A 70,304-nucleotide genomic window follows, 5' to 3' on the forward strand; every position below is an offset into this window, starting at 1 on the left:
CATGTTTTGCACGCACACTTAAACCCCAGTGGAGGTGCCCTAATATCGGTAGCGCCTGTTTGTACTGAGACATATCCCTAAGATGTCTTTAAATAAGTGGTGCTACAAAAATATTAAGGACTTGTAGTTTTATCATGCTTCCTCTTCACACTCTGGTTCTTTGGCCTTGCCTTTCTTGCAACCCTTGCCTGTCTTCTTGTGGAAGTAGCATTTGGCAAGGACGCACACACACCGACAAAATTCGCGGAAGTTGACCTCGCCATCGTGGTTTTTGTCGAGCATCTCCATGGCCTCCTCAATGTCATCTGCACTTATTTTATCCTGGTGAATACAGTCAAACCACAGCATGAAAACACACATGAATGGAAAATACGTGTTCATATATTGTAAATGAAGTGGACTGAGGTGCTTACTTTTAACTCTGGGCTTTGTATTTCTTTCTCCAACACCAACTTGAGCTCCTCTTTGTTTAACTGCCGCTTCTTGCCTCCGTCATCCGCATACTCCAGAAATACATCCACGATGTTCGTGATGACCTGATCCAGACGTGCCATGGTTCTTGCTGGACAGAAGCATTGTCAAAGGCTTTGAGTAATTAACAGCGGAGCAGGTGAAAATACAAGATTCATGGAATCCACTTCTACAGGCTCTATGGTCAAATAAGTAATTCTGCATATACGTTCTGTATATTACAAGACTGATGCATAACATATTAAAGGCTGGTGTTAAAAAAAGTCACAGTAAATAAACCTTGCAGCCATGAAGTACTTTCAGTACTTTTCATTCCATCTGTTCCATCATTCAGGCTGTCTTGGACTTGTTATGCTCAAAAATCCAACTGAAATGCTACCATTTCCACCCCCTCCCTCCACGTCCTGCTTTCCATCAGTAGCCTACTCACCTCAGAGTTCGCGGTCCAGGTGAGGAGAGATCACGTCTGTGTCAGCAGCTTGGTACCAGATGAGACTGCTGTCAGACCGAGGGGAGAGCTTCCTCTTAAAGAGTAGCCTCGCTCTGTCAGACTCAGAAACACACACACATACACACACAAACACACGCACACATGAACCCACACACCCACACACACAAACAGACAGACACCCGCAGTGATTCATGCCCTTAAAATGTACCCAGCTCCACCCATGTTAGCTTCACTCTCTCCGTCTCACTATGATGCACGGCTGCACTGTAAAAAGTGGAAATTATGTCAATGCAGGCTTGTGTGTACCACTGGTGCATGAACTGTGGAAGGAAACAATGTTTTCATTGAGAAGCAGTTCAGCGTATAGTCTTCTGGAAGTAAAGAGAAAGTTACAGTGTTCAAACTGTTTTGCATAACTATGTAGACTAGTTATGTGACTATCAAAACAACTCTTCATGTTGTATTTTAACACTTTATGAACACGTTTGTCAGTTGTTTGACAGTTTAAACCAGCATTTTCTTCTTCTTAGAATAATGTTGATTGCGATTTTGCATGTTTGCTGCATGTTTGTTTAATCTGTGATTGCTGAATAATTCTATCTTCTTTCTTAATCAAAGATAAAAACAGAGACGAACTTCACGCTTTATTTTGTTGGCTGAGTGCATTTGTGAATGTCGTTCTGTAGTTCAACATCAGGAGCAGTTATAAGTCTGAATGTAAGGCTCACACTATGCCAGCAGTGAATGTTTGCTTGTGGGTTTGAACATGTTTCAACATTCCGGTTTAACCTACTCGGCTGTTATGTAACTTGGTCTTCATTTTCCACGCCACTGTTCCAAGGCAGCAGAAAGACAGCATTTTCTTCTCCTCTGTCACCCCCTGCCAAGTCCCCTTTTACAGGACTAATCACTCCCTTCACTGAGACCTTATTACTTTAACTTATTGAATGCTATCACATTCCCCTTGCAGGGGAGGGAAAGGAAATAGAGACGAAGTATCATGTGGTGTTAATTGCAAAAAAAAAAAAGGTTATGTTTCCACATTCTGTCGGCTGCATTATGCATTACTGTGCCCCATGCCTCGACAGGGGTGACTCCACACCATGGAAATAAATGCTATTTTTAAAAAGGTTATTCATCAAATATAAAGTGCTTGGAACACATTGCTTGACACAGTTATCCATAATTACCCTTTATGTCCTGGAAGTAGAAGGAGTTTTTTTTTTATTGAAATCTCTCATACTCGAACATATTCAAACCATTTCTGTTTTCACAATCCAAGCCATGAAGTGTAAGCAACTCTCTGTGGACCCCAGCAATGCAATTGTTGCACAGCATAGATCAGGGTAAGAGTTTCAAACCATGCAATTGTGAAATGAGGCCACCAGGACGACTCTTTACAGAGTTTGCTGGCCGGGCCGAACTGAATAATTGAGGCAGAAATTCTGGGGTCAAAAAGATGACAGAGAACCAGACAGTCACTCTAAAAGAGTCCCAGATGTCCTCTACGGAGATAGGAGAACCTGCCAGAACAACGACCAACTCATAAGCGCTGGGTTGAACAATCAGTCAGAAGAGATCAGTCAGCAGGGAGCAGAGAGTTCTCTTGGATAAACAGGATCTGACAGCTAGAAAGACAGATGTCAGGAATAATTTTGCTAATTAATAAACGCACTTGACAAAAATTTTGACCACAGCAGCAAAGAGTCTGAGTACTTTTGTGAATTAGAGATTTTAATTTTAGATTTGCAATAAATTACAGGAAAACACAAAACCTACAAATAATTGTTTTGACACAGTAACAGTGCCAAAAGTGCAAAAATAAATAACTAAATACACTGATCAGGCATAACATTATGACCACTGACACATGAAATTAATACCATTGACAATCTTGTGACAACGTAATTGTTGGAAACGTTTGGAGATCTACACAATATTAGGCAGGTGGTCATAATGTTATGCCTGATAGGTATGCATTTTAAATCGGACGGTCATTAATTCAACACTGGGCTGTGGTCCCAAAGTTTACTAGGCTATATGACTGAGGTTGCCTACAACACATGAGCCTGTCTTTGCAAATGTCGTAGCACCATCTTGTGGTCGAATTAAAACATGCCTGAAGAAAAATAGACTTATTCCAGTTTCCAATAAACTGCCTCAAAGCCGAACAGTTTTAGTGATGGTTAAACGGAGCTCATCACCTGTCTCACCTGTCTGAACCTGTTTCAGTCTCCAGTCTTTTTACTCAGATCATTAAGTGCTGGAAATTGTGTTTTTCTGCAGCATGTGGGACATATTGTCTCCGGACACAAATGAATTCTATTGTGAACATGAATATGAACATGAATAACAATGTTTTTATTATTTTCTTTTTTTTTTTCATTATTTTTTATTTATTTATTTTTTTGCCATAGAATTTCTTCAGAACCCAAATTAAAGTCTTTCAGTTCTTTTCCCTCTTGTGTGGAAATAGCAAACACGTAGGAGAGTCTGGCCTTCCCCTGGAAATCAGCTACATTTAGTTGATTTGCAAAAAAAAAAAACTGTGATTTTGCATATTTCATTTGTAAGTGTAGCTATGGAAAAATGTACGCAGTACTCTTTGGAAACTCTGCAATATGCATATTGAAGTAAACTGTTGCAGTTCAATGGTAATTGCTGTAATTTACTTGAGGAAAATTACCTGCAATGCACCCTCACCTCTTAGCAAGTAGGTTCTGCAGGTCAGCTGGTGGATTTATGTATATGTAAGTGTGAATGACATTTGTCTCTATGTGTCAGCCCAATGAGCTACTGGCACCTGACTCAGTCCCTTCTTGTTATAAACATGTGGTAATAATGTTACATGCATTTGTGTTTCTTAAAGTTTGTAGTTGTTTTCATAGCACCAAAAAGCAACTAAAATTCAATCCCAGCCATCCTTTTATAGATCATACATGAATCTGTGTTCTTTCAGTGTGGGGGATTGGTTGAATGACAACTTCCCGTCTGCGTAATAACTTCTTTGAATTGCCCATTTCCCATAAAAGTTTGACACGTGACAGCAGAAAAGGCACAAGTGTAAATACCAGAGAAAATAGTGGCTGAATTCCATTTAGCTACTTCAGTTTCTGGGTCCTGGTGTTGCGCATGCTCAGGCCTCACTGGGACACTTTAATAGACCCATCCCATTGCCATTGTTACGGTACACAAGTCTTTTTCCCACTAAGGCAACATCTCTGGAATGAAATACATGAAACACATTTGAAGGCAACTAGGCAACTTTTCGGTTTTTACCCATTTTACAGTATTTCATGGTTTGTCTTGTCCTGCTATTGAACGCAAAAAGTTCATTCAGACTGAACAAAATTGATAAATGTGTATAATGTGACATATCTTCTGCCTGTTACCAGCCATTTACACTGCACTTTATTCACCTCAGCTTTTCTTTGACATGTGTCAATTCAAAAACGTTCAAACTTGGAATGAAACTAGCGCCTTTACAAACTGTGCAGATTCCTCTGTGAGATAACAGAGGAATCTGCAGTTTGTAAATAGTTTGCTTCTAAACTGGAGGAGGTCCATGTGAGGAAATTCATGAACCCTTAAACCCCATCAAAACCTGTAAGGCGGTTTATCCCAACCCTAAATCATGAGCTCATGAACTATGGGCATGTTTTCTCCACCAAAGTTCAGGCCTCAGCACGCACAATGGATGCCAGCACATTCTTATAACGCACTGGTTAAGAACTGCTGCTTCATCTAAAGATTCATGAGGATTTATGAGTGAAATGATGCGGATCAGATGTGAACTCATCAGTATTCTCAGTGCTTTCAGAGGTATTTTCTGGCACTGACAGAACTCCTCCTAACTAAAATGGTTCCATGTGTTCAGTTATCACGGTGTGTACGCTTCATGAAAGCAGAAGCCAGCGTCTTTAAGAATGAACATACTAAAAAAGGAGTCCGACAAGCAGTAGTGAAATCTTTTACTTGTGAATCTAGGACTCATTTGTGCTACAAAATCCTCTTCATCTGATAAAATCCAAAAACATTTTTCTTTACATTTGAACTTCACTTCTTCCCCTTCTTTCCTTGGAGCATGGCAATACCCTTTTCACAGACGACAGAGAGACCAGCGACCAGGGGGACAAACTCTTCAAAGTTCAGCTCATTGTCCTTGTTTTGGTCCAGATCTTTCATGACGTGGTCCACACCATCAGGGTTTGCCTGGCAATGAGTTAAGAGAGCGATAGTTTACACATGGTTACTGATCCATTCTAAAGATAGTGAGCAGCTTTTACAAATCACCAAATATCCTTACTTTCAGAAAGTTGGGTAACTCATTCTCAAGTAGCTTTTTCAGCTCTTTCTTGTTGAGCGTCCTTTCATTTTTGCCTTCTTTGGAGTAGCGGTGGAACACCGTAATCATGGACTCCATGGATTTCTCCAACTCAGTCATGGCTGCAGAAAGTAGTGCTGAAAGGAGAAGAACAGGGTCGGAAATAAATGTCCCTTTTCTTTTTTTGTTTTTGTTCATCTAACAGATGTTGTTAGAATAAATTTTAAGAAAAGTAATAAACAGTAAGTGATACAACTGGGACACTTCCTATTTTAAGACAGTCTACATAACATACATAACTGATTCTCTATCTGTTTGACTGATGTTACACGCACTTTGGTAACACAACTGCAGTCAAGCATGTAAAGCAATTAAGTACATTTACTGAAGTACTGTACTTGAATATGACAAAATTCTGAGGTGACTGTACTTTGAGTATTTCCATTTTCTAGACAAATATTGTAAGTATTTAATATTAAATTCAACATTTAAGTCAGTAGTTGAGGCACGTTGAGATTAAAAATACTAAATAAAATCAATAAATAAATAGAGATAAAACAAGGAACACATGGATGCATCGATAATTACGATCCAATAACATGAACTACATCATTCTATGTACATTCTGGATAATGAGTACCTTTACTTCTGGTACTTTCCATTGCACTCGCAGCAAGTAAAATAATGTGACTGTTGAACAATAGTATTTCCACACGATTGTATTGTTGTTTTTACTAAAGTACAAGATCTGAGAAGCAACTCCCATCCTAAGATCGCTGTGGGACTTCATCCAAAACTAACACACAGCTCAGTGAGGATGTGGGTGTTGGCTTTACTGGCACTCAAAGCAATTTTTTTGGCTAGATGTAGTTTTCCATGAACTGAAATCCTTATCTCATGGCTTCTCCCTCTGCCTCACATGAAACTTTTTCTGGCTGAGACTCAGGGAAACGAGGCATAGACATTGAATACGAAGAGGAGTGTAAAGAATGTATCGGAAAGATAACAAGTCGTGCGTCATGCGTAATGTGCCAACAACGCAAGAGCCCACCTTGCCTGATTTTTAACTTAAAAGGAAACAGTTTGCATTAACCGTGTTTCAGTGAAAGCGAGAAAACAACAGTGAAAGAAAACAGAGAATTACGCGTTAAAATCTAAATCTTACCAGGTCAAGATGCTGAAACTGTATAGGCTGGGTTAGAGTGAAGAGTTCTGGGGCTGACCGAAAGAGTTTTCAAGGGTTTATAGTTATTAAGTCAACGCCCAGAGTGATGGGAGGAAAAGGGAGGGATACTGAGAACCAGGGAGAGGGAATAACGGAAGAAAAGGGACAAACCCCGTCCCCGCCCATGAGACACAGAGGTGCAGAGAGACACACAGTTAACTTACATTATTTTTTCAAGGTTTCCTGACAGAAATGTCCGACTCCTACTGCCGTGCATACGTGATCTGCCTCTGATAGCGAGTGGCTGTAAGTTTCCCATTATTTTAGCTCACAAAACATTAATCAGCGTCGGATGCATAACGCACGGAGCTTGGAACCTGCTGCGTGTGGGCAAGTCTGGACCTTGTTTGAACGAGTCAAAATCTTATGTCAACATGCGGCCTTGAGGATCAGTCTGCTTCTTCAGATCCAGTCTTCACTTGCATTTGTTTACCGTAGATATATTTTCTCAGTTTTTTTTTTTTTAGGAACGCCCTGTTCTCATGGACACTGTCACACCAGAAGCTGCCCGAGCCAAAGCAACACTGCTGGTTCTTTTGAAACTTGCTCAAGGGCACCTCGGTGATTACTGTACACTGTCTTCCAGATTTCCACCTATATACTCTTGCTCCTGGTGTTTCTCTGTGAGCCTTCTGCAGCTGCAGGATCAGCTTGGAGAGATCTCTCTCTCTCTTCTTGGTGTGTGCAGACTGTGTGATTTACAGGGTCATCGCTGTGTGCCTCTTCCAGCATGGCCTTCAGTTGTTTAACCGTCAGTCAGAATTGGGAGTCAAGTCAGTAATCAATAATGTGAATGAGGATTTACACTAATCAGCCACAACATTAAAGCCACCTGACTGTTACTGTGTAGGTATCCCTTTCGCCTCTGAAACGGTTCAGGGAATGGACAGCGGCCTCCTGAGGGTGCATCAGGACATGGTAGTGTGAGGCTTTGGGTTGATGGGAGGGGCGTCTGTGGATTGGGCTTCTTCAAGCACATACTGCAGTTACTCCATCAGTTTGGTATTTGGGGAGTTAGGAGGCCGGCTCAACATCCTGAGGTATTTTTCAAGTTGTTTTTTTTGGCTGTTCCTGAGCATTTTCTTTTTGGTGTGGCTTGTTTTGCTGGGTATGTCCTTGCTATCGGGTGGGGGGTGTCTGCTCTGCAACAGCGTTTAGGTGGGAGGGTATTATATGGGTGGTCACATCCACATAAATACCAGAACCAAAAGTTTCCCAAGCAGAACATTGCATTGTAACAAGATGATAGTTATTCACCTTGTGACTGGTTTTAATGTTGTGGCTGATCGATGTAGGCATCACTATGCATTTACTCAGGTCTTTTGTCTATGACCTTCTGCTCACAAGCCCCTACCTCCAACCTTTATGCAATGTATGCACATTACAATAAAAACTAAACAGATTTTTACTTTACATAGAACCTATGTTATACTGATGCCGTTTCTTTGCCACCTCAAAGAACACCACCATGACAAGATACGCTTGAAAAACTATTGAACACCTTCCTTTGTGGCATTATCTATTAAGACAACTAATCATTCATAGGTATACCTGGTATATTGATGAAAGTAAGATGGCTATGTACCATGTTTGTTGTCAGCCCAAGACATACTCACACACACACACACACACACACTACAGGGACCACTACATAATCATCCTGCCACTGAAGCAGCTCATAGTCTATCATCGCACCTTTGAGAGACAAACAACACACTGAAAGTGTTTCACAAAGTTTAATTACAAAATGAATTAAACAAAAAAGCAACTTGAAGTGCTGCCGAATATACAGATGACATGATGTTCTAATCTCTTTGCAACCAGTTTAAAAAGAGTGCTGAGGAAAACGGTCTGAATGGAATGTAGGAAGAGCTGTTCAGCAATTTGCATGGCTTCATATCCACCATGGACAATACTCTGTGAATCAAATTCAAAGTCACTGTAAAAAAAAAAAAAACACTGAACAACATAGTACGCCAACTGGTGTAAAGTCCATGTAGTCCATGAACGGATCACTTCTCATGTAATATTTCCAAAGCAAATTTAGAAAAAAGTAGTTGAAGGAAACAACCAATGGGTCATGGATTTAAGAAATGATTGTGCCAAAAATACGCCACAGCTGTACTGCAATGACCATCAGCACCTGGGTAATGTCGACTGGTTGAGTGGATGCATCAGTTCTTCCTCTTGCCCTTGCTGGCAGCCTTAGCTGGTGTGACTGCAGGAGCAGGTGCTTGGTAGAGGGCAGCAGATACTTTGTTGATGTAGTACAGGGCGAAGAGGGAGAATATCAAGCTGGACGGGGAAAAAAAGGCAGAGTAAAGACGCATTTAGAGGCAACTCTTAACTATCTACTATGAAGATGAAAATGAAGGAGTTTGTCACTTACCACGTGGTGACACAGACACGGTGTACCAGACCAGAGGCAAACAGTGACAGGAACAGGCACAACAGAACTGGAAATGGACAGAATTAATGAATTAGTCAAATTATGTATTGGATAACTTCTAACTGTATGTTAAATGATGTGATACCGATCAGTAATGCTAATCCTTTAAACTGATTCATTCAAATAGTTCCATAACTCACTTTCTGGGAATATCTTGGCTTGGAATCCCTTCCCAAAAATCAGGTTTTCCAGATTATTAAACGCCTGAAGATAAAGTTAAGGTGGGACACTTGTCTGTAGATTCTGTACATTTATATACACATGAGAAACAGGTAGCTAAAGGGAGATTAGACATATAATCAGAAGCAGGAGAATTTGCACATAAAAAACCCACTGGTGGTTCATCAACAAAGGTCAGTAACATGAATTAAACCAGCTCAAATCTTGATATCACACGGAGGATACAGTAAGGGAGCAGATGAAGAGGACTGAGCCAAGGAAACCTCCCAGGATGGTGAGCCACTCAGTCGATCCCAGCTGTTTACTGAACATCTGCATCCCAGCAAACACCAGCACTGACAGCAGACTGGACAGCACTAGAGAAGTACTTGTATTCACCGCTGCAAAGAACAGAGATACACCATCATTAGGATACAAGCCAAGATTACATGATGGACTAGCACAGGGCTGTTATACAACTAAGCAGAGGCTGCACGCTTTAGGAAACGACACAACATTTATAACCCGACCTTATTATAAATAAAACACCTGACATACTAAACATAGCAATAGTCTAAAAATAGTGTTGGATTTTGGTAAGGGTTTCAAGTTTCAGCTAAATTTCCGGCGCAATCAACTTTAAAAGAGCCATCTAAACGATCGACTATCATTTGAATTAGACAGCTAACCCTTAATAGACTAACGCCACGTCAGTGTCCGCACAGAAACTTCCGACAAATAGCTGTTAGCCTCAAGCTAAGCAACCCACGAAAGCAACAACACGACCCTGGCAGCATAACGCAATGGATAAACAATTAAATAAATAAATAAAAACTTTATCAAATGTGTTTTAGAGTAACGTTAGTGGGGTTAGCATTGCTAGACTGCTATCGGCCGTCTAAGTTAGCTATAATACTTCTAAACGTTAGCTAGCTAGCTTGATCGCTGATCTTCTAACATAACATAATATCTCCACGTCCACACATTCGCTGTGCAAGATTACCCGGATGCAAATAATTCGTGCACACATACCCATGGTTTATGTTAAATTGGAGTTCTTGTGATTAAACACAGGTGAATTAGGTTGAACTTCGTAGAGCCGGCTAAGTGTTCAGGTCTTCTATCTGACTCAGTCGCTGTGTTTCCTCATTGTGACCACGCCCCCTGCTCGTATCACGGAGGTAGTAAGGAAAGCAACGAGGACCAAAATTGTCGCAGTGAGCGATCGCGGGAGTGCCGGACAGTGCCGGATGTTTATATTATACATTTTGGATCATACGTCATGCTTTGATTTTGTGGGAAATATATATAACGTGGTGCCATTTTAAAATCTAAATATGTGATTGTTTTACATTGCCTAGAATTCATTACGACAAGGGGAACACATTCAGATGTTTGTGAAGTAATGGTTTCCCCAGTTCAGTTGTCATTTATTTATTTAGTTTTTTGTTTGCTTTGTTAAACATCATTGCAGATCATAAATTATACTAATCTCTGGTGGCATTCTTTCATGTCAAAACTCCCACACATGGGATTTAATAGTCAGGTTATCATTCCAATCCAGTGTTGTGCAACAACTCTTGCATTACTCAACTCTACTTCATAAGCATTAGCCCCACATGCCATCCCAAACTATGTGCAATGCAATCAAATACACCATTATACATTATAGAACATTGCATTTTTAGTGAACTGCAATAGGTGAAGCAAAATAATTTGTATATATGTGAGTTAGATATGAGTTTGGCTTTTCCACTAACAACTGTTTGTAGCTTATCCAGGCTGGCCTTCAAGAGTGCAATTGTGTTTTGGCCCAAATTGAAAAAAAGGGTTTAACCGACCCTTCACTATGAACTGGTACACTGATGAGGCAACAGCTGGCCATTTATACATTAAGTCTGTTGACTTTGGTGTGGCGAGAAACACATCAGCCTTCTCTACGTTACAGATCTGAGTCACGTTCAAGACAATGCCTCTGAATGCAATGAATAATCGGGTAGAGTGCTGCAGACTTACCAGAGGACTCGAGCAGAGAGATGGAGAGTTGATTAGCATTAAAACACCAGTCATTAGGAAATCCGGTGTGTTCATTTTGTTCTGCAGGAGTCAGGATAATTGAAAGCTTGGAGGCTCACGGAGGACGTTCGGCTAAAAAGCAGAAGTGTTTTATTAGATTTAAAAGCCCCTGTTCCAAATTACAGAAATACCTTCCTGAATCCTCCCATCCTCCAGAATTTGTACTTCAGAGATTAACTTGTTAAGCCTGAACTGCAATGCAAGTCCAAAATTCGTGTACATGGTATTAATTAATGCCCCAGCTCTAGGAACTAAAAAACTCACCCAGTCAGGTGGGACCAGTAGGCTGAGTCACTGACTGGCTAATGTTTTACCAATGTGTTTAACCAATCAACATCCATTGTTTTACATACACCCATAAAAGGGTTAGAGAGTTTCTTTCTTATTTTGGTTTTCTGGTTAATCTGTTTTAATCACAATTATTTCTCTTTTATAACTTTAATTTTGCCACAAACAAAAACAAATTCAACCCATAAAGTGCACAATCATTCTCTGTCCCACAGTAAAATGATGTGTATATTTCTCTATATTACAGTAGTTTCATAAGATTTTCTATGGACCAGGCAAAGAACAACCTAACATTACATTTACGTTAACTGATTTTTCTTGACTAAATTATAAAACGGTTTCAATGGAGATTCCTACACATATCCTCTCGAAAGTAAACACTCATGCTGAACATGAAAATAAACATAACAGACCATTTTTTGCTTCTATTTTACTCAAAATATATAAAATGTATAAAAAACACTATTATGCAATGTGATCAGTTTATCAGTTTTACATTTCTTTGATTTTTCTTTCTGCATTGTATCCACATGCGTCTGTTAACAACTGTTGCCAGTTTTGTTGTAATGTCTATTCTGTACATCATCAACGACTCAGATGACTGTAGTTGCAGTGTCTGTTGATGAACTTGTAGTTGTCCACATTACACATTATTTTGAAGCTCTTCATCAGGACTGTTGTTCATAATGGCTTCTTCTTCAGGCCAAAAACTGCTATAAACAAAATAACCTCCACAAGGGCCGGTAGCACACTGGAGGGAGAGACAGAGACAGAAATGAAGAGCAAACCATCAGTAACAGAAACTGTACTCACACTTCACCTGAACTCGTACCTTAATCACATTTATTCTGAAAACTCATACATTCATTCACAACATACATGCACACCAACCTGCAGACGGCAAAAATAACCCAATATGTCCAGCATTCCCACTTCTCAAACACAAAGAAGGACAAGGACACGGATGCGCTGCAGTGGACAGCCAGTGCTGGGTGAAACATCTGTTAGGGAAAAATGCTTCTCAAAAAATATTAACAATATATACTAACCTGCAAATTGCAAGGATCCACCAGTAGATGTCACACCCCCATTGCTCAAACAGAAAGAAAAGCAGAGCCACTGAGGCACTGGCATGGACTCCTGTTGCTATAGTAGGCGAAGAAGCAAGTTTGTAGTCATGGAATTGTAACGGATGACTAAAATGACTTTTAAAGATTGGTTACCCTTTTATCTTTTGAAACTTGTGTGTACTCAGGGTGTTAATTTGAGAGTAATTTGTGTGTTTATGGAAATAATAATTCTCCAAGTCTCAGACATGACACAGACAAAAAACAAACTACTTTAACTGCTCTAATAGCTTCTACTACATTATATTATGACACAGAATAGAAATAGAAACAAGATATAAAAAGAAGATCGTTTCTAGGCTGTCATCAATATTATATTATCATATTAATTCATCATCTGCCATTCATTGGCCAACACACATGTGCCATCAGGAACTGCTGCTCTAATAAGTCTTGCAATTCCATTTCAGCCATTTTTTTTCTTTCTTTTTTCTGTTTTCAGGTGTATCTGGAGTCCTCATTCAATAGATCCAAACTGATCAAGTATCTATGGGATGCACTGGAACAAGCCAAGCCTGATCCACAGAGGACCCTCCCCTCAACCCATAGGACCCAAAGGCCCCCACTAACAACATCCTGTTGCCAGACACCACAGGACACCCTCAGAAGGTCCATGTCCATTCTATGATGAGTCAGAACTGTTTTGGAGGCACAAGGGAGACCTACACAATAGTAGGAAGGTGGTCAAAATGTTATGCCTGATCAGTGTATTTATTGTTGTGCTCCACTACTACCATTAATTTCTGATTCACATTATTCTTCACACTGTACTGATCATAACCAATGAGAGACTCAAAGTGTCAAAGGATACACAGGAGACCTTGGCTGCTGTTGAACATGGACACTCCTGAAAAGAAACCAGCCAGCTCTATAGCAAACAGACCAAGTGTGACTGCCAGTGCCACCACTAATCTGAAAAACAACAGACACATGTTAGATCAGTGGGTGTGTATGTGAGTGTGTGTGGCAAACATGTACTTACTTTCTGTCCTCAGTGTCATACTGCTCTTGTGTGAAATCCAAAGGTAAACAGGCCTTCACGTTATTTTCCTGAGAAACAAATGTTGCAAATCACACAATACAACACCGGTAAATGGTATGTGTTTGCTATTATTTTTAAAGACATTTAATAATCAACTCATCAGAACAGTTTATGTAAGTTTTTACTTACCCTCGACCAAAAGATGGTTATAACGATGACAAGGTGAGCTATGATGGTGAGAAACCGTGCAGGAACAAGGCTGCTGACCGCTGACATGATGTGGCTGGAACGGTTTATTCCGAGAAAGAACAAAGGTGTGTAGAGACAACAAATAAAACACCACGTGCTGCACAAATGTCGTTATTTCGCCTTTAGCCGTAATTTAAACAAGACTTGCAGCTACGGCAATGTTGAGTTATCTTAGCACTTAGCTACAGTCCATCGATTGAGTTAACTTTACACGAGCAAAAACATCATTGCTGGAGGCTTATGTTAATCAGCCGAATACAATTTCACAAAACTAAATATCTTACATGTCGATATTCGGGCTAACGTTTGTGTGTTTAATCTACAAATCCAGACGACGACTCTCACGTTGTTGCGACTGAAGCGCTTAAAGCGGTTGCTACGACAACCAGCGAGTGTGTGCACTCAGCATTGCCGACCGGACGGAAAACGAACATTCAAAGGTTCCGGACACGAACAGCAATTGATAGAGCACACTCGATGTTGCTTTCTTTTTTTTTTTTCTTACACAATATTGCCATCTAATGGCAAAACCAAAATCTGGGCCACAAGAAATTTGGCACATGGACAATTTTGAAAACTGGAGGTTTATTTCGAGAAACAGAGCTTCTGATTCATTTTCCTGCAAAAAGGCGGTGCCTTTAAAAAATATTATATTTATATTATATATTTTTTTTTCATTGAACATGGTATTTATCACTGGCCGATAAATATAAATTTAAATAAAGTCATTGCTGTAACATCATACTTCACAGAACCGTTTAAATAATATTCCTTGAGCATTGCGGCTGTAGTAGCTATGGCCTGAACCAGACGCTACCAACCTCCCCCCTCCCATCCCATCTCTACAACGAGTCGACTCGCTGCTTTGGCACAGACAGCACAGAATCGGCGTGTGTGCAACAGCACGCCTTAAGCACAGCAATTTAGCGGTAACGCTCCATCAGTTCAGGCCCGGATTTGCGTTACCGTGATGAGATATCCTGCTCAGATTTTCTAAAAAAAAAAAAAAAAACAAGCAAACAAAAAAACCCCAAAACGTTGCGTTGTTGTATCGTAGAGACTGGCATCGAGAGGACATGGCAGAAGCTGAGCTACAAACCTTTACATCTATCATGGACGCGCTGGTTCGCATTAGTGTAAGTACGACGCTTTTATTTTTTTAAAGCTATGTCAGTTACGTGTGCTGTTTTTAAACAACGGATTTTGTATTAGGATACACTTAACGTAAATGTAGCAATTACAGTTTCCCATATTACCTCGGCCTCCCTAAATCCATAGCAGATGCAGCGATGAAGGAATGTGAGGCATTTCTTCTCTCTAATATATATATATAAATATTCTATAAATCAAACAAAGCTGGACTGCTCTGTGGCACAGCATTCGCTTTGTGAGTGGAAACATAAAAACTGGGCCACAGTCATGTCAAGGCGTACACACGTTGCAGTAGATGCGGTGGATGTTTATTTAACTGCATTCATCGTAATATGTTGGCTGAGAGCCTAAAACGCTTCCTTCGGGCCGAACACGATGAGATAGCAGAGATGATGCTCGTTGTCATAGAAACGGGATGCTGCGCTCAGTATAGCTGCTGCAAAGGGAAGAGGCCTCCACGGCCGTAAAACCTGGGCCGGAGGCCACAAACTGAGAGGAAAATAACAGAATTTTGATTTTGAAGTCTTCCCTCTTTCATGCATCTCCCCATTATGTGCCATGCTATCTTGAGCTGGAGTTTGCCTTCTGCCCCTTAATTTATCAAGGGCGAGGCAAAGCCAGCTGACTCTATTTATGGTAAAAGGAGGTTTGCTAACACCAACCACAAGTCAGGAAAACCTATTTTTTCCTCCACATTTGCCCTTTGTGTTCCTACTATATACAGTATCTGCCTACATAACCATTGTTCATCTCCCCTTCGCACCCTTGACTCCTACACATACATTTTTCAGGTGACAGGAGGTGCACAATATAAAGAACTGTGGATTTCTTTTTTCTTTTTTTTTTCGAGTGACTCAGCCTTTACTGACTACGACTCATCACTCAGTCCTCTCGTTGTACCCCTTTCTGTCTGCTTCTCTTCTCTCCAGTCCAACATGAAGAGTATGGAGAAGGAGCTGCATTGCCCAGTGTGCGATGAGATGGTGAAGCAGCCCATCCTCCTGCCGTGCCAGCACAGTGTGTGTCTAATGTGTGCGGCTGAGGTGCTGGTACAAAGAGGCTATCCACCTCCGGATTTTCCCCCAGAGCCCAACTCACCAGCCTCCACACCCAACACTCGCTCTCCACGTCAGGCACGCAAGCCCATTCCCAGGACACCCGACCGATTGGAGCGGGTTCTCAGAACAGGTGGAGAAAGCAGTGCGTGCGTGGAAGGGACTGGGGGCTTTCACGGGGTCCGGCAGAATCAGCCGTTGCTCATGTGTGATAATAGTTGCGTGTGTGTGTGAATAGGCATATTCTGATCTAATGATGATGGTGCAGGGTGACGTCTCCATCCTCTAAACGTATGAGTGTCATAGAAGTAACAGCTGACTCATCAGTATGTGGCTACACATATGTAGCTATATGTATTCCTCTCATGACCAAGGCCACAGGCAGAGAGTCAAGGAGACAGAAAAGGCAGTAAGCATTTGTCAGGCAGGTGTGTTTTCAGAGTGTGTGTGTAAGCTACACCGTGAGCTAACCTTTATTTATCAATGTACATATGTGGAGACAAACAAGTGCTGCATTTTACCATTTCATCAAAGTTTGTCTCCCACAAGATCTTCATGAAATATGATCTCTTCGACCTCATGTGAGTCTTCATTCTAGACTCACCTTTCTCCTGTCTGTCCATTCAAGGATTCAAGGATTCTTTATTGTCATTTCAACACATGTTGTTACATGGGATGGAACGAAATTAGTTTCTCTGGTCCCGATTCAAGCCATGTCTGTGTCTTCCTCCTCTATCTTCTCTACACCTGTATCCTTCTCCCAGTGTGTGGGACATACCCAGGGCGAAGGCGGAAGGACGCTGCCCATCCCCCTATGCTGTTCCCCTGTCCTTCCTGTCAGCAGGACGTGGAGCTCGGAGAGAGAGGCCTGACAGACTGCCTCCGTAACCTCACCCTGGAGCGCATTGTAGAGAGGTGTGCACACACACAAACACCATAAATATAGTATGTACACTGATCAGGCACAACATTATGACCACTGACAGGAGTAAATAACATTGACCATTGAAATTCATGTGGATGTTACTTAGACATGTACCACCCACCTAGACCAGATCGGGCACCCCCACCCCATAGCAATGACACTCCTGGTTTAGGAACAACTCAAAAGTCATGAAAGACAGCACAAGGTGTTGACCTGGCCTCCAAATTCCCTAGATCCCAACCTGATCAAGTATCTGTGGGATATTCTGGAACAAGTCTGATCCACAGAGGCCCCTCCCCTCAACCCATAGGACCCAAAGGCCCCCCACTAACAGCATCCTGTTTCCAGACACCACAGCACACCCTCAGAAGGCCCATGTGCATTTTCTGATGAGTCACAACTGTTTTTGAAGGCACAAGAGGGACCTACACAATATTAGGAAGATGGTCATAATGTTATGCCTGATCTCCAAATACTCATATCAGGCCAGGCATATAGTAAGAGAGATGCCGCTTTCTGAAACTTGACTTGTGATGTATTTTTATCTCATTCTGTGAGCAAGTCTCATCATCAGCATATTAACGGAGATTAAAAACAAAATAATCATGTTTTTTTTTATAAAAGCCATTTTACCAGGCCTGCAGGTAATGAAGAGAGGCAACAAATAAAGGATGAAGTCAATACTGCTTTATAAGTAAGACAGAAAATCATTTGCTGGAAGAAGTTTCAATAATGAATCTTTCTTTTAGCCCTGAGCCAAGGCTAAGTCTGAGAGAGGACTGCAGGGGCAGCTCAAAAACTGCAACCTACTACGTGACAGTACTACAGTTACTCATTGTTGAAGTTACGTGAGCCAGTTTGGAGTAAAAATACTTCTCAGCCTTCTTTAATGATTAATGTTATCCTGTCCTCTTATCAGTTCAAAGAGAGATGATCCCAGTTAGAGTAGCTGCATCTGAAATAGTGTGAGATAAGGAGAGAGAGATAGTTATGGGGATAGGGTAGTTTGTCCTCAGGCGGTGATCGTGTTGTTCAAGAAAGTGTGACGGTGCATGTTTACTGCTCAGGATGCACTAACAAGGCAGCTGCTGGGGATGTATCCAGGTCAGGCAGTTGAAGAGTTGGGCTCATAACTGCTGAAAAGAGAGCAGGCTCTTTTTCTTCTTTCTTCTTTGCCTTTGCTTTATCTCCCTGTTCCCATGTCTGTCCTTCAGGTACAGGCACACGGTAAGTCTTGGGAGCATCGCCATCATGTGTGGTTTCTGTAAGCCCCCTCAGTCGCTGGAGGCCACGAAGGGCTGTGCTGACTGCAAGTCCAACTTCTGCAACGAATGTTTCAAACTCTACCACCCCTGGGGAACCCCTCGAGCTCAACATGAACACATTCTACCCACCAACAACTTTAGACCAAAGGTTTGTCTGTTCTTGTGTTTTGCACATGAGGCAGAGTAGCCTTTCTTCTCGTGAGCCTTAATTCCCTTTGTGCCCCAGGTCTTAACATGCACGGAGCATGAGCAAGAGAAACTGCAGTGGTACTGCCGGGACTGCCAGAAACTGCTGTGCCCACTTTGTAAACTCCGTCGTGTCCACCACGGACACAAAGTTCTGCCCATTGCACAGGCCTACCAGGCCCTCAAGGTGAATATGAGTGTAGTTTATTTTTTTTGCTGTGTTAAAACCACGCTGTTTGCTGTCTTAAATTTTGAACTTTGTTGTTACAACTTTGGTCTTACAGGACAAGATTACCAAGGAAGTTAACTTTATCCTGGCCAACCAGGAAACAATACAGAGTCAGATCACTCAGCTGGAAGCTGCCATCAAACAGATGGAGGTATACGATCTTTTCTATGTGTGGACCTACCTATCTAAAAAAAAGCTTTAATTCTGACATCCTGACATGATGAACTGGGATGCTATTGTATGTACGTATGTGCTGTTGGACAATAGGAATACAGTATGAGTTTAATTTGGCATTTTGTTATAAGTGCTATTACTGAATTAATGAATGCATGAATGAAAAAAAAGATGAATGCTGTTACTGAAAGCAAAGTTAGTTGTGGAGGCCCCTCTGGAGGCCTAGGGATCTGGTGCAGTGGCACACTTCTTTGGTGGAAATAGTCAAGCTAATGTCTCTATAAATGTTTCCCACCCAGCAGCAAAAGCTTCTTTGAACTTTCTTCACACTCCTCACTCTTTGGTGTCCCCTCCCTGCCTTTCTGCAGGCTAACAGTTCAGTGGCATTGCGGCACCTCACTCATTGTATCCGAGAGTTGGAAAAGGCTGTAACTGAGCGTCAGGGGAGTCTGGCCTTGGCCCTAGAGGGATCCCGCAGCAGGAGGGAGGAGGCGTTGTCCAGACAGGTCTTTGAGAGGCAGGGGCTGCTGGAGCACGCAGGACTGATGGCCTACACCCAGGAGCTGCTCAAAGAGGCCGATCCACCCTGCTTCGTACAGGCTGCGAGAGTGACACATAACAGGTAACGTTTATTCAGCTGAAACCTAAACTTGACAGGAAAGAAATGGTGAGGTTTGCCTTGTTAGCATTTCATTTTCTTAAATTTTTGTTGTTTCCCCTCATCATTCTGTCCGTGTCTTTCTTCATCCAGGCTGGTGAAGGCTATAGAACACCTCCAGTGTTTCTCTCTTGCTGCCGATCCCTCCTTCAGACACTTTCACCTTGATGCATCCAAAGAGGTCAAGCTCATCAACAGCTTGGCGTTCATACAAGGTCTGCTCTTTTGTTCATGTAATGTGAACCATGTAAAAGTGACAATAGATCTTCTTGAGATTAATAGCAGTGTAACCCGTGGCTCTGTCTCCTCTACAGCTCCAGTGGCTCCTGTCATTGACACTCAGAAGACTCTCGCTTACGACCAGCTGTTCGTGTGCTGGCGCCTGCCTCAGGATTCAGCCCCAGCTTGGCACTTTTCCGTCGAATACCAGCGACGAGCAGGAGGAGCTGCAGCCACGTGGGGTGGCACCAGATCTCCTAATGCTGCAACAGCATGGCAGCGCCTAGATGAAGTGAAGGGGACCAGTGCCGTGATAGATCGACTGCAGACGGACAGCGTTTATGTGCTCAGGGTGAGAGGCTGCAACAAGGCTGGGTTTGGGGAATACAGCGAAGAGGTTTACCTCCAAACTCCGCCAGCACCTGGTAAGATATGAACATATTATCAGTTCTTTTATTTTGACGTTACATTCACTGCGAACACTCTTCATTTTGACATGCCTATCAAAACAGATGTGGCCATTTTGTTGTTTCTGAGGCAGTTTCCATGACTTAAGTAGTAAAGTTGTTTTTTGTGTTTGTATTAGTAACAGAGATTGTCATTTCCTACTGTCATTTTTCAATTGATTGACTAATCTTGATATTTCTTTTCTCTCCATCCTCTGATTTCCTCCATTCCCACTTTGTTTTAGTTTCTGCACAAAGCCTTCCTTTTTTTGCTCTGCATTCGAGTGTCATCCCAGTCATAATATTTCCACTTCTGTCTTTCTTGCTGCAGGTCTGTCTTTCTGCACTTTCAAAAATTCTTTATTTTATGTATATATTGTCCATTGTTTCTCTCTGTGTTATTCTATACTGTCATCCCCTCAAAAACATTCAGACTACGTTAACAGTATTTGAGTCAGTCTTATCTTTTTACCGTTTCTACCTCCCTTTCTACATTTCCTTTTGAAATTCATTCAGTCTCTTGATCTGCCTCGTATTGTATGTTTTCTTCCCATTATGTATTCAGACTTGCTGTAGTCACTTCAGGAGCTAACCCTTCCTCCTTTCTGACTCCTTTCCTTTTCCTCCTGGTATGCCTCCTCTTTTCCTTCACTCCCAAGTCTTGAGTTTCTCCTTGGATTCTCGCTGGGGCTTGCATGCAGACCGCTTGGCACTGGGTAAAGGCCAAACCTACGCCCGCAGCGTGCCAGGCCTCTCCCTCCTGCAAGCTGCCGACCGCACACTCACATCTTGTCACTTGACTTCTGACTTGCTGGTGGCGGACTTGGCTGTCACTAAAGGCAGACACTACTGGGCATGCTCAGTGGAGCCAGGTTCCTACCTAGTAAAGGTGACAGACCGCCTTTGTTTGTTTTTGATAGTCTGTATTTAATCAGTTTTACCTTACATGCTGACTTAAAATTGATGTAACCAAAGCTTTCTTCTTGTTTATGTAGGTCGGAGTTGGTGTTGAGACTAAGCTACAAGAGTGGTTTCATCTCCCTCAAGACATGGCCAGCCCTCGGTAACTAACTCTTACTCTTCTGAATAAAGACTTTAAAATAACTGTCTGTCACAAGCCTGTTTCAAATACCAATATTTAAAAACATATATATAATGCATTGAGCCTCAGAGGTTTTGGAGCAATGCCAGAATGTTTTGTAGGTGGTTAGCCACTTGGGGGCAGCATAACAATCTATAAACACAACAGAGGCCTGATATTTCCTTCAGCTGCCAGGAACAGAGTTTAGACTGGCAAAGAAGCCGAATCAGTACAGTAAATATGCAAAACATTGAGAATAAAGATGCTGCTACATGGAACTGATATTGTAATTGAGGTGGAAACTGGGTGGAGGTTCAGATTTTAAGGTCATACTGTTTTCAACCTTGCAATTTGGAAACAGATGAGTTTCTTTCTTTTTTTTTCGTGTTCAGCCTAATTATATGCTCCTCTCTGCCTCCCCCCAGCTGTGACCCGGACAGCGGCCATGACAGCGGGGCAGAGGATGGCCAGGACTCCCCTCCCTTCTGCTTCCTCACCATGGGCATGGGCAAGATCCTGCTACCGCAAGGACACGGTCACACTCAGAGCCAGAGTGACAGCCAGAGCCAGGGGGGGTTGCACTCCCACAGTAGCAGCCACGGTAACCTGCCTCACTTTCACACTGCTCCTCTCCCGCCCCGATTAGGAGTGTGTCTGGACTGTGACAAAGGACGAGTCACCTTCTACGATGCCCACTCTCTGCGTATCCTGTGGGAGGGACATGTGGATTGTTCTGCTCCAGTGTGTCCCGCGTTTTGTTTCATCGGCGGCGGAGCCCTGCAGCTGCAGGACCTCGTGGCCAATCGGAGCATCGAGGAGCCGCCACCGCGGAGGGTAACCATCCAAGCACGAGCAACAAATCTAAGTAAATAATCAGTTTATGGTCACAGTTCAGTCAGAGATCAAAGCTTGTCTTATATGTAGAGGTAAAGGTGGTTTATATTCACCATGTAACGTGAGTTAATAATTAATTTCCTTGATCTTGTTAAACTTTGATACTTGACTGAACTGTCACTCTTAAATATGGTTATAGATTTTTTTTATAGACATGACTGTAAATACTGGATCTTTTTTTTTTTTTTGCATTTGCACTCGACAAATATCCCCTATGGCTTGGTTTGTTTAATATTTTTCCTGCATTATTTCTCCTCAATTTTGCAATGCTCCTTGGGACATTGTGGCTGAAGTGATTTTAGACTATGCAGAATTCTGTTGACAGGGTGATTAAACAACTTCATAGCAGGTTAAGAATCTCCAAGCATCTGTTTGCAATGTAAGAAACATCTGCTTTCACTTTACACTTTGCTTATTTGGTCCCAGAATGACTGGACAACAGACGTTGCATGCAAGTGTAACTAGAATTCATAACTTGCATATATGCAGATAAACTGACTGTCACCTTGTTAAAACACCTCAGGTGTACTGTACGTCTAATTTTCTATCTTATTTTTTTATTTAGCTTCAACAGTGTAAACATTGTGACTACAATGCAGAATAAGAGAGCGTTCTTTGGTTGTGAAAGTTCAACAGCCTCTATCAGGATCACAGGTATCTGTGTCTGCACAGCCCCATTTGGTATTTTATACTGTCACTGTTTTGCATTTCAAAAGGACTCGTGTGGCATTTTGGCTGGGTAAACACACACACACACACACACAGTCGCGTCTGTGTTTTTCCAATTCTAATGTAAAACAAAGAAAACATGTGCTGAATGAATAATGTTCTCATTATTCTGGTTGACTCACAAACACATGAATGCATTTGATTGTCTAACACTTTGACAAGAGTTAAAAATATCTGTGGCCTACTTGTCCAGACTGTGGTTTTGACTGTGTTTGAAGTCTGATTGACTTCATTCTTTTCTATATCTTTTGTTTTTCCCCTGCAACTGACAGACGTGAATCATCTTCACTGAGACGATTCACAGTTTAAGTGAATTTATCATTTCAATGCAAGAGTTTATATTGTCATATTCTCAGATCGACTGGCTCTGACTATATTTTGATACATAGTATGATTTTCTTGCGTGTGAGAGTAAGTGAGGTCTAGCTGTGACTTTCATGCTATCTGTGGTACAGTATGTGTGTCCTCCTGTCATGAATGACTCGTCTAGACCAGATTCCTCTTCTTGTGTTTCAGCACAGCACTTGAATGACTTTAGACTGTAGCATTTCAGAAGTTCAGACTTTGCCTTGCTGGCAGAATGTTTCTATTATGTAATGAGAAAAAATAATAAAAGACTAACGACTGTAAGGAGTTGCTTTGTGTCAAACATAGAACTTTGTTGCATGTTTGCATGTATTTTAATTGTTTTTTCTCTGCTCTTGACCATCAAAACACCAAACACAGATGTGGCTGTACAGGATCCATCCTTACTTCCTTCCCATAATACAAGTAAGACAGAAACTTTGTTTGGCCTAAACTTTCTTTTAGTTTGTCTTCCTAGTCTATCATTCAGACAGTACTTTAATTTTGAACCTCAATCTCTCTTTGTTGTAAACCACTTTTTCATAATCAACTGTCACGTTATCGCCAAAGTGAAAAATATGCTGTTGCTCAAATGCAACTGTCAGTTAAATTGCTGCATGTTATGAAGTTGTCACATTTTGATTGACTGTAAACTGCAGAGCAGCACTCCAAGAGAGATTACAAAGACAAACCCTCTTTGTTTAAGTGTCATGGAAAAACAGATTTCTCTAACAGCGTGTGTTGCCCGCCTGCATGTGAGGGCAAGTTACGCCCTTAATCATTCAACTGTGCCAGAGCTGCTTGAACAGATAAAGTAGAAATTGTGTGCCAAGAAGATGGAACTACAGCCAGCCTTTTTTTGCACTGAGCCAGGACACACCTTTGGAGACCTGATAGAGACTTCAGCAGATGTAGCTCAGCAGTTTTATTACATGTAAACACGAGACAAGACTAGGTGAGCCAGTTGGACTGGTGGTGACAATAGGCCATTATTCCCCAGACAAAGTGAGGAAAATACATTTTTCACAAAGGCAACAGAGTAAAGTAAATATTGCGTGTGCGTTTGTCACTGAGGTGTTGCAACCAACACGAGTTGGAACTCCTGCTGCTGAGGCTTGCAATACTGAAATGTCACCTTTAGGGGGCAACATTGTTTGTGCTTTGTTGACTTCTGTCTTTGTTTAAAGGAAAAAAGGGGGAAAAAAACGAGCAACAGGTGCACCCTGTGTCAACACCGACTTATCTGACCACAAATCTGTGATGACATGTCACACCCCATAAGTTAAGAACAGCTTTCAGCTTCTGTTTGGATCAGCTGAGCCAGTCTTTGTTCTATTCAACATGTTGAGGAGTATTTATCCCATCTCCTCATCCAGCTTTCTCTTGGTCATTTTTGGAAAACAAATTTCTGACAACCTACATAAGTTCATATTAATAAAAATGTAAATATAATATATGTGGGCAAGATGGTGGTGGTGGTGGCACATTTTACAAATAGCTCCCAGCAGTTCCATCATATATCCTACCAGAAGTGAAACAACACCAGAGAAAGAGAAAAAAACAAACTGAAGAGCAAAACTGGAAAATCTACATTTACTGGTTCCAGCTAAAACATTTGAGGTGTTTTTCCTCTATAACCTTCGTCTAACCTCCACAGGGCTCTGGTTCTAGTGTAGTTGCGTAATGTCTTGGGCAGAGCTCATTATAGTTTACACCTCTTTGCACAACGGAACTCCTCCCACAAAAAGTTTGTCTGGCAGTGTTTGTCTGCGTGGTCGCACGCAAGCACGTAAGTGATTCACAAGAATTTCCAACCGGATTTTGTAATTTTCTCTGTGATTTAATGGAGTCATTCATGGTGAAGACCAGGCGATAAGATGAATAAGCAGCTAATCAACCGGTTGAACCGATAAAGGGGAAAACCTGGAGTTTTTAAGATTTCAGGATCTAAATTTGACTTAATAGAAAAGTTTAGATGTCATTTCTTGTGGTTAAAATCCACTGACACCAGCTGAGATTGTCTGGTCAGAGTCACTACCTCCAGTGAAACAAGTGTTTTTGGATTCCAATTAAGGCTTTTCTTTATGTTTGGAGCTGACTGAACAAAAATGCTGAGTGCCATGCCGAAAAGGCTCCAAATACAACGTGATGTAGTGAACTTTCAAATGTGCATACAGTGCAAGAAGCTGCAGAAATGTTTGCTAATGCAAGCACAGACTCCAGGTCCCCTGAACAGCTGTGTTTCAGTCTTTCCTTAGCACCTCTCCACATCACAGTAGATGTGTACGTCCTACTGCACGTACACTGTTCACCAACGTAACAGCCCTCGAGTAACACTACATGTTCCAACCGGTCTCCGATTTTTCCAAAAGAGAAAAAAACAAACATAAAACTGTTAAACCAAACCCATTTTTGCCTCTGGCTTGAGTTTCTCATTTTTCATCAATCTAATTTTTACTTGTCTCTGTGCTGAATGCTGCGCGCATGCAGTCAAATCCGATTCCACTTTGCAAGGGTGTCATTCAAAAACACACCCAAAACTATTGTGATACACAGGTACACACAAATCGGTCACGTGTGTGTGTGTGTGTGGGTGTGTGTGTGTGTGCGTGTTTGTTCTGGATGGATGCCAGAGTAAGACGACATGCTCAGACAGGACCATTCCCCCTCAGGTTATGCGAGTATTTATGTCTCAGTGTGTGTCATTTTTAGACTGGAAAAACATTAGCTCTCCATAAAGCCATTGACTGTGCTCTGCCACCTGTTTGGCGTGGTTTTCAGTTCAGAATCCGAATCAGATTTATTGCCACGTGTGTTCACACAAAGGAGGAATTTGTTGTGGTGGTTGGTACAATAAAAATAAGCATAAGGAATACTGAGCGATACAAGAAATATACAAAAATAATAAAATATACAGTGCGTTAATACGCAGAGTGTATTTGTCGCTACATTTCACCAGTTTTTATGCTATATTCACTTTACAGTAGTTTGTGAAACACAGACATATTTTAAACATTACTGTTATGACTCAAGTGAAATGTTGTGCTGGACATGTGCAAAGCTGTTCTTGTTGAGTCCACTGGTGTCAAGAGCAGTGAGTGAAGCTCAGATATGTTCCTGTGGTAGAACAGGAGGATACCTGACAAATGATTTATATCAAAGGTGAAATGTGTATGTTCATCCTTGCTGACAAGGGGTTTGGTCCACACGTTCTCCTCTGACAGCTTAATAACTAGCTGTCCACATTTCACTTCGCTCACTGCTCCAACTCTGAAGGACGGTGGAGCAAGAGGGGGAGGAAGAGGAAGCAAAACAATCATAAGAGATTGGAGCAGGACACAGTGAACCACATTCAACCCCTTTAAAACACACCGGAGGTTCTGCCTGATAAACCTTTTCCGTGGCAGATGTACAGACTGGAGGTCTTTCAGCACCAGCTGGTCACAGTGATAGAGCTGAAGAGTCACACATTGATTGCATGTGATTGCATGTGTATGAGAACAAGGAAGGTGGTCTTTGTGTGCAGCCCACGATGCATGCACCGAGTTCTTGTGTGTGCCCCTCAGCTGTGCAACCTCCGGGGCTCTGAGGAGAGAAGTGCTGATTACAAAATCAAAACAAAAGGTGGAGAAGCTGGTAAAACCGGGAATAGAAAGCCACTTGCTACCCCCTGCACATGGGTTCGCCGTAAATACCTGCAGCGCCAACTGCATTTACGAACAAGGCAAGTGCATGCATAAACATGGGCGCCAATAAAAAGCAAAGAAAGAAAGCTTCGGCATGAATGTTAATTAGATAACTTTTAGTCAGGGAAATGCAGCACAATATCAAAGCCACATGAAGTTTCTTTTCATGAGCTGGAAAGCGTATGAACTCCTTACTCCTTCGCTACAAAGATTTATGTTAATCTGGCTCAAAAAATGGACATTAACTGCGTGACTATTCCTTAAATGTATGAGCAGGACTTTGGGGCCACTGTGTCATGTTAAAGGAGTGAAATGAAGAGGAGGAAACAAACAAACTGACAAAGAATAAGAGCACTGCACGGGTAACATATATGATTTGAGAAAAGATAAAATGCAAAGAAAGAAATATAGAAGATGGCAGTGTGGAAGAAGAGGAGGAACAATAGCTGACCTTGGGAATAATTAGATAAACAAGTGAAGGGAGGAGGACGACAGAGACTGCTGGGAAGGGTGAGGGGCTGACAGGAAAACTGAGAGAAGCACATTCCTTCTTCCCTCTTATTCTGTTCAAAACAGCAGCTGGGACAGGTGTGCTTTTACTGATGGCAGAAAGTGCACAAGCTGCTGACTGCCTCCCAGAGTGCTGTGTGTATGCCGTGTGTGTTTATATGCTGAGCATGCATACTGTCTGGCTGCAGACTGCACGTTAGCAGGGACTTCGCTGTGTGTAATTACGGGGGGGAAACAAACCCCATATATCAGAATTTGCCCATTATGACTAAAATAGACATCTTAATGCATACATAGTGTTTATGTGGGGGGGGGAGAGAGACTGCGGGAGCGTCTGCGTACAGTGCTGTGCATACAATGTGTGTACGCATGGGTTTAAAGGGATGTGCGCAGACGTGCAAGAGTCAGCTTGTGTGTGTTGTTTAAGGAGACAATCTCTGCTTCAGGAAACAGAGGGATCCTGTTTGTGAGTTGTACTCATTGTTCAGCACCTCACCCCCCCCCCCCCCCATCGACGCAGCTCCACCACACACACTCATATACAAAACATAGACCTCATGTTACCATTTGGCTGTCGACCAAAGAAGTGTACTCGCCAGCGTAAAGTCCATGCTTTGATTTCCCGCCCAGCACTTAACACTTTGTGTCTTCACAGCAAGCCACAGTTTCTAATGAGGGGTGTGTCAGACCAGTCCTTCTGACTCCACGCATTGTCCATCCAGTGTTACTAATGTCTCTCTTTTCACCAGAAGAATGGGCAACATCCCTTATCTTCTCCGGACTCATCATTTGCTCATCTACTCGCTCCTTCCTTTTCCTATTAAATGACTTATTTCTTTTCCAAAGACATCCACATATTTCACAACTCTGACTCACTCATCTGCACAGACCTGTCCTACTTTTTAAATACAATATTAAATACAAAGTTCGTGTTGTGTTTCAACACAGTTACTGTACAAGTTGAACCACTAGTAGCATGGCTTTTGGAACTGCCCTGTTGTTGTTCTATCCATTTAATAAACAGATAGGTGACAAATTAAAGAATGAAAATGAATACATTTGTGATATTGACATTTTTTAAAACGGAATAAATAGTTCTCAGAGGGTGAACCCGGACTTATTCAGTGAAGAACCTTATTCCATGAAATGCCTTTTTCTAAATGAAACATTTGTCCAACCATTCCTCGTACCCCAAGTAGAAGGCATTTTTGGTTTCGACTTCTTGGAATTTGCTGACACGGGTCCAGAGAGGCCTCTTGCCGTACATCTTTCTATCATCGGCCGGGAGGGAGAGCGTGTGTCCGAGCATTTCGACAGCTTTCTGAAACTGACAGTCGAAAAGAAATCCCCACATCGCTCTACGTGTAGGCAGCTGCATAAAGGTTAGAAACCTGGGAGGATTTCAACTTCTCCCTCTAAACATGCTTTGTTGTTCTTTAGATGACTATTATTCACTTTTAGTGTCTACAGTCAACAGGACTGATCCTTCCAGGATTGACTGTGTTCATGATCTTCATTTTCATCAAGACTACAAAACACACCTCCTTTTTTTTTTTTCCTGGAGAAAGATCAACGAGACAAAGGGATGCATCTGAAGAACGCAAATGCCAATGTAGAAGAAAGTTGATTGATTGTTTAAAGACAAATATTAGATTAAAAAAAAGGGGGAGAAGTTCAAGATTAAGATGCAGCTCGTTGTCTGTGTACATCTGTGTTGGTTGATACCCTTTGCAAAATAGTGGCATGGTACATACTGTAACTACACTTTAGTACAATCCTAAGTTTCTTCTTGAAACTGTGTCTCAGCTATCATTATTTTCTACCTCCGTGTCATTCGTACACTCTTTCCTTCTGCTTTGTCATCTCCTTCTGAACCTTTCCCCCCTTCTTGTTGTCGCTTTAAACTGTAGCTTATTTATCCCACGCCTCCAGCTTTTACATAACACTCAAGTCCAACACAATGCTGTGTTGTCTATGTAAGCTGCCTGTCAGGGCTAGACCCTTTGAGCTCAGGAAGAGAGGCTAACGTCTCTCACCCACACACACACACACACACACACGCATGTACACACATGGGATGAGAACCTCTGGTGTGGCCTTTCCCACCGCTGCCCTCTCTGTATCAACATACTCACACAAACAGGCTCGTTCACGCTGCTGCACCATCAAACGGGCTTTTGTCTCTTGTACCACAACTCCAATCACACACACACACACACACACGCACTTATCTCCACACATGCATGTAAGCTCATTACCGCACTCAAAACAAACTATAAGAAAGTAAACCCCGATGGTTTTGGTCAAAAATCACTCAACTTTAAATAACTAACATCCTTTAGAAGTGAGTGAATCAACACTGACAGCCAGCTGTTAATTTGCATATGTCCTTATCTCATTTAATAATAGCAAGATAACCAGCCACCACACGATTAAACATCATTACATCCTGTTTTTTCATGTAATTTATATAATAGCTTATATAAGAATTTATAAAAAAATAGCATTGATAATATAAGTAAACATCATTTGGTCCTGGACATCAGCACAACATACACATCCTGTATCAAAAAGGCTCAGATACAAAGTATAAAAACATCTCTGAACAAATGTTACTGCCATTGATGTAATTCAACAATCTGTCTGCATGTTACACGGGGCTGTGGGTACAAATTCTACAGCGATGTGAAATCATAGTCAACTCAACAGGCTGTGCAAATAAAAAAAGAAAAAAAAATGAAACCCTTTGCGCTACAGGACCATATATGAGTACCAGGGAACTAGCAAACGTTACAATAGGGAATTAAAATAGCAGCCACAAAGTTATATGTCCACATAAGTTTTGGCTAGTAGGTCCAAGACACATCAGATGATTGTGTTTCCTGACATGTTAGCAGTAATGGCTAACATGATCAAGCAGAAGGCACTTAAGGACAAATGTTTAACAAACAGCTGCAGAAAAGTAGTAGTTGGACTGCATTTAAGACGTCATCCTTTTCCATTTAACCTGAAGAGTAAACACATTATGAGCACTTCGTACGAGGTGTCACTCAGTGACTTTGTTTCTTGAAATGTCACGACAGCTTTGCTGCCACGCCTTCCATTGAGTCAACAGATTTGTTTTTCCATTTTCACGACTGTCAACCTTGACTTCCTCATATCTGCATAGACTTATAGCCGGGCGAGCTCTGATTGCCGGACGCAAATTTCCAAAAAAGATAAAATCTGATGAGGCTGGTGAAGATTCCAGGTGTGTTCGGAACCTGGAATAGACACGCACAAGAACACGGAGAAGAAACCGACATACAAAACAGTCATTATCATGTTAGCCCTGGAACTATGTAGAAAGCTGTGCTAATATTAGCACGCGGAGTCAAGTGTGTCTTACCACAATATAGTAGTCATTAAGCTGGAGGCCGTACAGGACCCAGGAGGTTGAAGTGAAGAAGGTTGCTACAGTCAGAGGGAAGGACAAGCACTGCACATTACCACTACGCACTATGTTTACCTGAAAAACAGAAGAAAGGAAGAGAAGCAACAATTAGTAACTTTAAAGCCGCAACAATCAATGTCTATAATATACGATAAGATGTTTGCTTGAGCTGGTACTGATCTCAGAGAATTGCTTTGTGGTGCTCTCCTGGTCTAATAACAGGAGTGTAGAGTCTTTCAGTTTCTGTTTTTTGTACATTATAATTTTGGTTCATTGTTTGAAAATGCCAGTGTACTCCGTCAGATATGCTTGTTGGACGGATGAGGAAATCCTCTTTGCACCACAAACTTCAGAAGTCACAAGGAGGGAATGTGGACACTCATCCCCTCATATCCCCAACACTCTATAATAGCAGATGTTTCAAGTTGATGAAGAACTTTAAATGAAAGTGGTAAGATAGCACTTCTTTATCTAGAGGTAGAAACAATCACACCTAAAGGCTGGTATCAATATATTGAAGGAAAACCAGGAGTGTGCACCAAGAGGTCTGTAGCTGCTGTCTGTGTTAAACAGAGTTTGAGTGGTAATTTCAAGTTTTCTCTTAGAGTTTGCTTAAAACCTCTATGGCTGTCTGGCTAATTTTAACAAGTTTAATCCTACATCTAGGTTTCTTTTAGAAATGTGAGAATAGTTTTCTGGTCACTGAAAAGTAGGATGGCTACAGACACTTTATTAATCTGGAATACTAAATTAAATCAGTATCACCTCTGGAATCTGCTGCAGTGTAAAAGGAAGACGGTAAACTGTAAGGATAAAACAGAACGTAACCAAGGGGAAAAGGCACAAACAGACAGAGACCGAGAATAACAGGAAGACAGATGAGGGAAAGAAAGGCAGGAAACTGACTGGGGGTCATTCAGAGCAGCGAGACAGATGAAGGGAAGGAGACAAACAGGATTTAGAACCACAAGATGATATGCAGAGACAAATGGAAAGAAATGGAAAATAGAAAGGGCGACACGGGACTTATGAGCAGCTTACACATGCAGACTGAGCTGACGTGAGTTGCCGGAGATGAACTAAACAGAACAGCTGCTGCTTGCTGTCTGCAGAAGTTCGGCCATATGGTCGGATATAGAGACTCAAAATGTGCCGTTTCAGTGAATATTGAAGGATTTAAGAAAATACGGTGAAGTTCATATGAACAAGGGCTCATGGAGAAAATAGCTTAAACATGCACTTTGTCCAGTAAACACAACTCCATCCTGCTTCCTAAAAACTGGATTTCAGGGTGCATAGCATGAATTAATTTTTACTTACAGAGGGTAAACTTAAGGCTATATTTACAGATTCCCGAAAGTAATGAAGCCACGCCTTTTTTTTTTTTTAACTTGTGCTATAGAGCAGCATATTTCTGATATTTTGGGTTAAAGAACTGCACATTGTTAAAACTGTAACCAGCTGTCATTTCTTAATGAGCCAAAAAGCAGACAAAACTAGTTACAATCAGTCACTGCCATTCACTTACCTCAAAAAGACAATTACTGTGATACGGAAGCAATATATTAACTTAATCTCTTGGAAAACAATGAGATTAAATATCTTGGTTTTGCTAGCAACACCTATTTGTATCTTAGTGCTAATGTTTTTGTTTTTTTACTGGCAGCAGGTTAAATTGTTCTATGTAAAGACAAACCAAAAACATTCCAGAGCCGCAGGTGCAGTCTTACCAACTCTGACGTAAACAAAAAAAGAAATCTAAAACCTAATCCATACGATTTAAAGGCTGAGGTCAGTGAATGCTGGGCACTTTGGCTTCATCATCGATTTCAATGAACAAAATAGTTTCTTTCCACTGACTAACTGATGACTCGACTATGTGTCTCCTGAGTTATGAACCTCAATTTGATTATGTCCTTATTATTGGATACTTTTAGATGATAGAATTAACAAGTGTATTTTTAAGAATACTATGGATTGTTTGGTAAAATCGTCCAACTGATTATAGCGCATTATTTTTTTTAAATTTGACATCATCTAAGTGTCGAGTGACAGGATGTTATACAGGCTGCCTCTGTGTCGTGCTTGCCTCCTGTAATGCTTGTGAGCCTTACCAGGTCAGTCAACGGTGACAGGTACATGCTGACGGTGACGACGCTGCAGGTGAGGCCGAGCTGGTTCAGCCGAGACTCTCCTTCAGGGAGAAAGGTGGTGAAGTAGAGCCAACCGCAGGTCAGCACTGTCCCTGCTGCGAGCGTCTGGGACATCACCTGTCTCTAAAGCAAACACAAAAGGCGAGGTAAAGGAAACAAAGCTGTGTCCGGCTGCAGCGAGTGACTGTCTTCCGCAGGTCTGCACTTGAGGGTATGCCTACCTTCTGTTTTGTGTACAGGAAGTACATGATGATATAGAGGATCTGGAGAATAGCGCCGATAAAGTTGACCAGCATAATCGTGTGATCGCTCTTCAGGATCCCATAATACAACCAACCTAGGTTACTATGGAATAAAGAGGTGCAGTCGGTGAGCATTGAGTTTATCACCCTAAATGATGGAGAAGGATGCAAAAACACAAAACACACACTTGAGACACGTGGTGAGGAAAGGAAGGAACTGGATATTGTCTGTACTTTTGGATTCTCTCATCTTCTTCAGGTCGGTCCTGAAAACACACAAACAAACAGATAAGTAGACAAAAAGAGAAGAAGAGAGACCCATGGAGAGGGTCTGCACAAATACAGATATCAAAGTCAATCAAAAGTAAATAGTTTTAACTTAAATACATTTATCTGCATGTTTTACCGCATTCCTTCACGATAAAGTTAATATCACTATGGCTGACATGAATTCAGACTAATAACTGGAGCTACTTAAAAAAAAAAAATCTCCATCGTGACCAGGACAGATATTACTCCCCTCGTATTTTCTAACAGCTTAACAAAGTTACATTAGGAAATAAAATGAATAACCACCAGGAACCATGCATTAATGCATAACTCAACTTACAGTCCAGTCGAGAACATCCCGACTGTAAACACGATGCAGGCCCATGACAGAAGCTGCAAAAAATCCATGGACCGAGAAATAAAAAAATTAATCCGTCACACTTGTCGGTTCAATATTTTATGTGCAACGTCTGCTTTCAGTCACGGAATCGTGAAGTACATGAAAATAAATACAGAGTTTGACTACGCGGACGCTCTCATTCCATTTCCGTGTTTGCAATCAGTGGCTTCAGGGTTGCTGCTCTCTGATTGGCTACGGGGCTGAGCAGGTGGGTAAGATTGGTCCAATGGGGAGCTGAAACGATGGCTAACGTCAAACGTCACATCTTTGCGTGGCGGCAAGTTTGAGGTTTGACTTCAGTGAGTTGGATGGACGATTGTCAGTGGGAAAAGAGTGGGAGTTTAAATCTGTTTTTGTTTTTATACTCTATACGTCCCAAAATTCAACACACATTACACAAAACAGAAAATAAGAAGCAACCGATAAGCAATTGAATAATTTTGACTTCTCAAAGTCAGAAGTTATCAAATTAAACTTTAATACAATGCAATTTATTCTCATATATTCCAACACGAGTTGCCACTGATTTTAGAATATCACTTTCCTTTTCATTGTTATTACAAACCGAAAGTCAAAATGTCTGGTGGGTTTGACTCAAGTTTTAGATTTAATAATTAATTTGCGATACAGCAGACATTTAGTAGAAGGATGGGTCCTCAAATAAAACTATGCTACTGAACATTTGATTTTGAACATAGCTATTTTTATCAGTCTTTTGTGAGATCCTAAATCTTGTGGAACTAAAATACTAAAGTACTGAAGACCATTAAAAATAAATCTATCAATAATGTGGCAGCTCCAAAACTTTGGAACAATCTGCCTCAGCACATCAGACAGGCCTCCTCTCTGTCTGTTTTTAAATCCCACCTAAAGACCCACCTCTTCTCCTTGGCTTTTAACAACTAGTAGGAAGTTGACTTCATTTATTTTATTTTAAGGATTTTACTGTGTGTTATCTGTTATCTCTTTTATCTCATTTGTATTTTACTGTGAAGCACTTTGGAAACCTTGTGTTTGTTTAAATTGTGCTATATAAATAAAATTGGATTGGTTTGGATTGGAATAACAATGCTTTTTTTTTTCCCAAAGTCATTGTTAAACCCCATATTCCAGAGTCCAAGAAGAAAAATATTGCTCTAAAATCCAAAATGACAATTAAATGCCATGTTTGTTTGTTTATTTATTTTATTTTTTTTTATTAATCTAATGAAGGCATCAATTTAATTTTGTGGATATCACATTCAGGATGTAAGTTATATGTCATTTAAATTGCTAATTAAAACCATTGTATTCCCATTTAGCAACGTTAAGGGAAAAATTAAAGCTAATCACCTGACATGTGCTCATTAACTTTCTCTGGCCCCTCTCACCTCACGTACCTCCCCCGCCAGCACAGACCTTCAGATCACCCCTCCTGTGTCCGGCTGTCAGGCCGAGCTGCTTTTTCATTCTTCGCATTTCAAACCTCTTTCAAACTTGACCTTTAACAACAGCCTCAGATATATAATGTTATCCCGTCTTCTTCTTTATTTTTGAGGTGTTTAGTTCTAGATTTGCCTCTGTTTGACATTTAAAAAAAAAAAAAAAAATCGCTAGTTTAAGAAATTGTTTTTAAGGTCACTTCTATAAAGATACTGAAGAGTTTTTTCTCGGAGGTTTATATTTGATCTTTCTGTAATTAAATTGTCTTTTTGTAATAAGGCTTTTTATGTGAAGCTGCTCGCTTTTATGCAAACGAAATGTACATTTAGAATACAAGAGTTTATTCCGGCTCTCTTATTTTAATGCTATCAGTCACAGTAAAAAATTCAGTTATTGAGTGGAAATATTGTGTTTCTACTAAATCTGGCAAACGTCTACTTACAAGACACAGACTGAGAATTTTTGTATCAGTTGTGGGACAAATAAAGGTTTTCTTATTCTTATTCTTAATATATGGTGAATATCTCCAAGGCCTTTTCCGTGTATAGCAGCTAAAGGTCTACTCACCAGCAAACTGCTGATGTGCATCTCCTGTTATCGCAGGACGTTTGGTGAAGTTGTTAACTGACTGCTGTGGAGAGGATTTGGACCGTTCCTCAGCGTTAGCTGAAGCCTTTTCAGATGAGTTTGTATTTCAGCAGGACATTTGTTGTATGTCAGGACTGACTTACATATTCTGCATGTCACAGTAGTATGGGCTTCATCTTATGTGAAGTATTTCCACACACTTGATGAACCGCTGCTAGTTCGCTGCAAAGACTGACTGGGCTCCTCACCTGTCATCTCGTTGTTACTGTCACGTGATCAGCGACTAGTCGACTACCTGCTTAAGTCGTAGGGACTAGTCGACTAGCCAGTACAACCGATAGTATACACACTTACAAGAAATAAGTTCTCTGCATTTTGCCCAATTGTTCGTACACACAAAGAATAGTGAGCACACTTGGAGCAGTGAGTTTAGAGGTTAAATACTTTGCTCAGGGCTATAGATGTAGAGGGGATTCAAACACTACAGTACCAAGTCCACTTGTATCAACACATGTACATAATTCTGACATAAATCCATAAATGTATTGCTGAGTTTTTAGAGAATGTTTCTGTAACAGCATGACATCCTGAGACTGGTTTGACAGCAGGAAGGTTATCTGAAAATCGTAGCTAATGTTACAGTGAATTATTTCAGGCACTTTTATGGTTTTACCATATTTTCCACAACTATAGGGCTTGGATAGTGTTCCACTGCTGTCATAATTTATTTTTACACGTGAATGTTTTATTATATTATACCCCCACACAATTTTGAGCAAGATGCATGACGTAATGTTAAACTGGCCCTCAGTATTTCCATATTTGGTCCGTTCGTTTAAATCCTGTACTGTACTCATACATACATGGGTGCTACATTTACCAGCATTTTCAGAACGTGTGATCACCTGCAGTGAATTTAAGCAGTGACGTTATCACGGAAAAACAAACAGCTAGCTTTTATGTTCTGATTTTGAGTGTGTATGTTGCGTGGTTTTACACAGGCAGGCGAATTTTGACAGTTTTCAGTCAGCTCGGAGGTTTGCAGGCATGAAGGTTTGTGCACTCTGCTCCTCCTCATTCCAACATATGGCTGCGTAGATGTACTTACCTCAAAAGAGAATGTACAGAGAAGTAAAAGAAAAGGCAAAAAAGAGTGAAAGTGCGTGAGCAAGGAGGCGAGAGTGACACCTTCACACCCCGTTGTCAGTTTGCTTGTGGGCCTCTCTCCCCCCCGTCTCCCCCTTGGCCCTCTCACTCATTTTTCATCCCCCTCTCGGTTCTTATGTTTGGTTTTGAGACTGTGAAATGTAAGCCAGGGCATGCTGTATCACCAAGGATGAAAGGCAGAGGAGAGAGGAGAGGGGATGAGAAAACAGGGTCTGGGAAAAGCCCGGGGGTGGAAATGTGAAGGGCGCTGGGGAGATTTCATGGGGCGGTAAATGCATGTCTTTGCCAAAATATTGTGTCATCCATCAGAATCTCAATGATCTCACAAGACCCAAAGTTGCGAAAAGAAATTTCACCAAAACAAAACGATAAGAAACACAGGATTTTTTTTTAAGAGCACATTTTTTTTATTATGTCACCAAAGATTTTTCACATCTTAAAACAGTTTCTTATAGTTTTCTCTATGTACAAATTTACATATAAACATTTACAAAATGACAGGTTTAACAGGAAAACAGACAAATATGCTGTGGGAAGTCCCTTCAGTTTGAGGTTCGATGATGTACAAGTGGGATCACATCAGTCAGTGTACCATGATACCATCAAGACTGTGGAAATGAGTGAATATGGAGAGGTACTGAAAAAAAGCTCAGCTCCTAAATTCCTCTTAGTTTTGGATTTCATTAGTTTTGTTCTCCTGATCCAGGGTGCTCAATCTCAGGTCACAAGTAAGACCAGTGAGGATAAATATATACTTCAAGAATCTTAACATTTTCGATGTATTTCTTGAGTACTGTTCTCTTCTCGGTGGGAACATTACCACGTTAAACAGTGAATTTACTTGGGGAATTAATTTGATCTCTTCTGCAAAAGCACCAGAAGGCGTCACTAAGGTTTAATGAGCCAACAGAAAAAAGGCTGAGAACCACAGTTCTGGATGAGACAATGTGTTTCCATCAAACTGAAATCAGATAACTTGACAAACGCGTAGAGATACAATGAGGAGCTGAGTGCTACACAACATGACAAAAATCCTACATACCACTTTGGCATTTGCCGACAACAACACACACAATCAATAATTTCTCTACATGTAGAGGAAGAAAAATGTGTTTGAGTTTAATGATGCAATGCACGCTTGTACCAATCATATGGAAATATGAAAGCCCATGATAATCTTTGCTGCCATTTTCACTTTGATAGCTATTTTGATCATTTTGCTTGTAGCTTTGCTGAAAGAAGTATGCATCTTCCATGGTCAAAACTGAGAATATCCATCCTCACAATAAAAAAAAAACAACGTCTTTGAGGTCCTCTTTTTTTGGAGCGATCCACGTTCCACATTCAGACAAACAAACACATCAAACACACACTGACCAACACGCACTGTCCATGCTTGTATAAAAAAATCTTTATAAAAAAAAAGTCTTTGAGTGATCACGTCCCGATGACCAGCATCGGGTTGGCATTGTCTCTGTTCTGGTCAGCCTTAGTGCAGCATCAAAGCTAATAAGACTGGGATCATGGTAAATAGGACTGAGAAGGAGACCAGCTGCGCTCCGGAGTTGCCGATACTCCTCTGGACGTTTGGCTCCATCACAGCAGGATCATCTGGGAAAAGAGACGAGAGGGCCGGTTAGTACAGGATTTCATCATTCAGGAATGGTAAACACACCCAGCTGAGCCCGTCTTAGACACGGCACTGCTGGGGCTATTTTGTATGTGTCTGACATTTTGTAAAGAATCCTCACCTGCTGGGAGCCGGTTGGAGGGGTTGTGAACTCCTCCTGTAGCAAGATATTTCCCTTTTCCTCCATCTAAGGGTTTTCCTGTCTCTTCTGGCTTGGGTTTGTCGAGGTGAGCCTTTCCAGAGCCTTTATGCCCGACAACATCCACTCTCAGCCTCAGACAATCCTGTCCGTGGTGATGCATTGGTTTGGCTGGAAGAGTCACAAATAAGGGAAAGTTTAATAATTGTTCTTAGGATCAAATTATGCTGATAAAAAATTCCAGTTAGAGTGATACTTACAGATATAATAATAGCTCTCTCCCTGCCTGAACTCCTTGCCCAGGGTGAAGGGTGTGAAGCGCTGGAACTTCTCAGAGAATTTCTCCGGAGCGTGGGGAGCAAAAGGCCGGGAGCACTCCCAGCGGAGCTGATCAAAGGAGTGAGGTTTACACACGTCGTAGTCCTCCTTCTCCACCATGTACAGCACATAGCGCTCAGCGGCATGCGATGACACCTCACCGTGGGTGTAGTGAGGACAGATGATGTCCAGATAATCATTGATACGCACTTCCACCGTATACTCATCCCACAGGAAGCTGAAGGGAGACAGGAAGAGAGAGGAGGTTACTGACAAACGTCTTCACTCGGCAAAAAGCATTTTTGTATTTTCAACAACGACAACAGAGGCAGATTTGGTGTTCAACACACGCCCTTCATTAACAATAATGATAATGGGTGCTAATCACATGCAGACATGTGCAGCAACAGACAGCAGTCTTACTCATATGAATAACACACGCGTAAGGCTCAAAGGGCGGCAGCCAGAAAACATGTGAGGACGTTGGTGTCAAAGCGTTTCAGTGTGCTTGTGTAAACCCGCCTGTGTAGCGGAATTAGAAAGAGCCTGATCAGGCTGGACTTGTTCACTTTGTTTTTGGATGAGAAAGCACACCTAGAATCTCGTAGAGCCCAACCACCACTCCACTTCCACACAAGCAAACACACCTTTCTTTCCCCAATTTTCCCCCTTCAGCCGAGCTCCAACTCTCACCTGCTAACAATTAGATGAGATTGCAAATGACAGCTCACCCCCCCTTCAATCTGCCTTTTCAACCTCTCTGCCAGTCCACCGTTCTATCTGTACAACTCAGTGACTCTTTGTGTCAGGTCTGTTTTCCAGTTTCTGTCTCATTAATTTATTCACCTGGATGTTTGTCCATCTGCGCCGTGGTCCTATTGTGACTTCTCAGACTAATTTGCTGTCTCTAGCCGTATCTCTTTCTGCCACTTTCTCTTGGATTTCATCAAAGACCGAGTGGGCGGAGACAGGCCATTGCTCCCTTTTTCTCTTTTCATCTTTACCCTTCATTTAGTTTTATGGCCCTTTTTAAGCCTACTCGTCTCCTCTTTGCTCACTTCCTATGTTAGTTTCGCCCCCGGTATCCTAATGAAGTATAAGGCGATGATGAAAAACAAGAAAAAAATCTTTACAGCCCTACTGTGGATTTTTGGGGATCATTTAGGATGCAATTAAACCATAGTACAGAATGTACACATTGCAATGAGTACTACTCAGTTTGGGACTGGTTTATGAGGACAAAGGGAAAAATCTTTTTATAGTACTATATATACAGTTTTTATAAACTTTAACCTGGTATTTTAACCTTCAGATTCACACAACTAATATTTGTCCTTTGTACTAAACATGATGCAGGTGAGGCCACGTAGTGAGTGTGAGTGTCTTGCTGTGCAATCAGCCAAAAGCCATGAAGTGAAGAAAGGCTGATATTTGCTTATAACTCCCATTACATCCTCAGGGGTAACAGGCTCTAATCTGCAAAGTCAATGCAGGATTGATCTGAGTGACTGCTTGTGTGTGCTTGTGTTTTGCATGTAGCCGGGTGAAAGTGACAAGAAAACAGGCCCTGTGTGTCTGCCACCGTTTATGTGAGCTGTAATGTCTGTGTGCCCGGCCATCAGAGGCTGGGACGTGGTGGCTCTGAGCCCCCCTTCCTTTCCCTCCTGTTGTTGTGGCTCCTGTTCGGACCCCCTAGCCAAGTCACAGACACGCTGGCTCCAAATGAGGGCCTCTAACCCCACCTTCCTGCCTCCACATGTGTGTATGTGTGTGTCGTATAGAGCTGGCCTACCTGTCAAAACATGCTTTGTTGGTGGAGCACAGTTTAACCAGAGCTAATACGCTGATCACCACCCACTTACTTGTAACCACTGCTTTCTCTTAGAAAAGGTTCTTTGTAAGGTTGTACACTTCCGTGCAAGTGTGTATACCTTTGTTTGCCCGCCTGATCTGCCGGGGCAAGCATTTCATTGAAAGGTAAAGAGACACATCTGTTGCAGCCTAATTGGCCAAATAATCTCTGATCTCCTCTTGTCTTTCTCTATTGTTTTCTCCAGTCAAAGCCGTAATAACAGGTCTACAGAAAACAAGACATTCAGAGGTCTCAAGTGGTTCTCTCTGAAGTAAAGAATAGTTCAAATTGTATGGGATACACCTTTTCCCCACACGTGTCCTTGTTAGCGGTCTGGCCGTCCTCTGCATGAAAACATGGGCTTGTCAAAAGCCAACAAAACAGATAAGGTTCTGTTGCTAATTTCATTCACGGCTCATGCTTTTAAGAAAACTCTCCTTTTATCCTTCTCTTCACCTCCCCATTCCCCCTCCTCCGCCTCTCCTTCATTGGTCTGGCTAATTAAAAGCTGTTAGGGGTCTGGGGCCAATGTGTTCGCTAAAAAAGGAGGGGAGGAGGAATGAATGGAGTGTAATTATACCCTTTCCCTCCCCAAAGACAGAATGCCTGAAGGCTACAGGGCCCCTTCAGCCCCTGTACCCTGTGGAGCTTTCACTACCCTGACTGCTCTGTATATATGTGTCTAAGATATGTGCCTGTGTAGGTTTTAGTGTTTTGGATGCCTCTTCCTCCATCCTCCTCATTCTCTCTCACTCTAACAGCTTCCCTCATCAAAGCTCTCCACGTTTGTATCGCACTGCGCTCTCCTCTGACTGACACTTCTCAGGAGAGTGAGAGTCGCATTAACGTGATAGCCATGTCCTTCGCGAGACTGAGAGCCAGGTGTGTGAGCTGATGCAAACCTAGTTTCCGCGCAGCTCCTTCTTGCCATGTGTTTGGCTGGTGCGTTTTCGTCAGCGAGAGAGAGAGAGAGAGAGAGAGATTCTCTGTAGACCCTTATTCAGGACGTCTCATGCCCCAGGCTCATGAGCACATCTGTTTATCAAGGCCCGCTGGAGCCTCTTGTGTGTTGGAGTGTGTACATGAGAGTGTGTTTTCTTACATGTGACGGAGGTGTGGGTAAACAGCGAAGGTTGAAGGTGGATGTAGTCTTTCTTCCTCTCTACAGGTCATTTCTCACTACGGGGCTACTCTAGTTTTTGCGTCAGTGGGCAAGTTGTGCGTTTGCGGCGAGGGGATAAAATAGTTGCGTTGGCTGTTACAGTAGGTGACTTGTTCAACACTTCTCATCACTAAAGCTTTGAAGTTTTGTCATTGTCCTTCCACTGCTCTTGTTCTTTTCTTTTTTTCCTGCCATTCCTGCCCCCCCCTTCTCCATCACAACCTTGCTACCCCTCCCTCCCTTCCTCCCTCCCTCCATTTGCCCCCTGAGCTTACACTGGTTTCGGTCAAACAACTGACACAGGAACTCTGTCTTTCACTGACTCTCTGGGGATGGTTTCAAACTGGCGGCCAGGTCGCGGGGTTAGAGTTCAGGGTCGCAACTTCTCACACTACCCTCCGAGTCAGCGCTGAAGATATATGATTCACACACTCGACTTAGTCACAGAGCCAGTCAGCACCAGTGAAACACCAAACAGATGCGCCCCCCTCCCCACTTCGCTCCATTTGCTCTGCAGGTAATCAGTAGTAAGTGTGCACACGCAGGAATGTCACGACGGGGGGGTGCTGCGGCTCGAATGGTTTACTGCGTTCTCACAAGGCGCACTCATCAGATTTCCAGTCCCACTCTCACACACTTTTACTTTGAGGTGTACACTTAATACCCGATTAATTTGCTGTGGTATGACAGATTCACACCTCCTTTCACACAGGCTGAGGAGCTGTCAGTGGTCCTAATGGGTTTAGCTGCTCACCAATGGGCTTCTCTATTAGAGCCAACCTAATATGCAATGAAATGTCTTTCTATATTAGCTTCCAGTGTAATCTACTCTCATCCTTCCATTATCTCATTGTCTTGCAATAAGAAACCAAGTGGGAATTCTTCCTCCACTACGAAGCAATACAACCTGCTGTCCATAACATTATTATAATGCCAGCACAGGGCTCAGTTTAAACTATCTGGAATGAGTGTGATTTATTTGCATGCATGATATAGTTTAACTCTGAGAGCCTTTAAAATTGTCAACAATGCCGCTTCTCACTTACTCAATTCAAACTTCTTCCCTCCCTTCATCCATCAGTGTCCACTCTCTCCTCCCTCCGTCTGCCTTTCTTTTATTCTTCCAAAACCCAGCCTCCCTCCCCCTCCCTATTTTCTATTTTGTCCTGTCTCTTAACGCTGACATAATATACCAGAGCTCTTCATCCAGGCTAATTTCTCAACACAAATCCCTTTCTCCAGCTCACCCCTTCTCTCGCCCTGCACCCAGACCTCTACTCCCCCCTCCTCCTCCCCCAGATCTTTTCACCCGTGCCCCCTTTTCTAGCCTCCCATTCTGTCAGCGATGAATAGGAAAAGGCCAAACGGTATCATGCTTGGTTTAATATGCTGGAGGTCATAGAGAGTTAATCTGTTTCCTTGTCCAGCTGAGAGACAGAGAGAGGGAACAAGTTCAGTAACTTCTAACAATTTACATAAAATATTCTGAGATTTTTTTTTTAATTTGATTAACTGATGCAAAACAAAACGTATTCAAAATCAAGAGCAGGGGTCGATGTACGCCTAATTCTACCTTTAGGGGGCGACAGTGAGCTTCAAGTGGACTGAAACGCTAAGGTATGCCTGAAATGCTATGAATGAGCAGTGTACACATACACACACACACATATGCATGCTTGCCCACACTAAGTGTGATAATATTGGGTGAAAGCAGGCCTCTCTAATGTTAGTAGAACCAGGGTTGAGAGGTGCTCTGTCCTCTACTGGTGGAAAACTACTGGGGCAAAAACAGAGGAAGGTCTGTGAGAAAGAGGGGGGCTCGTGGAGAGAGGGGAGGGGTAGGAAGTCTGGACCACAGATAAGGAAGCGAGAGGAAGAGCAGAGAGAAAACAGAGCTCCGTGGACACCAAGATGGGGGAGGATGATGTCTACAGAGAAGAAACACAAATACACATTACACTTTCGTTCCTAAACTCTTTGTACTCCCAGGTCCTTGTGGGCACTATCATGAGTGAAATTATGAGAGTACATTTTAAGCGTGTTAGGTAAGAGGACAGTTATATCAGCGGGGAGTGCGCACACAAAGCCCTCTGATTACGAATAGGTCGAAATCACTGGAAGCTAAATGGAGACAGTGAAAGTAATGGATTATTCTGATGTAGGAATAATGTTAAGTAACTTTTGTAGCAATTACTAAATAACCCATCTGCCCAGATACAAACACAGACAAAATAACACAACAGACAGAAGTTACATCATAGGATTTAGGAAGCGTATATAAATGTATATGTAGAACAAAACCAGCTGGATGAGGGTTTTGTGTCTGTGGGTCAGATGGTCAGATGGTCAGATTACGCGCCATCCATAATCTATGTTAGCGTGCGTGTTTGTGCGTGTATTCTCGTTCTGTTCCGATAAGAGGCCAACAACCAGACGGGACAAGAGCTGCAGAGATATAAATAATGAATAATAAAAAAAATAAATAAAATGAGAGACAGAAAGAACAACCAAATGTATAAAACGTAGGCGCTAAAGGGCAGATGGGAGTGACATCGACCGCTTTCACGTCAAACTCATCCTCGGGGCATTTCGTACTATACGTGTGGAGACAAGCCCGGCTGCTTTAATAAGAGCAACAGCAGGCCGATCCAGACGCTGGCTGAGATAAACAGAATATTACATTACACCAAACTCCTGATAAAGATGTTTGTGCAGATACTGGAGGTAGACGGGGCAAAAACACAGGAGTTGGATGAAGGCCGAGAAAGATAAAGGATTTAAATGGCATCCATGTCTGGTTGAAAAAGATGAGATCTCGACTGTACTTGAATTGGTAAGTAGAGAGCAAATGAGATGGATGGCTTGGGGCCAGTGGCCAGTCTGGGAGGAGACCCAGCTGTTAAAAGAGAGGAGTAGGAGTGAAGAAGAGATGGGGAGAGGAACAGACAGGTACAGAGGGAGAAACACACACACGCACGCACGCACGCACACACAGCTGACAGAGTTGAGTATAGTAACAGCGTGGTGGAATGCTGGCTGTGGCTAATATTAACATCCAAGTCCTCCCTGTTGCCCCCCAGTGTGTGTAAGTGTGAGTCACACATTTATCGCGTCTCGGAAAGGCTGCCTACGGTAACGGCCACTCCCTATTTTACCCTGAAGTTGACACACACACAATCACGTACTGTCAGTCGTCAACAAAAATATAATCTCTTGTTGTTAAACGCCCGTTAAGGGCAGCACAAGTTCAAGCTCTCCTTTACACTCGCACACTAATAAAGTTGACACAGGCACGGACACGCAGAGTAAAAACAAGACCAGGCCGAGAACATGTCTCGCTTTCCACCTGTCATCTGAGAAAATGGTACACAAACACAATCAGTGTATCAAATCTCTACAGGACCTGCAGTGCAAGTTTAAGCCTAATCATTAAGTCACACTGACAAGCTGGAGAAAAACACACATATACGCCCAAGCCGCTGTCAGAGCCTCACATCTCTATACTCCCAAACATGAATGACGAGACTGCTGCCATCTGGTCACTGTCCTCCACCTAAGACAAATCACTGCTGCCCACAATCAGACCAAGAATCAATTAGCATCAATTATCCATGGCCCGCTGCCATCAAAGGTCACTGATGGATCTATGTAATCCTCTGAACAGGTGACTGATTGATCACTGGGGATGGTTCTGGGCAGGTGGGCTTTTAATCAAGCTGGGAAGGAGGACACCAGGAGACAAGGAAGAAGATGAAAAAGGAGAGGACTGAGTTAGTGAAGAAATGTGGCACGGGCGGGGTGATAGCAGCGCAATAGAGATTAGGCCGTGAAAATGTGGAAAAATATAATCGAGTGCCAAGTGAAGGTCAGCCAAATGTGCTTTCACTTTGGGTTCCCGTCGTGATTTTGTTAAGAACGTTTTCCTTCTCGAAGCGTGGCTGTTTTTGCGTGACAGTATAGGAGAAAGTGAAATGCCTTGGTTCAACAGAGGCAGGGCAAAGAACAGAAGTACAATAGTTTGTGGTGCATTCATTGTTGTTCATGTGTGAAGTCTGTCTGCGCCTATCTATAGCCATGAAGCGAAAGGGATTAGCGTTATGATTTTTCTTCTGGTTATGCAACTCCCATTTGACAACAGAAATAGTCTAAGGTCAGATAAGAGACAGTAAAGGTCTGACTTGGTGCACTCGAACACGCCATTCTCTTACTCCCTGTGCCTTTTCTTATTTGAACTAAATCTTAGAGCTCCAGTTTCCGTCCTTTATGCAGAACTGGCCAAAAAGACTCTGGTTACACATGTCCCTCTGTGAAGGTACCTTCCCCTCCTGATTTCCTTCCCTCTCTCTGTCTGTGGTGACTCAGGTGTTAAACTCAGGTGGGTCAAACCGAGGCCACTGAGTCACTCATGACACAAGCAGGGCTCATGACAACAGAAATTTCCACTAGACTTCTTATCCAATTATCAGGACAATTGTTTTCCTTGTTGCGGGGCTCTTTTTTAGCCCCGTGTCTATTGTCATTAGAGGACAATTAGAGAGCCAGTACTAATGTAATCAAGACTAGACTAAAAGGCCATAATGGCTTCTGCCCTTGTTTCCTCTCGGTGGCGGGTTTTAATCGACCTATCTCGGCAGCAGAGAAGCGGGGACCGTCCTTCTGTTTCAGCTCGGTTTTAAAATAATACCGCCTCTCAAGCGTCGGGATCGCTCGCCCCACGCTAAAAGCTCAATAAATCGCGCTGTGATATGTCAAGCTCCATCGATCCCACTGAGTGGTCGGATTACATTTCTGACCTCAAAACAAAATAATCAGCAATATGCGCCCCTCTCACTGTGACTCACACACTCGCCATCCCTCTTCCCTACAGAGTCTGTGATGTGATAATCGCTATAAAATATTAGACGAAATTAACTCCCGTGATTCGCTTTGCATTTCGGTTGACAGAGTCGTCCGTCCATGGCACACGCGCGCACGCACGCACGCACGCACAAGTGCAGACTCTACAAACAGCTCTGGCCAAGTTCATACTCGTCGGTCTATTTTTTACTATCACAGTATGTGTGTGTATGCCTTACGGTTAAATATAGTGATGAATCTATGTCCATCTGTCTGGGCATCCTCTCACATTATTCTACTTTTATGTCCGGCTGCTGCCGTATGGTTGACCACACTCGTGATTATTCTGTTAAGGGAATTTAAAGCGACACTTCAAGCCTGACCTAAAGTCACATGAGCCTTTAATTGTCATATGAATGCATAGAAAACGCGTGATCAGTGCCCGTAAGCAGAAAACATTGCAGACCACAGGGTGACACATATGTGTGAAAATAAGAAAGTAGAAAAGTTAACATGTGATCGCCTGAGGAGACACCGGGACACACACAGACACAGGCAGGGTAGTGCATCATTAACTCTACAGGCTAAACACTCACAAACAAGTCCACATGCTACACGCACACACGCAAAACAACACTTACTTTGGGTTAGAGCTGTTCCAGTAGACGCTGTGTCTCTCCGCGGAGGCAAACCAAACACCGATGGTCAGCGACAAACACACCAGACACACCAAATCCATAGTCGCTCTTCTCCACTGGAGGCTTGACAAGTTAAAGATCTTAAAAACAAACTTCACTTGTTGATGATCCACTCGTGGATTTGACGCTCCTGTATTTATCTCTCTAAGCAGTACGAGGTGAAGCTGCTCACCAAACACTGTTGCGGTTCTTGTCTGATTCTCAGGAGCGCAACTTGTCTGTTTTGTCTGCCAGTGGCTCCGCCCGCGGACCTGCTGCCAACCAATAGGAACGCGCCGAATCTGAATGCCCCGCCCACCGCCGCCACTGGAGACGCTTCTACCTCCAGCTGCTCGCTCTTCAGACCAACAACACTACCACAGACTACACAAAAACAACACTTTTGGAACGGACAAGAGAACCTGTATAATAATTAAACAAGGGAAAACAGGTCAAGTGATTTAGAGAATGGGTAAACATTATGTTCTATTTGTGTAGAAGACGAAGATCTTTTTAAACGACACAATATGTGGTGATATTCAGATGAAATAAGAAGAAGCCTTCCACAGTATGAAATATTATGTTTTATATACATACAGAAGTACTTCACTGTGTAGAATGTGGATCATAGTTATGCATATCTGAATTTGCAAGCAGTACTTTAATGTTTTAGTTTGAATGTTGTTATTTAAAATACATATATACATTTGGCTATAATGTATTATAATGCATAAAAACAACTGTCAGTTTTGCATATAAGTAATATTGTATGAAAAATAACTAGCAACCTTAGCTTTAAAATGATTTCAATTAATATATCCTTCCATGATGTTGCTTGGCCGTATAGAAGTAAATGGAAATACTCAACTACAATTACCTTAAAACTCTAGCAGCACTGTACTTGACTAAATTCAACTAAATTCCTGCGGGGATTAAGTTTGCTTCTGTTCGTATTGTTTTATTCCATTACGTGTCATGTTGTAATCGCTACGTGTAGATGTTGGACTGTGACATAGTATGTGTTGAAATTCACTGTACTATATTTAGTTGTTGGGTTGTTCTTATGCATTGTAATCTGTTTGTATTGTGCGTTGTTTTGCACTGGTCCTTGAAACTGAGCTGTACATACAGTATGTCACTGCACTATTGTCGCCCAGATTTTACTTTAATGAATAAGCATGGCACATCAAGGAGTGTTTGTCCATGGTTGTTCCACCGGTTCTGCTTCAGACATTTAAGAACCCTCTGCAAAGAGTTGTCTATGCTCCTGCAGGTTGTTGTTGTCTGGGCACGCTGGTGTACTGATTACATTTTGTCAGATAGTAAAGAATTATTACCGTCTTATCAGTCAGTCTAATCTTGTGGTCTCCGCTTAGCCGTGTCCCCAGACAGGTAACTTTAGAAAACAACCTCGCAGATGGAGTGGATAAAGTCCAGACCATGGAGTGTCTGCAGGATTGTGGCCTCAGCAGGAGAGGACTTCCCTCGGGCAGTAGATGGAGACCAGCCTGGGTTAGCAGGTTCACTGCCCCGGAGCTTCAGGGAGAAGGGAGGGAGCATTGTGCATGTGTGTGTGTTTTTTTGTGTAGACGTACTGAGTGTCTAACTGTCCCTAGGCTTGGCTGGGCAAGCACACACACGTCTTGGCACTGTGAGACGATCACATATACAGACACACACACCAACTGTAGATCCTGTAGGCAGTAGGGGGTTAATCTCAGCTCAGGGTGCTTTTCTATTCTTTAGCGTCTCCAGAAAAATGAGGGAAAGCAGAGGTGGGAAGAAGTGAAATAATACTTGGTAGAAATGGTAGAAACGGGCCAAAAGGGTCAAGTGAGCAATTTCCAACAATGCTGTGATGTTCCTGCAGTCACCCACCTGATCCACTGAGCTCTACTGACATTAAACTCATGTATTGATTTCCTCCATGGAATGGCGGAAATGCAAATACTGTCTGAGCAGCTCCAAAACAAGCCAGTGATTCACTGAGCTCAGACTACAAGCAACAGGATCCATTGGTTCTCACTCATATACACCACGAGGAGTGACTGTCAGAGTGCTCCTCGTTGCCAGCAGACTTCCGCTGCTCGCACTTGACCTCCTCGTGATGCATTCAAGTAACACATAACCACCAAGAAATGCAAATTTAGACTTTCACAACAGACAAATACACCTCCACTTTGCTGCCGCAGCCGAGAGTCAGATGGCTGGGATACCCCCGTGCACATACAATGTGATGCATGCTATACATGGACACAAACATGTAGGTCTTCTCTGCAGGCTCTCGTGACAGCGTTGTTGCCAGTAGAAATCACGGATGCTTCTCAGAGTGAGTCTTAATCCTCCCACAGACCATACAGGCACACACGGCCAGGGTTTCCGTCAGTGACACAACAGCTAAAGAAAGCAATTCACAGAAAACCTGTTTGAGAAGACAGAAAACTCCACAGTTCTAAAAGTGGATTAAAGGAAGTCGGAGGAAGACCTGACAGCCGTACAAACCTTTTAGCAAGTGGAAACCATCTTGTTTACTTTGTCTCCAGGCATCGCAGTATCTGCCACAAGTTGTTAAGCGTGGTGTGGAAATCCCACAATTGCATAATGTTCTCAATTAAAACGCTTGGGGTGCTACCTGTATGCCTGTTTTTTTGTTTTGTTTTTTTCATATTCTTTCTGCCATCGGAAATGATAATAACCTTTACGGGAAACGAAACGAAGCAGAGTTTTGGGAGCGAAAAGAGCAGTAAAATAAAAACATATGGTATGTTAGGAAGAAGAAAATGATCAGTCTGTGTAGAATAAATGTTTTCATAAGGGGTTTAGGATATGTGGGATACGGCGAATTAAAAAAAAAAGAAGAAAAAACTCGATTCCCCCCAGTCTATTAAATTCTTGTCTTGCTTTTTTCTTCCACTACTTCCTCCCCGCTCTCATCCTGCTGGCCCCAGGCAGGGATCAGAGCTGGCCAGGGATCTCTGTCTTAGATTTGGAGAGATTTCTTCAGACACACTCTTCTTGAAATATCAAGAAGGAATGTTTAATAGAGAGGAGAGAATAAGCCCAAATGAGGTGGAGTGAAACTCTGAAGAAAAAAAACCCGCAAAGGGGTGTTGTACATAAAAAGAAACATGGAAACACGAGGCGTCAACGAGACTGGAACATAACAAAAACCAAACAGATAGGACAGAGAAACTGAGTCTATGAACGCATCTGTCCAAACAAAGCCGCACAGGTTTTATTGGAGTTTAAAGATGTGTGGGAGTTCTAGGATCTCTGGTGCTGTCTTTTTTTGTTGTTGCCACATTAGGAGATATTATTGTGTTGCTCATGTTTCTGCCTTCTTCTTTGTCCTGATTTTATCGCACTGTCTCTCGTCGTGCCCTCGAGCCACCTCAACTAACGTACCATTTGTGCTTCACCTCCCTAACCTCTCCCACAGAGAAGAGCCAGAGCAGCTATTGGAAAAGAAGGTCATATGGAAGATCAACATTGTGATACAATGAATTGGACATAAAGGGGCTTAAAGGGGCCAAATCACTGTAATATGCCCCTTATTGACTCTAGTTGATCACAGATTGAATTTCAAATAGCTGCCTTTTGTTCACCCAACCTCTGTCATTACTGCTAGCTTAGGCTTGTTAACACTTGGCATTGTTTCATCTACACATGGACAGCTTGTCACCCTGCTGCCCTCTGTCCCTTTATCCCCGGCCTCCTGTGGGCCCTTGGCCCTCTGGCTCATAGCGGCACACTTCGACAAGCTGCTCCTTCCTTGGCACCACAAAGGCATGTCTCCCGGCTGCTATTCACACCCATTCATCTGCATACAGGTGGTCCTCCATTCAAACACGGGGGAGGCACACTTTTGCTCCGTAGTGTTCCACGTGTCTAGATTTAGCCCGGCAGGGGAGGGAAATACTCATTCTTTCAGAGACAAACTTGTAATAGGGCAGCGTTTCTGCACTAAGCATCCCCTGGAAAGTTGCCACAGGGGCTAAGAGTACGACACATAATCTAGCAAGGTACCAAAACCACAGACACATACACAAACAAACTGAACCACTGTTGCATGTGTGTGTCAGTAGGGGGTAAATGAACCTCCTCCCTCCCTCCTGGACTAACACCGTCTCACTATTCAGACCACAGGAATCATTAACTCGCCCAGTCAACAGGCACACTTCCCTCGTCGGCTCTCTCACTGCCTCTCTGTCCTCCTTTCTGTCTCCCAGGGACTCTCACACACAAGCCCACGCACATGCACAGCAGCAGCACACAAAAGCACAAACAAGCCCCAGTGAAATATTTAACCGCGCCACACAGCTCGCATCGCCCCTGCCATCATTTGTTATACTGTATCTCTTGTCTGCCCGTTCTCTCGGCTCATCTGTTGTCTCTGCTGTCTTTCCTTCCTTCCTTTTCTTCTGTTCATCTGTTCAGTTATTTCCATGGAGCTCTGATTAGCCCGTGGCCAGAACATGCCAAGTACATCTCTCCCTGATTACTTTCACTTGTTTTATTTTCCCATTTCATAGCTCTTCTCCCCTTTCCTCCCTCTGTTTTATCCTCTATTGCTCCCTTTTAATCCCCGCTTGCCGTCGTCTTGGTGTAGTCCAGTTTTTTTTTCTTGCTGCTCACTCCCTTCCACTTATTTCAAATATTTTCATATGCCTGCTTCCCCCCACAAGTACCTCAAGCAGTACATTTGTTAGGAGAGAATCCATAATCATCCTCCATCTTCCCACCCTCTGTCCTCTTTTTCCCTCTCGCTCTCTCGCTGTTTCTTTCCATGTGCGTCTCTCTCCCTCTCTCTCTTTCCTCTCCTCACATGCTCCTGGCCTCGGCCTTATATTCATTAACATAGTGTTAATGATCCCAGATGGACTGACATGTACTCTATGGGGGCGAAGTGTGAGTGGCTTCTTCGAAGGGTGTGTGTGGGCGGTCGTGCGTGTGCGGTCGTGTGTGTGTAGGCATGCACTGCTGTTGGCTACATGTGTGCATGATCGTGTGTACATATGTGCATGACTGTGTCTTCATGTGTGCATGTGTGTGAGGACATGTGTTCATATCAGGATTTGAGCAAGAAAGGGATATTGCTTGTTATTCTCCTGGTAAGAGATTGCTCTGTTATGATGATATGCATCTCGCTTTTTTAGAGAGACATCAGTTGATCAGACTGCAGCCAGGAAAGCGTGTAGGTTTATCAGTTAATTTATTGCGTTTCAATAGTAATTGGGTGAAAATATCTAGAGATAGTGATACTCCTGTGCTTTATCAAGAAAACTGCTTAAAGTACATTTAAAAACTCAAGAATAAGTGGTGCTGAAATCAAGTTTCATTGCTAACATAACCAAGAGTAATGGAGTGAAAAATTCCCACTTGTAGGACCAAAATGAATGAAACTGGGCAGTGTTTTACCCCTGCTTTACTGCTTTACACATACTGTGTTTTTGCTGTCTCTTTAAAATTTCAGATCATCTACATGTACATTTTAAATGTCAATCAATTATGTTACCCTATGTCGCCCACTGTATGTATATTTAATCTTTATGCACTTCTGGCTGAATTCTGTGAACTCTCTTAGAGTAACTATCCAATGAGCTGCCCCAAGAGCAACATACCTTAAGGGGCAAGCAATAGGATGTAAAAGCAGACAATTGGAATAGCAATGCCAAACTAAAACACTAAAGTACACGTCAAATACATTTTTCAGGTAGTTAATATAAGGCTGATGCGTGTTTGAGTGTCTATTTTTGTGAGAGATTTGATTTTAGTATTTACCGCTATAAACAGTTGCCACGGACAACCGCTCCACGATGAAGTCCCATAGGACCGTGAGAGTAGGAAAATTAAAAAAAAGAAAAGTGCAGTGTGTAATTCAACATTTCTTTGTAACTGGCGGAGGTAGAGCAGAGTATTAGTATTAATCATATGAAAACGTGAGTGAGTCTAGAGGACGTGTGGGCGGCTCACTGATAACGTGGCTCCACTGTCGGACAGTACTACTCAGAATCTGGCTCTAAACTCGTAAGCTGGCGCTGCCTGTATCCCGAGGATACTAGCATCTGCATTGCCAGTCGGAGGAAGTGGAGACGCACCATCCATATTTTCTACAGTCTATGGTCTGAACCAATCATCAGACTTGTGTGACTCAGGGTTCCTCCTTTGCTTCAGGAAAGTATCCACCTTGAAATCTGAGTTAAAACAAGCCTACAAGATCGTTCACACTTCCTGTACAGAGAAAAATGATGTATTTTCTCCAGCTGATATAGGGACTATGAGTTTTTCTTGGTCTCATTGCCCCTTCTAGCTTAAGAATCTCTTAAACTATGGTTCAACATTTTGGCAAATGTACTATTTACTTTTGTTTTCTGCAACACTGGCAAACTCATTTTTACACTTTGAAGTTGACAGATGGATTTAGTAATGTCTGGACAGAAACATGCTAACACTTTCCAGTATTTATGTTAATCTAAGCTAACCAGCTGCTGGTTGAATCCTTGTAATTAATGTACGAACATGAGAGCAGCGCCAGTCTTCTCATCGAACACACAAGAAAGCAAATGAGCATATTTTTCTAAATGACAAACCTCGGTTGGCCAGTGTAGTTGCTATTAAGAACAATCTCAGTGCTACCGCATGCAATGATATTTCAGAGAAGTATGCAAATTTGAGAGAATAAATGAATTTGAATAAACAAAGTTGAGACTGGAGGACACACTTTATGACTATGCAAAGCAAAAGGAGAAAGGACAAGGTCCATCGAGAAATGCTTTTGACTTCTTTGGTGTAACTTGACCCACCTGCACAGATCTCTGCACTGAAATGGATTGGTGCACTGACTGTGAGCCAGACCTTATCATCAAGCACCACAACTGGATATCACTAAAGTTCCTGCCGCGGAATGGGATCAAATCCCCGTAGCCAAGTTTCCAAAATCCTTTAGAAAGCCACAACTGCATTTTACTCTGTTCCTATATTTACCCTGGTCATGTAATTCAGGTTGTTATAGTAAATCACATCAGCACATCTGTGATTAAGTTATATGTTCTTTTTTTGTTATTGTTGTTTATTCTATATATATTTTTTTACCCTTCTAGACACACTAACATGCATGCTATGCTAAACGTGTCTATGGATAGGCCCAAAGGATCAGCGCAACTTAGAGAAGGCCAGAAGTTTAAACCCTGCTGCTAACCAAGTTTAGGTCCAAGAGATGAACACACGCATACACACAAACAGACAGAGACGCACGCGCAAGCACACACAGTCTGCTAAGGTTACAATGTTACAGGTGCAAGGGCAAAGTGCATGTATGTGTGTCATGGATACGTTGGCATTCTTAAAATGCATACACACATTCCCTGACCCCCTCCAAATATAGTTTACTGCACGCTCACTGTAGCGTAAATCTCTATGCACTATATAAACAAGTTTCCATCAACTTTAAATCTTTCTCCGCGCTACACCTTCTGCTCTCTGTGGTGCTTCTTTTCTTTTCTCAGTAAGTTGTCCAGTTTTGTCACGCAGCTCTCTCTCTGCCACCTGTTCTGTCTCTCTGTTCTTTCTTTGTCTACCATTGGCATGGTCACACTCGTTGCATAATTGCACAGTTGCTAAATTATCGAGAACGCTCAGTCTAGCACTTACCATGTCAGGCCTATCCACATGTAGCCACGCTCAACACGGACATGCACACGAACGCACAAATACAGAAAACTGATCGCTGTCCTCATCCAAACCATCATATGCGCGCCTTTTGTTTGCAATTTCCACATGGCATAAAGCTAATGTGCTGCATCTGTAGGGGCAATTTTAGAATGATGTTCCAATATAACACAGCCAGATCCACCCACACACACCTAGAGTTACTACGCTCCTTTGGTGTGCTAGAGGTTAAATGCATTTCTTTGTTGCAGGGTCAGTATTTGCATAGCTTTGCAAAGGACCCCTACAATCACACTGTGCACACACTGATAATAATAGAGGGCACAAAGAGGAATCACTTAGAACGAGACCACAGATGTGATTCTTGAGGAGATTGTCTAATGAGAGGCTAGGAATCAATTTAGTGAGCACAATTTATTAATAATTGATGCACTCTCTAGTCAAACAGGATGTGTGTACAAGTTTGTGCATGCAACTGTGGGCAAAGAGTGGTCACCATGGTGATCGCCTAAAATGGGGTCTTCTAAATGACATATGTGGGCGGCAGTAATGTCTTGTCTGGCTATCATGCAACCACATGCACACATACACATGTTGACTGATGTTTATTGCAATACAAGAAACTATGTTGGTTATAAGTGGGTCCATCAGTTTGGGAATGCAAGAGTAATAGACAAAGGGGATCAAATCAGGGCTGTTCATGTTACTCAAATTTCAATTTCACTTTATCTCAGCCCTTATCTCAGATCATCTTCAAAATCTCTATCAACTTGTCCATTTAGACATAAATGTCCTCATTAGATTAGTGAGACATTGCCAGTCCTCACAAGTGTACAGGAGCCAAATAAGACCCTGCACAAACACACACTTGCTCCGAGGTTTGGATGGTTTATCCTTGGCAGATGGATACATGCACAACATGTCCCAGAGGGATTTTCCCCAGTGCTGCCAAACCTGATCAGCAGAGGGGCATCCATATAGACACGGGCCTGCTTCAGCTGAGTGATTTATTGACTTGCAGGCACTGAAATGATCCAAATTAACCAAGTGTGGACAGCTTGCGTCCAGTTTTCAGATGACAGTAGGTGATAGGTTGAGGGAAGGTCAGGTCATCCTTTGGAGGTCATAGGGAGAGTTAAAACAGGCAGTGAGGGAAAGTTCAGTCGGGGTGGTGGTCTCCTCCCAAGCCCTTAACAGCTAACAGATGGTGTCCTCTACCAGAATGAACTAATAGAATAAAATACCATGATTCATTTAGGCACTTGCGCAAAGACAATAATCCTGCAAGGGAGGGGTTTCAAGGGGATCTGAAGGATGTTTTTGAGATCTGTAAGGGAAAAGGAGGTTCTTTCAGAGAAATCTTTTCATCAGGGACTCCACTCATTCAAATAAAATGTTTGTCTGATCTGGGCTTTCATAGGACTGTCATAGAGGAAACATTCTCATAAGCAACACGTCTTAGTCACTGCAGATTTATGCACAATCAGTGCAGCCTCAGAAATGAATGCAGTGTAATGAAGTTTGCAGAAAACACGTCCCTTGATCATATTTGAGTTTGACAAAGACAGTAAAGCTGGAGGTGGACTCCAAACAAAATCAAAATTGGATGGGTGCATTCAGGCAGACTGAAGACTTTGTGATCATATTTGGCTTTGATCACTGCCATCTGCATCGTCTGGCTGGCCAAACCTGTTGAAATAGTTTTCACGCATGGAGAGTCTCAGGATTGCGTGTGGAGCTGGCCCAAGAGTTGAGATATCGAACAAAGAATTAATCTTAAAACTTGTTATTCAGAGAGACATTTTAATCTTACCTAGTTTAAAAGGCTTAGTTGGTAAATCCACTTTGTGAATTCTCTATGTGAAGTCTACAGTGTCTACTGCACCTTTTCTGTGTCTTTACAGTGGAAGAATGTAATCTAATTCAACCCTCCAAGCGTAGGTCACATTAACTGGGATACACTATAAGAGCGGGTCAGGAGGTTACACAAAGAACAGTATTGGGTGGGACTACCTAGCTCCTGAAAGTCTGTATTGTTACTCTTGCACGAGTAAAACCAGTCCAATTACTGTGTCAACATCTATGAGGGGAGATGATGTATAAACAGGAAGCGCAGTAAGTCTGGTTATAACAAGTTTATAGTTACGGGTTATAGGCTCCAATGCACTATGGATCATGTGCACTTTGCCCACTAATCAGTTCAACCCCTCTCTCTTAAAAACTCACATCACATCAAACTGAATGAATGCCGTAGCATTCCTGAGGACTGATTTTTATGGTCGCCTTGTTGCATGTGAGACCCCACCTCCGAAATTCCTCCTCTGCTCTCCGTCAGTGGAATAAAAGAGTAATCTCGTTATTGGGTGTTATATGTAAGTGGGTTAACGTCAGTGGCTATGCCTATCACGCGGATGTGTGTGTGTGCCTGTGCAACGTGTGTTAACGAAGACACTGCGGAATATGTTAGTGCATTGGCCTAAATCAGTCAAAGAAAGAAAGTAGATTTGAAAGTGATTATGGTGAACAAAAACCAGCTTATGTCTTGATCAACAACATCTGGAGGCTTATGTGTGCAAATGTGTTTGCATTTAGATCAGGCGAACGTGTATTTCATTAACTAATTCCTTTTACTGTGTCTGGCTTTTATGTTGTGTATTACACGTGTAACAGTGAAGATTTAGTAAAGAGCTGCAGTAAAGTAAAATATTTTAAGGTATTTTACTTGATTGCATCCTTTTTCTTTTAAAATTTGCAAAGCATGGGGGCGGCTGTGGCTCAGTAGGTAGAGCGGGTTGTCCACGAACCAGAGGGTTAGCGGTCCGATCCCCAGAATGTGCCACCCTGAGCAAGACACTGAACCCCCAGTTGCTAACAGTGCAGTGGCACTGGTGTGTGAACGTGTGTGTGCTTGTGTGAGCGAATGGGTAGATGACGTCCGTGACTGTAAAGCACTTTGAGTACCAATAGATAGAAAAGCAAGGCCATTTACCATTAAACCATTTGTCACCTTACAAAAGAAGAATAAGTAATGAAATAAAATAAAAACTGATTGACTGAGACTGAAACATTTCCACTTAAAACTGGAAAGCAATTAATTTTTTTTTTCCTCTTTATTTTTCTTATGCAAACATTTTAGAAAGTTGTTTTGATGACCCTTCAGAGGGGCCAAACTCCTAGACTGGAAACTAACCTGCTTCTCAGTCTCAGTCTGTATACATTTAATAATATATTATGTATAGAAACAGAGCATAACCAGTACTTTAACTTTTCTATTCTTGTGCATACTTCTACATTTTGAATGCTGGACCTTTTCTTGTATTCGGAGATGCCCACATCTGAGTACTTATTATTCCACTCATGGTGTGTACATTGTAATGCAAAGTATGTGACATCTCCTCTTTGCTATCTGTTGGTTACAGATTTGTGTGTAAGTGTTTTCTTGTGCCACTCTGTGTCTTGATGTAGAAACGTATCATATTTCACCGCAGATTGGTGATGTTTAACATCTCCCTGCCTGACTGTAAAGGATTTCTACATCATCGGGAGCCACAGGTGCATTTAGCGTTAACATGATTCACCAAAAAAAAAAAAAAAAAAACGGATACGGATTTCAGTGAAATGTCAACTTCTGAAACTGATTTGTACTGCTGGCCGTCACCGCATATTTTGGGAGCTTAAAATTGGTTGAAGTAAACTTGAAACTTCATTAAAGCAAGCTTGGTGGATGATACGAATGCCAAATGAATCAGTGAACCCTGGCAGCTGAAAAGGGCTCTCAAGTCAAGCTCTCTCAAGGCTTCGTCTGCGAGGTGTGTGTGTGTTTGTAGATAAGAAAGCCAACTGTAAACTGCCTTTTTAAAGGGACATTTGATGTGACATTTTATTATGGGATACTTAAAAAGAGAGGAATAGAGTAGCTTAGCAGGTCCGCCACACAATAATCTGTGTTTGTATAAGCTGTACGGTCAGTGTAGAAATGGGCTGTCTTCTCTGCTGTTTTCTCACTATTTTCAGAAAACTCTTAATTGCAGTCCTTCACTGTGGTTAGTGCTCTGTGGCTCAGGGCTGTGCTCATGTGCACACAAGACTCTCCCTTTCTGTTACACACAAACGCACACACAGTCATGGGACCAATCCCTGTAGTTTTACCTCACCTCTTTGCTGGCCTCCTCTCCATCACGACAGCACTGGAAATAATTCCATGACTACAACTGGCCGCCACAGGGTTGCCGGTTCAATTCTCACCAGCTGTTTGTCTTGTATGTCTCAGTAGAACGAGGGCAGAGAGATGGCCAGAGATACACAATAGGTCAGCGCTGACATTTCTAATTACAGAACTGGACACGGTGGAGAGAGGGCTGTTAATGCACTGTGGTCTGCTCAGACTGACTGCTATAATTACAATCATGCTGGATTCAGCCTGGCATAACCAGACCCCGTCTATAGGGCTGAGGTGTTAAACCACCCATGGCGCTCATTAGAGGACATGGGCTAATGAGTCCAGTGCGCACACACACATGCTGAGAGCACACACAAACACATACACATCGTGTCCAGAGTTCACTGTGCTTTTACTGCATCCTGGCAAGCTTAATTTCACACTTTTGCCTCCGCTGACACACGCAGAGACGCCTGCACCCTAAGAGGGGTGTGATTTTAAATAGTTATTATGAATGGAGATGGGGAAAAGCCAATTAAGAGTGGATGATTCCAATTATTCCATCCATTTTACTGTGCTGCAGTCCACGAGGGAACCAGAGAGCACAGGAAATGAGCTCGAGGGGGAAATTTAAAGAAGAAATAAAGTGGTGGAATAGGTATGAGAGGAAATGTTTCTAGAGATACAAGGAAATTGGGAATTGAAAAGAGAGAGAGGTGGGCACTGTGAAAAGGAGGGGGAAAGAAGAGTGCAAGAAAGTGGGAAAGGATGAGGGGAGTAACCTGATCTCTGTCCAAATTTATTTCGGAGGGTAACAGGAACAGCTCTGTGTCACTACGCAGATCCAAACACTTGGGCAGGAGAGGGGGGTTGAGGCATGTTGACGGGGGTTCAAGAGATACTCCGGAATAGAAATGTGAGATTAGAAATGGGAAATGACTAGTGACACCGTCACAGTGGTGAACAGAAGCAGAAAGAAATGAGAGAGGGAACCGAGCGAATGAAGCACTAAGATAGCCCGCTGGGTTGTCTGAAGAGGTCAGATGAAGTCAAACCAATAATTGCTCTGCCACATGACCCAGAATGACTGACAGCAAGACACACGAAATGCACATGAACAGCTGTTGTTTGGAAATATGAATGGACAGAAATCACATCACAGCTAATCAAAACAGAAACCACCGTTACGTGGAATATGTGGTGATGTCAATTCAAAATGTCAAGTCCAGGAAGGTTTTTTGAGGCACACACCCAAAGCATGTTCTGTCATAGAGGTTGCTGGTCTCGGGGGCATGGGTGGTGTGTTTTGACGTGTTTGGGTGGGGTGCATGTGCTTTGGGCTTTGGCCATGGGGTGTTTCTTCATATACATCAGTGTGTTTGCTGGCACTGTCAGTTTTTTATTACTGTTGACGTAACATTTAGTCATTCCTCACGGAAAAGTCATCGGCAATAGTAATAAAAACAGTGGACATGCATCAGTCTCAACAAGACCAACATTGCTCAAGTTGTCTGTCTGACCCCAAAAAAAGTATACCAGATTACAGATGCTGCATGTCCAAATTGTCACTGCTCATCCAAAGGGACTGCCCTGACCTACATCTTACTGTCCGTCCGTAGTTTCAGACAGCTAACCGCAGGCTAAGCCGTACTTATGCACAACACTACGGACACCTACTACAGCTTAAAGGATCCCAGTCCAGTGCTATTAGTACAGTGTTAATACAGCTGTCGGACAAAAGGCAGACTGTGCATTTGCTTTGTGAATTAAACTAAGAGATGGTCCAAGGACCAACTGTATTTAGGGCAGTTTTTCCAGACACTCAGCCCTGTCCTTAATGCAGGGGCGAGCTCACTGAAGTCTCCACAAAGTGAGGACTGGTTATTACAGTTGAACCTGGTTCAGACTGCGTGGTCCCTGCAGGTCAGAAGGATCAGGCAGATTCAGACCGACCGAATTTAATTGACAGATGCTTGTGAAGGGGGGTGGAAATAGGAGACACTCCACGCTGCCTTACATTTCTATCAAAAAGCCCAACATTTCTTGTTTCTGTCAAGCTGAGTTTGAAGAGAGGAGCGGATGGGAGAGGTTTATGAAGAGGGAAGGATGGATGTGGGAATGGAAACAGAAGAGCAAATAGAAAGTGGCAGATTGCAATTAGGTCCTCATTCTTAATGGCTAGTGAGTCTAAGTTACCTTGGCATCAAATACAGCTGATTGGTCTTAGAAGAGGGTATTTATTCGCATAGTCTAAGTTGTCAGTACACAGAACTACTCATAATGGAGTGAAAAGATGCCAATCAATATTGCAAGTCAGATTAATTGAGGCTAAAGAGCATGCATGAGAAGAAACGTGGCAATGTTAACGTGTTGCATGCGATATTGCAAGGTTCAGTCACATGCTTTGAGTGGACGTGCCTCGGAGCACGGTAAGCTTTATATTGCGCACGAATATTACCCAGGTGTGTGTGCGCCTTGTTCCAGGGCAGATAAGAAGTGAACGAGGTATAAAACAAATGAGGGCAAGTCCGTGTGGTTGTAGCTCTTATCATAACTCAATAAAACTTTTATCTTACAGGTGTATGTGCAAAGTCCAACTCTGTTTCTCAAGAAAGGACTTTGAAAGTAGTGTTGTTTTGGCTTTAGATTGTGTAATTGAGAACGCAAGTCTGAGGTCAGTTTTTTTTCTTCCCTGAGTGTCTGTGGAATATGCTAAGCTCCCAAAGAGACAGGCACAGCAATGCCCACAAGGCTTACACGGCTTACACAGGCGCTATTGTCCCTTCATCAGACCACCATTCTCTCTGTTTGTGCATGCGTGTGCGCACTGCCTTGTGCATCCGAGTGAGGAAGGTATTTCTTGGTGTATGTAAGCGAGTGAGTTTACGCACGTGGCCGTGATGGCACGTCAGCACGTAAAGAAACGCTCAGAAAATACGTGCATTGAGTAAAGGGTTGGGCAAAGAAAGAAATGTCCCTTGGTGTTGTTCGCTTTATCGCAAATTAAACAAAGTGACATCATGCCAGCTGGTTAGACGGTCCACTGATACTACACTGTTTACACCACCAGAAACTCTACTCCAGTTTACCTCACCACCTGCACTGTTTTCTTTCATCTGACTCAACCATCAACGTGCTACTGTATCCACTACTGTGTGAACGCATGATGCGGTCAGCATTATTCCAGGCACTGAAATCTGAAACCTCCAACATAGCGTTACAGTCTATGATGCAGGTTTCCACCCCAGTATCCCAGATAATTGTCGCTCGCCGGTTCTAGTTTGCTCAGACGTCTTTACTGGAGGTTTGATTTGGTTTCAGGAGACAAGGAGACTGAGCAAAGTAAACAGTGAAATGCAGTAAATCTGTGAGTCGATTGCTGCTATGAACCGTGCCTAGAAGTGACAGTTTCCCTTATTATCCTGCTTCTTTTTTGTCACAATACCCAAGGCCACACTTAATGGTGCCTTTTCAGCCTATTGTTTTATTATTATAAAACCATTGACTGTGTTTTACTAAAGCGTAGTCATGGTTTCATGGTCTTTACATAGTCTTCACATTTCTTTATTTTGTGTAACACATAAGTACAGATGTCAATAGGTTTTCTTCTCACCGCTTGGCAATTCCCAGCCACGAAACTGCTTATATATTGAGTCCTTGTAAAACTGCAAACCCGTTTTTATACTTTCTATACAGATTTAACAGGTGAGATATGGTGTGTTGATTATTGAGCTTTAAGCTACGTTTATGCTTCCACGTCAGATCTAAGCCGCTCTGTGCCCTACAACATAATCAGAATACTTTATTAATCCTTCAAGGAAATCGTTTAACCTTGAACTCCACTTCCATGGAAATGAAACAACATGTCACAGAGACAGCTGTGGTTGGTCTGAAATGCATTTCCTCGTCCACATCTCTCAGTTTTTACTCAGGTGCCTTCTCTCTTGTCTGGGGTGCAGTGATTTCATTAAACACAACGGTTGCTCAACATTTAACTGAATGATTGATTTTGCTACCTTTGGAGAGACGCCCTGTTAGTTATTTGAGTAATCTGATTGAAAGTGGCCAGTTTAAAGTACAAGTGTGAACACAGAGGATGCACTTGAGTGATCTGATCTGATCCGAAGGCCACATTTGGAAGTGGTCTGGGATGCGTTTGCCAGCATTCCTTGACAACACAATGAACACAATGCATACTGTTACATTAAAGAGCGCCTACTCAACAGAGGTGCTTGTGTAAGAAGTGGTTTGCCTCATTTATTCAGAAAAAAATAATAAATAATTCTAAACATGTGAACAAATGAAATTATATTATATGAGAACACTGTGTGTGAGTTGTCATTAAAAAAAAATGACTCACAGTTATGTGGTCAACTATCAATGCACTCATGTCTGCAAAGTAGCCATGCACTGAGTTACACGTCTTCGCAATAAAGACTAGTTTCTTTATTTACCTTTATTAGAGAGAATTTTCTTTCACAGTTGCAAACAGCACTGTAGAGATTAATCTGCGTATGGAAGCTCTCAAGGTTCCAGTAACAGTCTGAGCTTTGTGCATGTCTCCAAAATAACTAATGTCAACACAGAGATCAATAAATAAAGAACAATTAAAGTTGTGTGCGTGTTTTTAGTTAGAGAGGCAAACGTTTCACCTTGTTCCAATATTTGTGGCATTCCTCAAGTCCTTGTCATGTCAAGGACTTGAGGAAAATGTCATGACACAGACGCTACTAAAAGCATTACAGCGGTCTCGATCCATTAGAGAAGGCAACTGTTAGATTTCTGCAGTGCCCCAAAGGTTGTCGGTGTTGATTTGCATATAGAGCCCAATACTGTGATTGGATCTCAAGACGCATTTGGAGACGCATTTAAAATGTTAGTTGTGAACAGCCCCAGAGTCTCCCGGCTCCTTCTCTTTGTTTTCAGTTCCTAAGCTAAAGCTTAGCTAACTGAGTGCAGCCAATTGGCACACGCTCCAAAACCAATAATTATTATTATATAAATTATTATTGTTATTTTCATTTGTCTGTTCTTTCAATTAACACACAACTCCCATTACACTAGGAGCCATCATAAACTGCAGTGTGTATTTCTACATCCATGCACTGTAAGACTGACACTACAGAAACCAATGTGGCCCAGCTCCCAATTCTAGGTCAGGGGAGATCAAAGACACTTCTTTTCTTTCCTGTCTTTCCAATCATTTCACACTCCCATCAATCAGGCAATCTGTTTGGTTTCATTGCAGTTTCCTCGTACCACGGAGCTCTCTGTGGCTGCATAAAGTCTGTTTGTTTCTGCTCAGTGATGGATCTGAACAGAATTCTGTTTTTTCCAAAGGGAAACAATTAGTTCATTGTGTTCACGGGTCAGGAGTGTGTGTGTGTGTGTGTGTGTACCATCGTGTATGGAGCAGGCGTTCAAGGCTGTCACTGAACAAACTGTTTAACAGGCCATTTGTTACGCCTGAGACAAGACCAAACTATACAAAAAAGAGAGTGGAGAAATATTTTGAGATAAATGTGGGAGGAAGAAAACAGAGAATACAATTCAAAACAGAAAGAGAGAGAAAGTTTATTTGGGCTTAGTGATTGAGGAACATTTGCTGATCACTTTGGTCAGTTAGTAGTCACAGACTTGAACACGCACTTGAGCACAGAGCAGATGATGGCATAACCAATGACATAACCACTGTTTCTTTCTTTCACACCAGATTAACATCAAATGAACGGTGACAACAGCAAACAGAGGATATTCAGCTTCTGAAGAATAGATTCCTGCTGATATTCTTGATAAAAACTAAAGCGCAGAAAGAATCAACAAGAGAGGACCAGGTGGTAGCAGTGTTTTACTTGCTGTTAAGCTGTTAAATTGTCAATTCATTCATCTGATTCCTAGTCCGCCACTCTTTGAACTGATCAAGGACTCTCATCAGCAGATCAGTGTGTGTTAACTTAGCCAGCACTACAAATCTATTCAGATAAACATGAGTTAGATGAAACCCGCCTCCGTTTATATTTACTGAATTTAATACCGTTGTTCTAAAATGTTTTTAGAGAACTGTACGAGTTTTAAAGCGACACAAACAAAGGCTTCCAGTTGCAAAGGTCTTTTTAGCAGCAAACACAGGTGTGACTAATGGCACTGGCCATGGCCTCATTCAGTCCCAGTGTGCCGGATGACAGGAGGAAAAGCACAGGCATATATAATAAAATTAATGATGGCTGAATTTCACTCAGATGCTTCACTTTCAGGGGCCTGCTATTGTGCACGCTGGCTCACTGTCAAACTGCCACAATGAATGGAGTCATTGTTAACGCTATTAGTGACACTTTTGCTTTTCTCAGAAATGAAATGAATGAAACAGACAGGAAAGGAAAACATTTCCCATACTTAAATGTCATAATTGTATGTCAGTTGTATTGTTACACAAACAAAAATGCAGACCACAAAGTAATCAGTACGGCTGCAATGGACATTACTGCAGAAAAAAAGAGACACCAAGAGAAGGTGTTACCGTGTCAGAACTGAAGCTCAAGGCCACTCACCATCTTGCTCTGACTTTGAGTGCTGCCAGAAGTTGAGGAATCCTCTGTAGAGCTGGAGAAGCAAAAAATATCTAATTCTTCACTGACATTGGCCTCAATTGACCATGATGCAATACAGCCAAAATGTTGTCTTTTTGACCAGTGGACACAGCAGCTCTCACTTTACCCGCCGAGAAACTCTCACTGTTATTATTATCACCTTCGCTGCGTCTGCACTGACACATAAACAATGGCTGGATAAGTCCAGGCATGTTTACTGAGGGATGGTGAAAGTGGTTCTGGGAAATGTAGGCAATGATTTCAGTCAATCAGGCAGAGGTTACAGAGACAGGGCATTGCGGACAAAACAACTGGGTGACCCATAAACAGTACAGAGCTCTAAGAAGGAGAAGAAAGGCCATAACATATTCTTTTTTAGGTCAAATTATAAAACAGATTTATTCTATGTATGAATTAAGCAAAATGGGCAGTGTGTGTGTGTATTAGAGAATGTTTTTCAGTATAAGACACCATCTCTGAGAAAGCATGGCCAGATGTTCCCAGATTATTTCTCTATCATCCATCATCCTCCCCCCTCTGTCCTGCCCCACTGACTTACTGCTGTTGATATGTATAATCCCCACCTTTTATCTCCTTTTTTACTCTCCCACAACCATGTCTTCATTATGTATCTGTCTGTCCATCACTGTTCCCCTTTAATCTCTTCTCCGAAGTGGTATTTTTGGACTTGTCATGTGTGTAACTCTTCTGCGGAGGGCGTGAGCGTATTTATAGTCTGTGAAGTACAATGACATTACCCCTCGATAGACAAGTGTGTTAATACGCTGTAGATGCCAGAATGAATAAAGGACACCCCACAGGATGTGTGTTAATGAGGTGTTTGGTAGTACATCATAACGTACTATACAGTGTGTCAGTTAATGTGTGTATGTGTATGTCTTGACTGTGTAATTCATCTGCCTGTTTTATAAGAGCACAGGCATGCTCATCCATAGCAAAGCCCCGGGGAGAACATAGAATCAAATCTCTTCTTCTACGTTAAATGACAGTAAGATGTTCTATTTAAATTAAACGTTCCTTATGCACAACCCAAGACTGACCAACATGTGTCCCAGATAAGATTCAAACTCTGGGGAGGCTCGGTGTCCTTTCACCTTGTACGGGTTTCCAACGTTTTTTAATTTAATGACCAAAACTGAACATTTATTTACATGTAAATTGAGTTGACAGAGAGGAAATCATTATGGATTATCAGAAGTGTCACTTCTGTCACTTAAGGCTTAGGGGCATTATGTTAACAATGTCATAGATGTGTTAATTGAGCTTGTAAATTACTGGTGTATATTTTTATTTGCCATTTATGTACACAAGAGCTAGGGTATTACAAAAAATACAACATAATGTAGCCATGTAAACAGTTGTTTGAAGTTCTTAAGCTAAATGCTAACCAATCCATGCTAAATGACACCCATGACAATAAGATAAGATAAGATAAGAAATGATAAGATAAGACAAGATATGACAGTCATTCAGTTTATACCACAGTAGAGGTCAGGTACAGTGTTTATCAGCATACTTTAGTTTGTTAGCGTGATGATTAGCATTAAACTGAGAGGGCCGCTGTGGCTGATGTAATTAGTTTCTCCTGAAATTTTATCACAAACCGAGATCGCCATTGTGGCAGTATGGTGGTGCAAGACAAAACAAAGTTTCTCTCTGAAGTTACAGGCTATTGTTTTATTGTACTTTTTGATTTTCGTTCCACAAATTTAGTTGCTAACAGTTGTAAAACTGGGCCGAAAAGGATCAACCGTTGGCTCAGTGGATAAAAGACGCGTTTTTTCTTGAAGATCTAATATTTGAAAGACTCCAGCAACTAGCCCAGTGGCACTACTATCATTGTACACAATCTCTACAAAAGTGAAATGAAGTCCAACAAGTGCTACTTGTGTTGGTCATAGTATTACCAGTCTCTTCAGCAAACGTGTCATGTTTGGCAAGCTCCACAAAATCGTCAAAACCGGTCGCATTTTTGTAACACATACAGCCTTTTCCTGGTGCAGGTAAGGTAACTACAGGCTGGAAAGGCTTAACGATCTTACAAGATGCCATGAATGGTCACATTTCACGGCAATCGAGGCAATAACTGGAAGAAGGTGAATAAATTTCACCCAAAAAAAATCTTATGTGTTAGGAAATATCAAAGGATCACCATTTTTTAGGTTTCATTGTGTGCGGACTACAGATGTCTACCTGTTACAAATTCTGCCTTGAAACAGGCACGTTATGCCAGGTGTTTTGTCCCCTCTGCCATAGGGTGTAGCGGGTAGCTGCGGTACCAGTATGGGTTTTCTCCACGTGCTTGTCCCAGGTTAACTCGTGATTCTAAATGGGACGATGAACACGTTGGCTACCTTTGAGGCCCACAGCTCCAGAGGCTGAAAATAACAATAGAGTTGAATCAACAAAAGATTCTTCACAAACATCACATCAATTGCATCTCGGTTATATTGGATCGCATTTGACTATGTGGGAGTACCTGATAAATAACTCCAATTGAAAATATAAAAATACAGAACATAAATATACAAGAGACAACATCCCTGGGGGCAGCTCTTACCCCTCTGAAAGAGAGATAAAATCCCATTTCTGTAGCTATTGAAATATTTATCACCATGGTTTTGGTGCATAATGACACACATCATCAGGCTTTTAGCTGAAGACCATGACTGACACAGCAACCAGATGCATTCAGTTGATGCACTTGGGTTTACACGACTGTTAACAAAAGCAGAGATTATAGGCCCATTAAACACTTAACAATGAACAATAATTGTAAAAACTGGTAAATAAACATAATCATTCTTTCTGTGCGCGTACTTTTTAGCCGTGCAAGTGACATGGCTCTGTTTTCTGTGACATTGTCTGCCACAACACATAAACTGCAATATAAATATCGAAACCACAAATAAATTACTTTGACTTTTCATTTAGCTACAGACACATGGGGACACTGTCAGGACAGACAGACAAAGCCCCAAGAAAAAATTTAAGCCCTACACCCCGTGAAACCTATGCATCGACAATACCCTGCAACCTCCACTACTATGACTTCCCTGTTGCTAGTTTGGACTAAGGGAGTTACCTGGGACCCCCCAGTACTTAGGATCGCTACTGGGCATAAATATCTTTACTCACTTTACTCACTTTACAGTAAAATATGTGAACATCTATTGGATGGGCACCATACACAATGCAGATTCAACGAGTGAATTGAACAAATTCTGACAAACATCACCAGACAAAGTTGTTTACAACAACCACAGACCTCTGTTACACGGATGAACCTGCAGGACTCGAACCTGATTTACCTCCAAACTGAATGAGAATTACTGGAAATGTCCATTGTGAACCTGAATCTCACTGACTGATTTCCCTCTAGGAAAACTAAAACTTTGTGGAAGTAAATACGTCTGGAATGTACAAAAACACAGAGAGACAGTTTCATGTGTGCTGTACAAGACCACCACTTGATGATGTAAGTATTGTGTGATACGAATCATTCATCAGCTATTGCCTTTTGGATGGATATAAAAGAAAACTGCCTCAGATAAACTGTCAGCACTTGTTGATAAGAAATATTGGTAAGAATTACCTCATATTTTAGCGTGGCACACGTGCTGGTGCAAGAAGAATGTCTTTGGATGTAAAACATAAAAGAGTTGGAGGGATTTCGAACGTTCTGCAGTAAGTCTGGGGAGGACAAACAAGCATTATTTAAGATATTTCATGGTGAAATTCTAGTGGTGTAATCATAGTGTGTGCGGGCAGAAAACTGTCATCTTCTGCCTTCACACATTTGCCTCTTCGCTGCTGTAAAAGACCGCTGTATTTAATTTGTGACCAGCATGAAAGCGGGGCCCCTAAAGCCCAGAACAGAAAGACAGCATCAGCAGAAAGTGCGCCTTTTGATCCACTGCGAGCATCACAGCATTAGCACACTCTTCATTATGATCCTCACAGAAAATATGACAATCACAATTACGGGCAGAGCATTGAGTGCGTGCTTTTGTGAGTGTTGTTGGTTTTCTTGTAAGATGCCTGGAAGAAAACTGAAACACACACAAAAAAAAAAAAACACGTAATACAGCTGATGTTGTTGTCAAAATACAAAAAAAAAAAACACTTACAGGGATGCATCAAGAGAAGATTTCACTTATTTAATTTAGGGTTTTTATTAATTTAATGAGCAATCATTATGCTGAATTGTACAACAAGTTGAGCA

General features: G+C 42.1%; 6 protein-coding genes across 8 annotated transcripts; 1 reads left to right on the forward strand and 5 right to left on the reverse strand.

Annotated features, from left to right (window-relative positions):
* Window positions 1-4,878: 4,878 nt before the first annotated feature.
* On the reverse strand, window positions 4,879-6,784 carry s100a10b (S100 calcium binding protein A10b). Of its 2 annotated transcripts, none has more exons than XM_084556853.1 (3): window positions 6,636-6,784; window positions 5,229-5,383; window positions 4,879-5,134 (listed from the first exon to the last, which is right to left on the reverse strand). In XM_084556853.1, the coding sequence occupies exons 2-3, from the start codon at window positions 5,364-5,366 to the stop codon at window positions 4,979-4,981; spliced, it is 294 nt and encodes a 97-aa protein (XP_084412979.1). In that variant the 5' UTR covers window positions 5,367-5,383; window positions 6,636-6,784; the 3' UTR covers window positions 4,879-4,978. The 2 variants fall into 2 exon arrangements, with proteins under 2 accessions (XP_084412979.1, XP_084412978.1); XM_084556852.1 differs by lacking the exon at window positions 6,636-6,784 and adding an exon at window positions 6,412-6,520.
* A 1,409-nt stretch (window positions 6,785-8,193) lies between these two features.
* krtcap2 (keratinocyte associated protein 2) lies at window positions 8,194-10,235 on the reverse strand. The gene is made up of 5 exons (XM_084556850.1): window positions 10,112-10,235; window positions 9,326-9,480; window positions 9,061-9,124; window positions 8,861-8,927; window positions 8,194-8,766 (listed from the first exon to the last, which is right to left on the reverse strand). Exons 1-5 carry the CDS (start codon window positions 10,113-10,115, stop codon window positions 8,646-8,648), a joined length of 411 nt encoding a protein of 136 aa, XP_084412976.1. The 5' UTR covers window positions 10,116-10,235; the 3' UTR covers window positions 8,194-8,645.
* Window positions 10,236-10,450: 215 nt separating this feature from the next.
* LOC311497685 (transmembrane protein 107-like) lies at window positions 10,451-14,320 on the reverse strand. Of its 2 annotated transcripts, none has more exons than XM_084558032.1 (5): window positions 13,742-14,320; window positions 13,553-13,620; window positions 13,382-13,482; window positions 12,335-12,431; window positions 10,451-12,194 (listed from the first exon to the last, which is right to left on the reverse strand). In XM_084558032.1, the coding sequence occupies exons 1-5, from the start codon at window positions 13,826-13,828 to the stop codon at window positions 12,125-12,127; spliced, it is 423 nt and encodes a 140-aa protein (XP_084414158.1). In that variant the 5' UTR covers window positions 13,829-14,320; the 3' UTR covers window positions 10,451-12,124. The 2 variants fall into 2 exon arrangements, with proteins under 2 accessions (XP_084414158.1, XP_084414159.1); XM_084558033.1 differs by lacking the exon at window positions 12,335-12,431 and adding an exon at window positions 12,493-12,589.
* A 451-nt stretch (window positions 14,321-14,771) lies between these two features.
* On the forward strand, window positions 14,772-22,064 carry trim46a (tripartite motif containing 46a; the record flags this gene model as incomplete). The annotated part of the gene is made up of 12 exons (XM_084556297.1): window positions 14,772-14,937; window positions 15,883-16,141; window positions 16,773-16,923; window positions 18,148-18,346; window positions 18,425-18,571; window positions 18,669-18,764; window positions 19,156-19,409; window positions 19,539-19,660; window positions 19,760-20,089; window positions 20,770-20,999; window positions 21,106-21,173; window positions 21,617-22,064. Exons 1-12 carry the CDS (start codon window positions 14,878-14,880, stop codon window positions 22,062-22,064), a joined length of 2,364 nt encoding a protein of 787 aa, XP_084412423.1. The 5' UTR covers window positions 14,772-14,877.
* Window positions 22,065-29,728: 7,664 nt separating this feature from the next.
* On the reverse strand, window positions 29,729-34,014 carry slc50a1 (solute carrier family 50 member 1). The gene is made up of 6 exons (XM_084557031.1): window positions 33,794-34,014; window positions 33,372-33,449; window positions 33,163-33,286; window positions 32,903-33,064; window positions 30,744-30,863; window positions 29,729-30,618 (listed from the first exon to the last, which is right to left on the reverse strand). The coding sequence occupies exons 1-6, from the start codon at window positions 33,859-33,861 to the stop codon at window positions 30,511-30,513; spliced, it is 660 nt and encodes a 219-aa protein (XP_084413157.1). The 5' UTR covers window positions 33,862-34,014; the 3' UTR covers window positions 29,729-30,510.
* A 3,415-nt stretch (window positions 34,015-37,429) lies between these two features.
* Window positions 37,430-47,847, reverse strand: efna1b (ephrin-A1b). Its single transcript, XM_084556585.1, has 4 exons — window positions 47,609-47,847; window positions 39,060-39,355; window positions 38,782-38,970; window positions 37,430-38,641 (listed from the first exon to the last, which is right to left on the reverse strand). The coding sequence occupies exons 1-4, from the start codon at window positions 47,704-47,706 to the stop codon at window positions 38,520-38,522; spliced, it is 705 nt and encodes a 234-aa protein (XP_084412711.1). The 5' UTR covers window positions 47,707-47,847; the 3' UTR covers window positions 37,430-38,519.
* Between the last annotated feature and the right edge of the window lie 22,457 nt (window positions 47,848-70,304).

Source organism: Chelon labrosus, assembly GCF_963514085.1.
Source record: "Chelon labrosus genome assembly, chromosome: 12".
Classification (NCBI taxonomy): Eukaryota; Metazoa; Chordata; class Actinopteri; order Mugiliformes; family Mugilidae; genus Chelon; species Chelon labrosus.

What these genes read in the sequence shown, in the direction of transcription:
- efna1b (XM_084556585.1), bottom strand. Translation starts at nt 47,706, where the DNA reads ATGGATTTGGTGTGTCTGGTGTGTTTGTCGCTGACCATCGGTGTTTGG. An exon ending in TGGAACAGCTCTAACCCAAA is followed by an intron (nt 39,356 to 47,608) that starts GTAAGTGTTGTT and finishes GTCTCCCTTCAG; the next exon opens with CTTCCTGTGGGATGAGTATA. An exon ending in CTCCAACCGGCTCCCAGCAG is followed by an intron (nt 38,642 to 38,781) that starts GTGAGGATTCTT and finishes CTCTTTTCCCAG; the next exon opens with ATGATCCTGCTGTGATGGAG.
- krtcap2 (XM_084556850.1), bottom strand. An exon ending in TCTTCATCTGCTCCCTTACT is followed by an intron (nt 9,125 to 9,325) that starts GTATCCTCCGTG and finishes CTTTATCTTCAG; the next exon opens with GCGTTTAATAATCTGGAAAA. An exon ending in CGTGTCTGTGTCACCACGTG is followed by an intron (nt 8,767 to 8,860) that starts GTAAGTGACAAA and finishes TTCCCCGTCCAG; the next exon opens with CTTGATATTCTCCCTCTTCG.
- s100a10b (XM_084556853.1), bottom strand. Translation starts at nt 5,366, where the DNA reads ATGACTGAGTTGGAGAAATCCATGGAGTCCATGATTACGGTGTTCCAC. An exon ending in AGTTACCCAACTTTCTGAAA is followed by an intron (nt 5,135 to 5,228) that starts GTAAGGATATTT and finishes ACTCATTGCCAG; the next exon opens with GCAAACCCTGATGGTGTGGA.
- slc50a1 (XM_084557031.1), bottom strand. Translation starts at nt 33,861, where the DNA reads ATGGATTTTTTGCAGCTTCTGTCATGGGCCTGCATCGTGTTTACAGTC. An exon ending in TTCCTCACCACGTGTCTCAA is followed by an intron (nt 33,287 to 33,371) that starts GTGTGTGTTTTG and finishes TTTATTCCATAG; the next exon opens with TAACCTAGGTTGGTTGTATT. An exon ending in TTAATGACTACTATATTGTG is followed by an intron (nt 30,619 to 30,743) that starts GTAAGACACACT and finishes TGTCTATTCCAG; the next exon opens with GTTCCGAACACACCTGGAAT.
- LOC311497685 (XM_084558032.1), bottom strand. Translation starts at nt 13,828, where the DNA reads ATGTCAGCGGTCAGCAGCCTTGTTCCTGCACGGTTTCTCACCATCATA. An exon ending in TAACCATCTTTTGGTCGAGG is followed by an intron (nt 13,621 to 13,741) that starts GTAAGTAAAAAC and finishes TTTGTTTCTCAG; the next exon opens with GAAAATAACGTGAAGGCCTG. An exon ending in TATGACACTGAGGACAGAAA is followed by an intron (nt 13,483 to 13,552) that starts GTAAGTACATGT and finishes GTTGTTTTTCAG; the next exon opens with ATTAGTGGTGGCACTGGCAG.